Below are 72089 nucleotides of genomic sequence, written 5' to 3' on the forward strand. Positions count from 1 at the left end.
AACCTCAGGAGCCACCTACAGGAGCAAACAACATCACCCTGGATAACTAACCACAGGAACAGAGCAAACTGGTCCAGGAGCATCGCTGTCCAGGAAAAGGTCCACCTTACTAAGCGCCTGTAGAGATATCCTATAAGAGAATTCCACTTTACCAACAGGGCGCAGGCAATTAAGTATGAGAACTGGGGCTTCTAAACTAGTGGCAACTTCACAGGAAGATGTAAGAAATTTGACTTTTTTAAATGTATTGACACTTTATTTTAAAACAGAACCTGCAATGAATAAAACCTCTGCTATATAAAGGATACAATATAGAAGTTAAAATAGGCCCTGGCCCAAATATACAAGACTCTGGCTGACACTGGCCACGGTGGTAGCAAAACGTAACATCGCAAAGAGCTGGGGAGCTGGCAGGTTTATTGAGGATTGTAGGGAGGAATAAGTAGACTCTGTTACCACACTGTGTGGATGACTCGATCAATGATTGTCGAAATGATTGCTGTATCTTTGCTGTATAGATTAAGATCCACAGTAAATTGTGTCCTTGATTGTTTTCTGAGCACACTACAATAAAAGGAATTTTTAAAAAAAATGTTAAAATAGGCATCTCTATAACATACAGAGAATACAATTTAAAAAGTTAAAAGAGCTTTCAAGGAGCTAAGAAATGCAAAATGCATGAATACATTAAAGTGCAGACTTCGATACAGGAAATGAAGAGGAGAAAAGATCCACTGACTCAATTTGATTTCTAGGCAGCAGTCATCTTTTCTGTCTAAAATGTTCTACTCCATCTCAGGATAGCTAGATTTGTTTTGGAAAGTCCACCAACATCCTCCTCCTTGTCCATGTTTCTCTGTGAAACTGGTCTGTTTGCTTTATGACAAGTGGGTCAGAAAATATAATATTGCATTCCAGTGTCCCGAATACTAGCTAACTTTAGGGCACTTATCATTGGTTTCCCTGCAGGCTTTGTTAGCTGGGCATCTGTAGGAAGGGGACTGTCTCCTGCATGGTAACCAGACATGTTCCACTGCCATGAGTGCCTGACTTTTATTTTCATTCGTGCTAATCTAGTGTGTGTACAAAGGCCTAGGCCTGTCCCTGGCAATGCACAGTCCAGAATCTGTCCTGTGACCATGAGGGATGCACCAACCATGCCCTCATACTAGGCACTGGACTACTATCCTGCCCAAGGTAATTGATGTACAGCAGTGGTCTTGGCGCACCTTGTTTTGTGAAGTTGTAGTGTGGCCGACCTTTTCAGTTTCAGTGACAGTGCTGTTTAATGACCCCTGTCATGTAAAGTCCTGCTGTTCTGTGAAATGCAGAACCTTGCGCTGACGTGTGTATGCATGTCACATGCACATGTGTGTGCAGTGCATGTGTAGCACCTGTGCGGTTGTGGAACTTGATGTTCTGTATGTCTGAACACTGAGGCCAATGGGATTCATTTGATGCCCCCGGTTTAGCATGGAACAAGATGGAGGAACAGGACAGCTTCCCCAGACAGTGGACGTGTGGTGTCTTCATTCCTTGGTCGAGACCCAGAAGTGAGGAGGACAGAGACAAAGCTAATTTTAGAAGTACCACAACATCCTTCTTAGCAAATGACCACTAATTAGTTCTTCCTGAGAACTACCACTTGGTAGATGGTAGGGATGAGGGGTGGGACTAAAAATTCTGTTGTTCAAAGCGAGAAAGTTGCCAAGCAGGTCCTGCCCTTTTGTCTGTCTCTGAATACTGCTTCTGGAAGGCTAAGGACAGCCATGTGCAGAGAACTCTCACTTCATTTTGCCCATTGTTTGGATAGTCCTACCTGGAGCCAGCCCCTTTGCTCTAGGCTGTCAGAAACATCACTTTGCCGTGAAATGACATTGAGAGACAACCAACACAAACATGTTTGGAAACTTTGGATAGTAGATCCATATCCCATGTCTGAAAAATGTGTATAAAAGTGGCATACAAACCACCACACAATTATCAAATCCCTGGTTCTTCTTGACCAAGGAAGGGAGTGTGTTACATTCTGTATTTCATGTAAATACATTATTTGTATATATATTGTTGTATTCCTTTAAGGCATGAGACTTGTTGTATTTCTATATTGGTTCTTTTTTCTAAACAGAACTGTGCTAATGTAGCATTCTGTACTTGGAAGGCAGTTGTATCCTGCTGCTTTCCTGACAGGATCTTTGCTGTGCTGTTCTTCAATAAATCTTTGGAAAACTCTTTGGATCTTATTCTTACAGAGTGGCTATCTGAAGAGCTGCTATGTAACCATGGCTATTGTCTGCCAGTCAGTCTCCCAGAAGTTACATTACTTGACGCCTGCTCTTTCTGCTGGAAGATATGATGCTGTGCCCGATGATCCTACAAGCCTGAGTGCTGACAGAGGGAAGGAGTGTCCCTGGCCCTGCTGAAGGAGAGAATACCCAGGAGGAGAGTCCCAGCATGTTCCTACTGTCAAGGGGGACCAGTGTTGCAAACGGGTACCCCGGGTCTCTCTGCACATTTCCTGACGGACCTGTATTATGAATGCGGCAGAGCGAAGATCTGTGTCTCATCCGGCAGTCCACCCCGGCCTTCAGATATTTATATTAACACTGCCATTGGAAAATACAAAAGTCGCAACGCCATCATAAATGGAAGCCAATATCAGCTTAGAGGCCTCAACTGTGACAGACATATTGCAAAGAAACATAGCTGGGAGGCTTCTCACCATTCTGCAGCCAGCCAGGAGGGCCACCGCTGTCGAAGGTTGGTGTGACTGCACAGACCAGTCCAGTGAATACGCTTCATGAACCCAGTCCAGATCAAGGTTGTCGCTGCATCCAGCTTGAAGAGAGGACCAGTGGCATAAGTGTAGAAGTGTGCCCTACCTCCACTGTACAGGACAAACTTTAAAGTAACCAAGGGTTGAAAAAGACATTGAACCAAGTTGCTCTGCTAACGAGGTGGAACTGCTTTGGATTATCTTTACTTGTGCCTAATCCTTGCCTACTCTGTACAGGGTTGGACACTGTAGTGACAGAAACTCTACTTTAGTGGGAGGAGAGGGGTGCAAGGGTGAAGGAAGGTGTAGTGCTTCACTGTTAGATGCAATTGATCACAACAATGTATTATACTTGTATTGTGTTTGTTAGACAAGTGGGGAGGTGATGCGTTGGTTCCTTACTGTGAGAGGAAGTGATGCGTTGGTTTCTTACTGTATGGGGAGGTGATGCTTGTGATTCTTCAGGCACGCGACCTCGGTTCCTTACTGAAGCCCAGCGTTGATGAAGACTTGGAGCACAGGTGCAATGCGTGGAAATCCAAACACACTGGAGATCGATGCGGCAATAGCAAATAGACACTCCATTGATTTCTTCAGCTGTGGCCATGATGCGTCGATCTTCTTAGGCGCACAGCAGGGCCTGCTTCAGAGTCAGTGCAATGGTCTTGGATTTCAGAAAGACAATGCGCTGAACTCAGGCTGTGGCGGTTTCTTCAGCCGCGGACAGGCGCTGCTTCGATTTCTTTGTCCGCATGGAGGAGGTGTGTAGAAATTTCGACCGCACTGCAGTGCTGCATAGGAGAAAAAGGCGCTGGAAGGGCGAAGCTTGGATTTTCAAGTCCAGAAGCAGAAGACCTACCTCCAAGACCCGAACTGGAATAGCACCACTTGGCAAGTCAGAACTCCCAGAAGTGGAGTTCATTGATGCTGCAGATTAAGTCTTTAATGTCCCTGAGACTTTTTAACAGGACACAGGAACCCACAAGTCTTTGGAGAATCTTCATAAGCAGGATACCAAAGAAAAGTCCAGTCTTTGCCCTCTCCAAGACAGAAGTAGCCACTGCAGACTAACCCAGCAAAGCAACACAGCAAAGGGGCATTACTCCTCCTGACAGCACTCCAGCTTTTCCTCTTGGCAGAGTCTCCTCTTGATACAGAATTGTTCTACAAGTCTGGGGTTTTAGGTCCAATACTTTTACCACTTTTGGCCTTTGAAGTAGGCATTCTTCAAAGGAGTGTCTCTGTAGTGCACAAGTTCTTGTCCTGCCTGGTCTTAGCTCCAGGCACATTCCAGGGGGGTGGAAACAGCATTGTGGGAGTCCAGGCACAGCGCTATTCAGTTGTAGATGACAACTCCTCCCACCACTCTAGCTCATTAAGGCCCGTCAGCCTGTGATGGGACATAAGGATATGCAGGGCATACCACAACTCCCTTTGTGTGACTGTCTAGAGTGAATGCATTAACAGGCCCTTGTCAGTCTAAACCATGCGTTGATTCCACAGGCAGGCAGAGGCACAGGATGGTTAGAAAAGAAATGCACACTTACTAAAAGTGGCATTTTCAAAAACACACAATTTAAAAGCCATCTTTACTAAAAGGTGTATATTTAAATCCTGAGCTCAGGTAGCCCAAACTTCAAATTTCTAGCTCTTCACAATTGAAAGTTACACTTGTAAGATGCTGCAAGGCAGCTCCATTGATAACCTATGCAAAGGCTAGTCCTTGCAATTGTGAAAAACTAAACAGGCAGTATTTAAATGTCAGGACATGTAAAAAACACCAGCACATGTCCTACCTTCCACTTACGCTGCACCCTGCCCAGGTGGCTACCTTGGGCCTACCCTGGGGGGCGCCTTACATATAATAAAAGGAAAGGTTTGGGCCTGGCAAGTGGGTGCACTTGCCAGATCGACATGGCAGTTTAAAACTGCACTCACAGACACTGCAATGGCAGGCCTGAGACAGGTTTGCAGGGCTACTCATGTGGGTGTCACAACCAGTACTGCAGGCCCCCTCGTAGCATTTGATTTACAGGCCCTGGGCACATATAGTGTACTTTACTAGGGGCTTGCCAGTAAACCAAATATGCCAATCATGGAAAACCAATCATAATCGCAATTTACCCAAGGAGCGCTTGCAATTTAGCACTGATCAGCATTGGTAAAGTGCCCAGAGTTCTAAAACCATCAAAAACGAAATGCAGCACACAGTCAAAAAACAGGCGTCCAGAAGCAAAAAGACGGGAAAAACACTCCAAAGATGTCAGGTCGAAGAGTGTTGTGTAGTATTTCGTTTTGCTGTGTGGTTAAAGTACTTTCCTTTTTCACATAAGATAAGCACCGTGCAGGACGTTATGTTATTGTGTCTGTTGGTTGGCTGTTAGCTTCGTTAGAAGAAGGGGTTGCTCGGCTTTGATACCTTGGGAGTCAAGTGTGGAAAGGATTGTACTTGGCCCAGTTTACAGAGCTAAAGGAAAATGGACCCAAAGACACCTGTAGCAAATGACCTCAACCGATAAGGCTGGGACTCAGTAGCTCTTTTGCCATGTGTACTCAGAATGAGGTCTGACAACGTAAAAGTAAAAAATAGCCTACATCTTAGGTGGCACTGCCAGAACGTGGATAATAATAACTAATAACTTATTTAGCACCCAGTGTTTGACTGTTCTTACTTTTTGAGCAGTGTAAACTGCCTCATGGACAATTAACTATGAGTCCAGGGGCGTCTCCCTCCAGGAAAAAAGCAATGCTCCACCATCACCGTGACACCACGCCAAGGCTGACCCCTAAAACAGGAAGCCTTACCCAAGTCATAGCAGGCAAGTCTACCATGCCCATTCGTGATAGCCGACTTCATTCATGTTTTCTTTTCTTTGAATTCTGAGACTTGGGGTCCTATTTTATAATGGAATAAACAACACTACCCATCTCAGAATAAAAAACAAAAAAACCTGGACTAAAGCAGCGCATCACGCATGGACCTGGAAAACTTGGGAGGACTGTCAAGTACATCTCACTTCACAATCACATGAGCCCAACCTGGGTAACTTTCTGAAGGAAGAGAATCGCCTCACAAAGAGACCCTCTCTGAAGCGAAATTGTAGCTCACCAAGGGTATCCCCTAAAGGTACAGGACCACCTTACCCAGGTCAATCGTCAAAGTACGAGCCAATGTGACCCATGGTACCTTTCAAAGGAGCTGGACCACCTCACCAGGGGCAGTGGAGAAGTGTGGCTCAATGGTTAGAGCGGCAGACCCTGATGCAGAGGTCTAGCCCAGGGTTCAATTCCCCGCCTCAGCGGGTCTTGGGCTCAAAATTCCACGGACCTGATAATTCTCGCCTCGGTGCTTATTCCAATCATGGAGTCCCACTCTGCAACTCTGGGCAATAGCTTGCTTAATCTCCACAACGGCCCCCACAACGCTAAGGATGCCTGGCCTCCACCTTGGGGGAGCCCAGGAATGGACACCTCACAGGGAAAGCCAGGATGGGTTCCTCAGCGGTATTCGTACAAGCGCCTTGAGACCCTTGCGGGTGAGTAGTGCGCTATACAAGTATCAATTTACATTTACATCTCTGAAAGGAGCAGGGCCACCAAGAGATCTCTCACACGAGTGGGGCCATCTCACAAAGGGAACTACCCAAGCAAATCTCCCTTCATAAACGCTGTGGTCCATCCTGGTGTCTCTCTCTGAAGAAAGAAATACGTAACTTAGGGAACTTCTCAAATGAGCAGGGCCACCTCAGCTTGGGCACCTCTCAAAGGAGGAGGGCCAACTTCCCTAATGATTGAAAACAAAAGTGGTTCTGTCGGGTGAGCGCTAACATTGCTTTAAATGAAGGCTGAAAAGCTCAAAACATAACAAACAAAAACCTCTCTCTGAGAAAAAATGTATTTTATATGGTAAAAGCAGGGAACACAAAGCACGGCAATTACTTCATTCCGTTTTCGGTTCAGCATTTAAAACATATTATTTGTGACTGTTGTGAACATAGTGACTAGTGCAAAGCATATAGTGACACTTATATACAAATATATACTGAGGGGAAGCGGGGAAGGGGGTAATGTCTTTTGTTGGGGGGCCAGTATTCAAGAGTTAGAATTCCAAGGAAACAGATGGTTATTGTCCAAGTTCCTGGTGGTATCTTGGCCAAATAAGAGCGTCGACGTTTCGACCCTATGGCGCCCCAATTGGTGGTCGCGGCGGGTCTTTATCAAGACAGGGGGTGAGGACGGGTGGGTTTAGATTCACAAGGGAAGCTTGTCAGTCGACCCTCGATTCTGCAAACTGGGATAGTGGTGCTGGCGGTTCAAGCAGTGTCAAAGCGCCACCAGAGCTGTCAGGATAAAGCTCTTCCCTAATGGGCCAACTGCCCTAATGCACCTGTCAGAGAGACAGCAAACGCGCGCCGGAAGGGCAAACCTGCTTGTCTTTTAAAAATTGCAGCTAATTGAGGACTTTTTAAACATTGTTTTTACCTGCACTCGCACCTCAGGGCTTAGTTTGGTCCCCGGTCCACCACGGTCTTCGCAGACCGATTGAGTGGAGGGACATAGCTCCTCCCATTGACTGCGTCACTTCCGGGGGTACTGGGATTAAAGGTTGATGGGTTGCCGGTCACGCTGAGTCAGCAAACGCGCACCGGAAGGGCAGACTTGCTTGTCTTTTAAAAAATTGCTGCTAATTGAGGACTTTTTAAACATTGTTTTTACCTGCACTCGCACCTCAGGGCTTAGTTTGGTCCCCGGTCCACCACGGTCTTCGCGGACCGATTGAGTGGAGAGACATAGCTCCTCCCATTGACTGCATCACTTCCGGGGGCACTGAGATTAAAGGTAGATAGGTTGCCGGCCGCGCAGCGGTTGCGCGCAGCGTCGCGCCAAAGGCAAGCCCGTCTGTGCCCGTCCGCGCTCAGACCGGGCTCAGGGCCAGTCCCCCTGGCTCTCTTGCTCCAGGGAGGATATGCTATTCCAGAGATTTTCTCTTGAACCGTAGCCCTCTGAGGGAAGAGGCGAATTGCCTTAGGCTGTCACCTGACAATTACCGAGAAGGTCTAGTAGCTCTCTGTACTAACTCCTTGTCGCATCCCCCACAGAGTATACCTCTTAGATTGTCGCCCACTCGGATTACAAATATTTACAACCATAAAGATGATGGACTAAGTAAGCGGGCGCTAGACAACGTGGTAGGGATGGTGTCTGGCCCAAAGGGACATTGTGAGAAGTTGGCCTGATGTGCAGTGTTCACTATTCTAGTGATCACTATATATCAGTCCAAACAACCCTTATTGATGATTGGTTGTAAGTCAACCTTATAGACCAGCTATCCTAGTAGCATGGATACGAGCTGTCTAAGGCTAAGACTCTAGAGGGCGTGTTAAGCCAGCTGTTTTACCATCACATTACCCCTTGAACACCCAGTGAAAGGACACCACACAAGTTGTTATGAAAATAAACAGTGTATTTATTTATAACAAGACTACCCTGGCTCTTTATGAGACAGGGAGCTAAGCACACAACAAAACTCTTATGAAAATACTTTAAGTTGCACAATTTACACAAATGCCCGAGGGGCACGAAAAACCATATACTCGAAAAGTGGAATGCGAAATTACTAGCAGGTAAGTACAATACTAATAGGCTTTGGAATCGCTAGGACTTGACTATAGAATCGTTACAAAGCGCCGGGACACCCGTTCTGGGTAGCCGTGCGCTCAAGAAATATAGTTTTAACATAACATAACATAACTTCTAGGAGGCCCAGGGGACTCGGGTGCAGAGTGTGCACTCTCACGCGGGATGCGGGACAAAGTCTATGATAGCTAGTAAAGGTAAAGTTAGTGTTCACGGGCGAACCCGACCTGGTAGGGAGAAAACGAAAGTGGATCCTGACCCTTGGATAGTGAGGCTATGCTGGGGCACCGAAATGCCGAAGTTACCTAGCCCAGGGGCTGCAGCTGCATATGTCTCAAAAGACGTCGGGAATCCTCGCTGACGAACCAGGAGCCTGGAAGGAAGATGCTGGCAGGCGACCAGTGAAGAGAGTTCGAGGTGATCCAAGCCTGGATCTTGAAGATGGAGGATACCTGAAAGCAGAGGGGACCAAGTTCGTGACTACTAGCCAGTAGTCAGGGGGCACCAGGAGGGCACCGGATGGTAGTCACCTCGACTAGGTGAGTGGGCGACGCTGTGCTCTGCGGATCTCACGGACCAGGAGGCGTTGTCGGCGACCAGGATGGAGGGGCGAGCTGTCCCACGAAGGATGAAGCTGTCGGCGTCGAAGAACCCAGGATTGGGCAACAAAGCCTTGGCTAATTCAAGCCCACGCGGTGGACTCAAAATGGCGTCTGGAGTGGACCAGGAGGGTCCGGGGTGCTTCACTGAAGAAGGGAAGCAAGGGCCAGTCTGGAGCAACCAGACCAGCAGTAGTGATGTCGTCGGGCGTCGTCAAGGAGGCCACAAGCCAGCGGGCTAGTAGCCAAACAACGCGGTGAGCAGCAAAAAGCAGAAGGGCCCCACGCCGATCGTGGAGATGCTGGGGGGCTGCTCTTCGGTGCTGGAGCTGCTCAGGGTCGGGGCTTCTCGGACCCCAAAGCACTCGCCAGTAGATTACCCGGCGGGCTTGCTGTGAAGAAGTCGTGCAGTCTTGGCAATAGCCGGTCCCTTGAGGTCTCGTCGCACTCACGGTTCTCAGCTTGGCTGTAGAGGTGAGTAGAGGTCGGAGGTGCCAGGGAAGCCGGGTCTTGTCGAGCTGGGCAGTCGGATTCCGGAGGAAGGACTTGCAGCATGCCGCAGTGTTCTTGAGATGGTGCCTGCGGATGCAGGGTGACTACTCCTTAGTCACAAGGGAGAATCTTGAAGAAGAAATCTTGAAGTCCTTTCGCAGAAAGTCGTGTCTTGATTCCAAAGATGATCTAATTTGGAAGGGGGCCTGCTCCTACCTTTATCTGGGAAAAGGGGGCTGGCACGCGACTAAGTCCTGCCCTATGGGTGGGACCAGGAGGGGGGTGGTTACACCCCTCTCCTTTGGCGGGCTTTCCCCAGCTCAGGGTCTGGTGTGCCCCTGGAACTGGTTCAAGCCGGCCTATGCACAGTGAGCACCGGGGTGCCACTTGCAGTCACCTTCCTCTGAAGCCCTGCCTACCTAGAATACACAAAACCCTGTCTGGGACGGTGCTGGCACCGCCCCTGGCAGGAAACCCTTTGTCCTTATCTCCTGCTCTGGGAGGACTCCCAGCAGCAGGAGGGCAGACTTGTGTCTCGGTGGCAGCATCCATTTTGTGGAGCTGAGGCTCTGTTTGACTTTAACCGGGGTTATAGGTTACATGCATGTCGTGTCCCTCTAGAAGGGTGGAATGCTAACCCCGTCGCCAGAATTGGCGAGGGGTTAGTATTCCAATTCGTATGACACCTTACTCGACATGTTTTGATAAAGCGATACCAGAGTTGGCATATAACCGCGAGGATTATAATGCACTTAAGAGTATATGGTATGCGATATCATGGAAACGGCTAAGGGATGGATCCCGAAAGCCGTAGACAGGCTCAGCTCATGCCAGAGCACTATCTCACACGATTCCAAGCACTCTGCCTTCAGGATTGTTAAGGCCTGCCATAGGAGTGACTGATAGGAGATCTGTGTGTCCATTTTAGGGTTAGATATAGGTATACTATATCTAAAGCAAAGGGTGATTACACCACCTTGCCCCAGCTGTCGTGCAGCCAGTTGTGTCAGGTTAGTTAGTCAGCCCAGGGGTGGCACAATACGTGCTTCAGCCCCTGGGAGACTTCTGGGTACACCCCAGCCCTGGGTACAGGGACTTAGAGAGGGCCCAGTGCCAATTCAGTACCTGAGTACAATTTGGATAGAGAGAACAGCTAGGCTGTGGGTCTGATTAGCAGGCCCACAGCCAGGGAAAGTCGTAAACCAGTGCAGCAAAAAGCAAAAATCTGGGTGATCATAGGATTGCAGACCCTACTCTCCTACATGACCCCCCCCAAACTTTGGGACAATAAACTAACCTTGACCAGGTGAGTCTTCTTGTTCTAAGTGGAAATACCTGGAGAGCCCATCAGCATTGCTGTGATCAGTACCAGGTCTATGCTCCACTGTAAAATCCATCCCCTGTAGGGAAATGGACCACCTAAGCAGTTTGGGGTTTTCACCCTTCATCTGATTTAGCCACAAGAGGGGCTTATGGTCGGTCTGAATGGTGAAGTGAGTGCCAAACAAGTAGGCCCTCAGCTTCTTCAGGGCCCAAACCACAGCAAAGGCCTCCCTCTCAATAGCTGACCAATTTTTCTCTCTGGGGGTCAGCCTCCTACTAATGAAAGCAATAGGCTGATCATTACCATCAAAATTCAGTTGAGACAGAACAGCTCCCACACCCAACTCAGAAGCATCTGTTTGGACAATGAATGGCTTGGAGTAATCTGGACTCTTAAGGATAGGTGCTGTGCACATGGCCTGCTTTAGGTCATTGAATGCTTTCTGACAGCTTGCTGTCCACTGAACTTTCTTTGGCATCTTTTTGCTTGTCAGGTCATTAAGAGGGGTCACTATGGACCCATAATTTCTGACAAACTTTCTGTAATAACCAGTCAGGCCCAAGAAAGCTCGAACCTGAGTCTGGGTGATTGGAGGAGCCCAGTCCTTGATGGCCTGTATTTTACTCTCCAATGGCTGAACCTGGCCTCCACCTACAAGGTGGCCCAGGTATACAACCTGTGTCTGCCCTATCTGGCACTTAGTGGCCTTGATAGTGAGGCCTGCCTTTTGCAGGGCCTCTAACACTTTCCTCAGGTGGACCAGGTGATCCTCCCAGGTGGAGCTAAAGACAGCAATATCGTCAAGATATGCTGCACAGAAGTCATCCAGCCCAGTGAGGACTTGATTCACCAACCTTTGGAAGGTGGCAGGTGCATTTTTCAAACCAAAGGGCATTACCACAAATTGATAATGCCCACCAGGGTTAGAAAATGCTGTCTTGGGTTTGGCCTCCTCAGCTAACCTGATTTGCCAATACCCAGCTGTCAAATCAAATGTACTTAAGAAGTTGGCAGAAGCCAATTTATCTATAAGTTCATCTGCTCTTGGTATTGGGTGGGCATCAGTCTTAGTGACTGCATTGAGGCCTCTGTAGTCTACGCAAAACCTCATCTCTTTCTTACCACCCTGGGTGTGAGGCTTTGGCACTAGAACTGCTGGGCTAGCCCAAGGGCTATCTGAGGGCTCAATGACTCCCAGCTCCAACATTTTCTGCACTTCTGTCTTGCTGCAGTCTCTAACATGATCAGGCTGTCTGTAGATTTTACTCTTGACAGGCAGACTGTCTCCAGTGTCAACATCATGGGTACACCAATCAGTTTGGCTGGGTGTCAGAGAGAACATATGTCTGAAGGATTGCAGAACTTGCCTGCAATCCTGTTGCTGATGTTCAGTGAGGCTGCCACAAAAGACAACACCATCTACTGATCCATCATCAGGATTCTGAGTGAGCAGGTCTGGGAGAGGGTCACTCTCTTCCTCCTGTCCCTCATCTGTGGCCATGAGCAAGCTCATGTCCTTCCTGTCGACATATGCCTTGAGCCTGTTCACATGGAGCACTCTGAGAGGGCTCCTGGGAGTTCCAAGGTCCACCAAGTAGGTAACCTCTCCCTTTTGCTCAATGATGGTGTGGGGCCCAGACCATTTGTCTTTCAGAGCTGCTGGGGCCACTGGCTCCAGCACCCACACCTTCTGTCCAGGCTGGTACACAGTCAGGACAGCCTTTTGGTCATGCCAAGCTTTTTGGAGTTCTTGGCTGGCCTCCAGGTTTTTAGATGCCTTCTCCATGTACTCTGCCATCCTGGAGCGGAGACCAAGTACATAGTCCACTATGTTGGTTGCAGGCTTTCTGAGAGGCCTCTCCCATCCTTCCTTCACCAAACACAGGGGTCCTCTTACAGGATGCCCATACAGAAGCTCAAAAGGGCTGTAGCCAACCCCCTTCTGAGGGACCTCTCTGTAAGCAAACAAGAGGCAGGGGATCAGGACATCCCATTTTCTCCTAAGAGTTTCAGGTAGTCCATGAATCATCCCTTTGAGGGTCCTGTTGAATCTCTCAACAAGCCCATTGCATTGTGGGTGGTAGGGTGTGGTGAACTTGTAGTTCACACCACACTCCTTCCACATTGCAGTCAGATATCCTGACATGAAGTTTGTACCTCTGTCAGAAATGACCTCCTTAGGGAAACCCACTCTGGAGAATACTCCAACTAGGGCCTTTGCCACTACAGGTGCTGTAGTGGCCCTAAGTGGAATAGCTTCAGGATACCTGGTGGCATGGTCCACCACCACCAGTATAAACTTGTGCCCTGATGCTGTCTGGGGTTCCATTGGACCAACAATGTCAATCCCCACTCTTTCAAAGGGAACCCCCACCACAGGTAGTGGTATGAGGGGGGCCTTTGTGGTGCCACCTGACTTACCACTGGCTTGGCAAGTGACACAGGAGCGACAAAACTCCTTGGTATTCTCATTCATGTGGGGCCAGTGAAAGTGTGAGACAAGCCTGTCCCATGTCTTTGTCTGACCTAAATGACCTGCAAGGGGAATCTCATGGGCCAAGGTGAGAAGGAAACCTCTCAGAGACAAGGGGATGACCAGCCTCCTGGTTGCACCAGGCTTGGGGTCTCTTGCCTCAGAGTACAGGAGTCCATCTTCCCAGTATACCCTGTGGGCACCTGTGGCATTCCCTGCAGCCTCAGCAGCAGCCTGCTGTCTGAGGGGTTCAAGGGAAGGGCAGTCTAACTGTGCCTTCCCCAGGTCTTCTCTGGAGGGTCCCCCTGAGCCCAGAAACTCAACTTGATCAAGTTCAAGCTCTTTAGGCTCAGTTTCCCTCAGCTCTCTCAGATCAGCCTCCTCAGAGACTTGATCTTCAACCTGGGGCAAGGGGGAAGGCAAAGCCTTAACCCTACTGCTCTTCTTCTTGGGAGGTGTCTGGTCCACTCTTTTAGGATCCAGCACCTGTTCAGTGGGGCATCTTCTGGCCTGTGACCTAGTCACAGCAAGCACATGTGCTGGCAAGCCTAACATTTCCATGTGAGTCCTCTTCTCCACTTCTGACCATAGTGATGACTCCAAATCATTGCCCAACAAACAATCAACTGGGAGGTCTGAACTGACTACAACTTTCTTTTGCCCCTTCACTCCACCCCAGGAGAAAGCCACAATCGCCATACTATGACTAGTAGTGACGTTGCTGGCATCGGTCACCAGGAAATCAGTACCTGGCATGATCTGTCCAGGGTCCACAAAGTTAGGTGTCACCATGGTGACACTGGCACAAGTGTACCTATAGGCCTGAGCCATCTTGCCATTAATCAAAGGTGTCTGCCTGTATTTGCCCAAAGTATTGGGACTGATGTCAGGGGATGTATCCACATCCCCTGTACAGACAAGGACAGCCTGAGTGAGTGTGCCAACTAAGTTGTCAGACCCCTCAGTTCCCAAGGTTAACCCAACTAATGCCTTGGGAGGTGCACTACCACTACTGACTGTACTAGGGGGTGCAGTTGCCTTAGGGGCTGTAGTGGTAGGAGTTTGCCCTCCTCTTTTGGTGCACTCACTAAACCAGTGAGACTTACTCTTACAGTACTGGCACCACCTTTTCGACTGGCCTTCTTGAGTCTTCTTCTTCTGGGAAGCCTGACCCCCACCCTCTTTGGTTTGTTGGGGACCTGGTGAAGACTTCTGGTCGTTTTGTTCACTCTTAACATTACCCTTCTGGTCTGCTTTCTTCTGACCACCCTGGTTCTGGTTCTGGTTCTGCTTGATCCTTGTCCTGACCCATTTGTCTGCCTTCTTTCCCAATTCTTGGGGAGAGGTCAGATCTGAATCAACAAGGTGCTGGTGCAACAACTGGTTCTGACAATTGTTTAAAATTTGTTCTCTCATTATAAGATTATACAATCCTGTGTAATCTGTAACCTTGCTACCCAGCAACCAGCCCTCCAAAGCCTTAGTGGCACAATCCACAAAGTCAGACCAGTCCTGAGACTGAGTTTTCTGGGTGTCTCTGAACAGCAACCTGTACTGCTCAGTGGTTAAACCAAACCCATCAACCAGTGTATTCTTCAGGACCTGGTAATCGTTAGCATCCTCCACTCTTGTAGTGAGGAGCTTATCTCTACCTATACCATCAAAGGAGAGCCACAGTATAGCTGCCCACTGACTCTGGGGAATGCACTGCACAGTGCAGGCCCTCTCCAGAGCAGCCATCCATTTCTGGATGTCATCCCCTTGCTTGAAGGGGGGCACTATTTTTGTCAGGTGTTTAGTATCTAAACCCTTCTCTCTATCTCTTGGGAGATTGCTGCCACCAGTGGGAGCTAGCCCACTCATCTGCTGCTCTCTAGCAAAGGCAAGCTTTTCTTTGGCCAGGGCAAGTTCTTCCCTTTCAATCCTCAGAGCAGCCTGTTTCATCCTAGCTTCATGCTCTCTTCTCTGAGGGGAAGTACATCTCCACTGGGGAGAGTTCCTTCTCCTACGAGAAGAGGCATTAGAGTGCAGAGACCTATTGGAGTCCCTAGAAAGAGATCTATCTCTCCTAACTCCAAGGTTAGGCCCACTTCGGGTTAGTACTGGGGGGTCCCCAGATCCTAGCCCAAGTAAGTCTAAGTTGGCCCTAGTTAGCCTTCTGACTACCTCAAGACCTTTGTCTACCTCGTCCCCAGAGAGTTCCTCTTGATCCTCCTCCTCAACTGCATTGGCAGTGTTGGGGAGGTCTGGATCCCCAGAGGTACCCTCTAAGGCTGGCATATTCCCATCTAGCTGAGAAATCTTTCTCGCATCATAAGTCTCTAAGAGACCTATCAGAAATGGAATGGTGGGGTTAGACCCCTGTTTCAGTTTCCTGGAGGTACACACTTGTCTCATTTCCTGGAAACTGAGAGCTGCATATCTTGAAGTGACCTGTGGAGGGTCAAAAACCACAAGAGGGGTCTCAGTAGACTCTCCCTGGTTAGACATGCTTTTCTAGTGAGGTGTAAGTGGTGCACTTACCTACACTATATGTTTACCTACTGATCCCTTGCTAGAGTTGTAGTTTAGGGTGTGCTAGGCCCTAGGAGCTACAACAGCTGGTTCAGTAGAACTCAGAGTATTCTAAGCTAAGTTATATGTACCTTTAGTACTTATGTGATCTTTCACAAGATATTCTTAGGATATGTGTGGTAAAACAACAGCAAGCTCAAATCCCAACCGCTGCTCACCAATGTGAGAAGTTGGCCTGATGTGCAGTGTTCACTATTCTAGTGATCACTATATATCAGTCCAAACAACCCTTATTGATGATTGGTTGTAAGTCAACCTTATAGACCAGCTATCCTAGTAGCATGGATACGAGCAGTCTAAGGCTAAGACTCTAGAGGGCGTGTTAAGCCAGCTGTTTTACCATCACATTACCCCTTGAACACCCAGTGAAAGGACACCACACAAGTTGTTATGAAAATAAACAGTGTATTTATTTATAACAAGACTACCCTGGCTCTTTATGAGACAGGGAGCTAAGCACACAACAAAACTCTTATGAAAATACTTTAAGTTGCACAATTTACACAAATGCCCGAGGGGCACGAAAAACCATATACTCTAAAAGTGGAATGCGAAATTACTAGCAGGTAAGTACAATACTAATAGGCTTTGGAATCGCTAGGACTTGACTATAGAATCGTTAGATTACTTCTAGGAGGCCCAGGGGACTCGGGTGCAGAGTGTGCACTCTCACGCGGGATGCGGGACAAAGTCTATGATAGCTAGTAAAGGTAAAGTTAGTGTTCACGGGCGAACCCGACCTGGTAGGGAGAAAACGAAAGTGGATCCTGACCCTTGGATAGTGAGGCTATGCTGGGGCACCGAAATGCCGAAGTTACCTAGCCCAGGGGCTGCAGCTGCATATGTCTCAAAAGACGTCGGGAATCCTCGCTGACGAACCAGGAGCCTGGAAGGAAGATGCTGGCAGGCGACCAGTGAAGAGAGTTCGAGGTGATCCAAGCCTGGATCTTGAAGATGGAGGATACCTGAAAGCAGAGGGGACCAAGTTCGTGACTACTAGCCAGTAGTCAGGGGGCACCAGGAGGGCACCGGATGGTAGTCACCTCGACTAGGTGAGTGGGCGACGCTGTGCTCTGCGGATCTCACGGACCAGGAGGCGTTGTCGGTGACCAGGATGGAGGGGCGAGCTGTCCCACGATGGATGAAGCTGTCGGCGTCGAAGAACCCAGGATTGGGCAACAAAGCCTTGGCTAATTCAAGCCCACGCGGTGGACTCAAAATGGCGTCTGGAGTGGACCAGGAGGGTCTGGGGTGCTTCACTGAAGAAGGGAAGCAAGGACCAGTCTGGAGCAACCAGACCAGCAGTAGTGATGTCGTCGGGCGTCGTCAAGGAGGCCACAAGCCAGCGGGCTAGTAGCCAAACAACGCGGTGAGCAGCAAAAAGCAGAAGGGCCCCACGCCGATCGTGGAGATGCTGGGGGGCTGCTCTTCGGTGCTGGAGCTGCTCAGGGTCGGGGCTTCTCGGACCCCAAAGCACTCGCCAGTAGATTACCCGGCGGGCTTGCTGTGAAGAAGTCGTGCAGTCTTGGCAATAGCCGGTCCCTTGAGGTCTCGTCGCACTCACGGTTCTCAGCTTGGCTGTAGAGGTCGGAGGTGCCAGGGAAGCCGGGTCTTGTCGAGCTGGGCAGTCGGATTCCGGAGGAAGGACTTGCAGCAGGCCGCAGTGTTCTTGAGATGGTGCCTGCGGATGCAGGGTGACTACTCCTTAGTCACAAGGGAGAATCTTGAAGAAGAAATCTTGAAGTCCTTTCGCAGAAAGTCGTGTCTTGATTCCAAAGATGATCTAATTTGGAAGGGGGCCTGCTCCTACCTTTATCTGGGAAAAGGGGGCTGGCACGCGACTAAGTCCTGCCCTATGGGTGGGACCAGGAGGGGGGTGGTTACACCCCTCTCCTTTGGCGGGCTTTCCCCAGCTCAGGGTCTGGTGTGCCCCTGGAACTGGTTCAAGCCGGCCTATGCACAGTGAGCACCGGGGTGCCACTTGCAGTCACCTTCCTCTGAAGCCCTGCCTACCTAGAATACACAAAACCCTGTCTGGGACGGTGCTGGCACCGCCCCTGGCAGGAAACCCTTTGTCCTTATCTCCTGCTCTGGGAGGACTCCCAGCAGCAGGAGGGCAGACTTGTGTCTCGGTGGCAGCATCCATTTTGTGGGGATGAGGCTCTGTTTGACTTTAACCGGGGTTATAGGTTACATGCATGTCGTGTCCCTCTAGAAGGGTGGAATGCTAACCCCGTCGCCAGAATTGGTGAGGGGTTAGTATTCCAATTCGTATGACACCTTACTCGACATGTTTTGATAAAGCGATACCAGAGTTGGCATATAACCGCGAGGATTATAATGCACTTAAGAGTATATGGTATGCGATATCATGGAAATGGCTAAGGGATGGATCCCGAAAGCCGTAGACAGGCTCAGCTCATGCCAGAGCACTATCTCACACGATTCCAAGCACTCTGCCTTCAGGATTGTTAAGGCCTGCCATAGGAGTGACTGATAGGAGATCTGTGTGTCCATTTTAGGGTTAGATATAGGTATACTATATCTAAAGCAAAGGGTGATTACACCACCTTGCCCCAGCTGTCGTGCAGCCAGTTGTGTCAGGTTAGTTAGTCAGCCCAGGGGTGGCACAATACGTGCTTCAGCCCCTGGGAGGCTTCTGGGTACACCCCAGCCCTGGGTACAGGGACTTAGAGAGGGCCCAGTGCCAATTCAGTACCTGAGTACAATTTGGATAGAGAGAACAGCTAGGCTGTGGGTCTGATTAGCAGGCCCACAGCCAGGGAAAGTCGTAAACCAGTGCAGCAAAAAGCAAAAATCTGGGTGATCATAGGATTGCAGACCCTACTCTCCTACAGACATGGTCTCTAAACTGTGGTCTGCTCAACGTAAGATCTCTCCCCAAACACTCCACAGAAATACAATTGATGGTAGAGACACATAGCCTAGACATGTTGTTTATGACGGAGACCTGGACCACGGAAGGGCTGGAGATGGAGCTAGATCTGGCATGCCCAGTGGGCTACAGGGCCTTTCATAAACCCAGATCTAGGGGTCGGGGAGGTGGGATTGGAATTATCTTCAAAGAAACCCTGAATATCTCCCCATTAGACATTGATGTAGTGTCTGGCGCGGAGCTCCTAGGATTTTCCGTTAAAGAGCAGACAGGACAGTCCCTTACGGGTATGGTCTGTTATAGACCTCTGGGGGTAATGAACGAGCAACAACAGCATGAGCTGATTAATGTAATTAATAATATGGCCCTCACCCATACTAGATTGATGGTTTTGGGAGATTTCAACCTGTGGGCCAGTGGAAGGCTGGATACAGCATTTAACAATCTCACTTAGTCCTGCGAAAACCTGAACTTGAGACAATGGGTGACTGAACCGACACACATGGAAGGGCACATTTTAGACATGATATTTGCTGAGGATGGCCTTATTACCATGGGGAAAACCCTGTTAGTGGGATGGACGGACCATCATCTGGTTAATTTTAGTGTACAAACCTTAAATCAGACGAGGCCTGTTAAGGGGCATGAAAGGACTTTCGGTGGTAGAGACGGGAAAGGAATACTGAGAAAGGCAAAAATTGTCTCTCTGTTAGATCTAGGATCCCTGGTTAACCCTGAGAAACAAGTCACAGAAAACTACACAGCTCTCTGTGAGCAGCTTACCAGAAAGATCGACCAACTTGCTCCGTTAATTGACATTAGAAAAAGAGGGAGTCCCTCAGCCCCCTGGTATACGGAAAATCTTAGGAATCTGAAACTGACCTGCAAAATGGCTGAAAGACAGTGGAGGAAGAATTTTGGCGAAATAGATAAAGCCAGCTGGAGGCTCACTCTAATAAAATATAAAAGTGAAATAGTCACTGCATAAGCAGAATATTTCGCTTCTACCATCCTCAGAAGTGCCAATAAATCTAGAGATATCTTTAGGATTGTGAGAGATTTGACCCACCCTGACTCTATCAACAGTAAAATCAAACCTACGCAGGAGCTGTGCGATGGTTTAAATCTCTTCTTCAAAGAAAAAATCAACAGGATTATGGAGGGTCTGAAAGATGTGTCCCCACCTAGGCTGCCAGACCAGATAAAAGGTGACACCTGTGATAACTGGGACTAGACTGCAATAAGAAACGGAGGACCTGTGATTTTCGTAAAGGACTCTATTAAAGTCAAGAGTCCTAGTTGGAAAATACCAATATCCACACAAAACCTAATCACATGTAGGTCCTAAAGATAATAGCCACTCTTGAACATGTAGGAAAACTATATGACAAGCACCATCCCAAGTGAAAACAATAGTATATTTTAATTAAAAATAGACATCTGTCTAAGAACAGGTAAACAGGTAAACACACCAGAAAAATGAAAGTGTTAACAAAATTTATTAAAATACCTCCCACTAGGGGTTACACTCTAAATAAAAACAATAAAAATGAACACATAAAAAGGTCAAAGTACTTGTACTTGTACTTTGACCTTTTTATGTGTTCATTTTTATTGTTTTTATTTAGAGTGTAACCCCTAGTGGGAGGTATTTTAATAAATTTTGTTAACACTTTCATTTTTCTGGTGTGTTTACCTGTTTACCTGTTCTTAGACAGATGTCTATTTTTAATTAAAATATACTATTGTTTTCACTTGGGATGGTGCTTGTCATATAGCTTCCCTACATGTTCAAGAGTGGCTATTATCTTTAGGACCTACATGTGATTAGGTTTTGTGTGGATATTGGTATTTTCCAACTAGGACTCTTGACTTTAATAGAGTCCTTTACGAAAATCACAGGTCCTCCGTTTCTTATTGCAGTCTAGTCCCAGTTATCACAGGTGTCACCTTTTATCTGGTCTGGCAGCCTAGGTGGGGACACATCTTTCAGACCCTCCATAATCCTGTTGATTTTTTCTTGGAAGAAGAGATTTAAACCATCGCACAGCTCCTGCGTAGGTTTGATTTTACTGTTGATAGAGTCAGGGTGGGTCAAATCTCTCACAATCCTAAAGATATCTCTAGATTTATTGGCACTTCTGAGGATGGTAGAAGCGAAATATTCTGCTTATGCAGTGACTATTTCACTTTTATATTTTATTAGAGTGAGCCTCCAGCTGGCTTTATTTTTAATTAAAATATACTATTGTTTTCACTTGGGATGGTGCTTGTCATATAGCTTTCCTACATGTTCAAGAGTGGCTATTATCTTTAGGACCTACATGTGATTAGGTTTTGTGTGGATATTGGTATTTTCCAACTAGGACTCTTGACTTTAATAGAGTCCTTTACGAAAATCACAGGTCCTCCGTTTCTTATTGCAGTAAAGTCCCCCAACCTGTGTTTAAGTAGACCAGGGGAACCTTCCGCCCAATTTTTGATAACTGGGACAAGGACACCTGCTCGGTTGTCGCTAAGGTCTTCATGGATATCTTCCCGATACCCTCAAAAGAGGAGTTCACCCGAACTGCCCTGAGAATGTCTTCCGGGTCGCCCTTGGACCCCATCCCCCACAAGATAATGAAAGAACTTATGCCAGAGCTGTTCCCCATTCTGCATCAACTGTGCTGCCAATCGCTCAACAATGGAATGGTACCGTCCAGTTGGAAGCAGGCCATTATCACGCCACTTCGGAAAAAACCCACACTAGATCCTGGATGCTATAAGAACTACAGGCCCATCTCCCTCTTACCCTATCTGACCAAGATCGTGGAATGCCTGGTCAGTAGGGCACTGTCTCTTTTCCTGGCTGAGGAGCAATTTGGGTTTAGACCGGGTCACTGAACAGAGACAGCCTTGGACAATCTGCGAATGCGGGCGGACAGGGGTCATTCGGCAACTTTAGTTTTGCTAGACCGGTCCACCGCATTCGACACAGTCAACCATGACATTCTTTTGGCAAGGCTGGAATCCCTAGGAGTGACAGGTGTGGCTCTAAGATGAATGCGCTCCTATCTATTTGATACGTGGCAAGCAGTAGCGCTCCCTCCATATCAACCACAATTTGTAAAAAATGAATTTGCAATTCCACAGGGGTCTTCGATCAGCCCGATTTTGTTCAATGTGTACTTGCGGCCATTGCTGGGGATCATTAAAACGCACAACATCAGCGTGATCAACTACGCTGATGACACCCAGCTCATGGTGTCCCTGGATGGTGACCAAGCAGATTCATTGGAAAACTTTCATGCCTGCATGTCTGAAATGGCAATACGGCTGAACGGCAACTTGCTTCAATTCAATAGCGAGAAGACAGAGATTCTCCACTGTAAAGTGGGTAAGATCTCTCGAGGATTGCCAAATGATTTATGGCCAACAAACACAAACGGCTCTCTGACACCAGTAAGCTCAGTACGCAATCTGGGGGTCAGCTTCAATGAGAAAATGAACTTGGAGTCCCACGATAATAAAGTAGTGGGAGCCTGTTTTACTCTCATTCGAGGACTGCGTAAAATATTACCTTTGCTACCAGTCCAGGCAAGAACCACAGTAGTCAGGAGCATTATTCTAAGTCGCTTGAATTACTGCAACACCCTGCTTTTGGAATCCCTGGGATATCTGATTGCCAAACTCCAGAGTATCCAGACAACAGCAGCCAAGCTTGCGCTGAACCGTCCACGTCAATTCTCGACAACACAGGCATTTGCAGACCTACATTGGCTCCCGGTGGCGCAAAGGATCCTGTTTAAATCCTTGTGCGTTACATTTAAAGCACTCCATGGGCAAGGACCAAAGCCAATCCAAGCTAGATTTCAATGGTACGTACCCACTCGTAACCTTTGCTCTGCATCTGCCTACTCTGTTAGGATACCAAGGATTAAGAGAACAACCATGGGGGGAAGAGCCTTTAGTGTGGCGGCTGCCCGCCTCTGGAACAGCCTCCCCTTGGAAATCAGGAGCACTCAGAACCTAATGCCGTTCCGTAAGAAAGTAAAGACCTGGCTCTTTCCCAAAGTGTGATCCCTGGTTCTAACTCTACATCAGCTGCTTCCATTTAGCTCAGCAGTCTAGTATTCCGGCCCTTTTGCTGTCTTAGCGCCAGGATGCCCGTAGGGTTACAGTGTGCTCTACAAATGGCAATAATAAAAATAAGATTAGCAGGGTCACCTCACCTAGGGCACGTCTCAAACGAGCAGGCACATCTCCACTATGGCACATGTCAACCAAAAAGAGCCACCTCAATGGAAGCGCTTCTCTGACGAACATGGCCACCTCAGATAGGGCACCTCAAATGGGGTAGGGCCACCTCTCCCAATGGTACCTCTCTGAGAATCAGAACCAACTCACCCAGGGCACCTCTGAAAAGAGAGCGGGCATCTCACTAAGGGCACCTCTCAGGGAAACAAGGCCCCCTCAACTAGGGCCCCTCAAAGAAGCAAAGTCACCTCAACAGGGAAAGTTTGCCAAGGGGCAACACTGTAAAGGGACTGGTACATTTCAGCAGATGGCAGCTCACCTGCTACGGGAACCTGACACAATTGGATATGAAGGTATCTTGCTACAGAATCATGTAAACATGACATGAGTGCATCACTGTACAGGAACATGCAAAAGTGATCTGAGGGCATATCTCTAAAGGAATTTTAGATGTGATGGCCTTTCTCTACAGGATAAGGTAGGTGTCACCTGGTGGTATCGTCCTACACGTGCATCAAATATGATCTGAAAGTATCCCTCTATAGCAGAGGTCTTCAAACTTTTTGATTCCGAGACCCCCTTGTAAAACCTTTTTAGGCTTAAGGACCCCCTTCCAACAAAAGTTTCTAGAAACTGGTACTCCTCATCATCAACAACTATCGACAACCATAAATGCGCCTGTTAGACCTCATCACATCCATCCATCCATCATTCATCCACCCACACTTTCACACATCTATCCATCCTTCCATCCTTCATCCATTCACCCTTTCATCCTTCCATCCATACATACATACATCCTTCATCCATCCACCCTTTCATCCTTACATCCATCCTTTACCCATCCACCCTTCCATCCATCCATCCACCCACCTTTTCACACATCCATCCATCATTCATCCATGCAACCTTTTATCCATCCATACATCCATCCTCCAAAAAAAACCATCCACCCTTTCATCCTTCCATCCATACATCCATCATTCATCCATCCACCCTTTCATTCATTCATACATCCTTCATCCATCCACCCTTTCATCCTTCCATCCATACATCCATCCTATACCCATCCACCCTTCCATCCATCCATCCATCATTCACCCACCCACCTTTTCACACATCCATCCATCATTCATCCATGCAACCTTTTATCCATCCAAACATCCATCCTTCATCCCTCCACCCTTTCATCTTTCCATCCATACATCCATCATTCATCCATCCACCCTTTCATTCATTCATACATCCTTCATCCATCCACCCTTTCATCCTTCCATCCATACATCCATCCTTCATCCATCCACCCTTTCATCCATCCTTTACCCATCCACCCTTCCATCCATCCATCCATCATTCATCCACCCACCTTTTCACACATCCATCCATCATTCATCCATGCAACATTTTATCCATCCATAAATCCAGCCTTCATCCATCCACCCTTTCATCCTTCCATCCATACATCCATCCTTCATCCATCCACCCTTTCATCCATACATCCATCCTTCATCCATCCACCCTTTCATCCTTCCATCCATACATCCATCCTTTACCCATCCACCCTTCCATCTATCACCCACCTTTTCACACATCCATCCATCATTCATCCATGCAACCTTTTATCCATCCATACATCCATCCTTCATACATCCACCCTTTCATCCTTCCATCCATACATCCATCCTTCATCCATCCACCCTTTCATCCATACATCCATCCTTGACCCATCTACCGTTTCATCCTTCCTTCCATCCATCCACCCATCCATCCATCATCCATCCACCCTTTCATCCATCCATCCATCCACTCATCATTCATCCACCCACCTTTTCACATGTCCATCCATGCATCCTTCATCCATCCACCCTTTCATCCTTACATCCATACATTCATCCTTCATCCATCCACCCTTTCATCCATCCATTCACCCATCATTCATCCACCCACCTTTTCACACATCCATCCATCATGATCCATGCAACCTTTTATCCATCCATACATCCATCCTTTATCCATCCACCCTTTCATCCTTACATCCATACATTCATCCTTCATCCATCCACCCTTTCATCCATCCATTCACCCATCATTCATCCACCCACCTTTTCACACATCCATCCATCATGATCCATGCAACCTTTTATCCATCCATACATCCATCCTTCATCCATCCACCCTTTCATCCTTACATCCATACATTCATCCTTCATCCATCCACCCTTTCATCCATCCATTCACCGATCATTCATCCACCCACCTTTTCACACATCCATCCATCATGATCCATGCAACCTTTTATCCATCCATACATCCATCCTTCATACATCCACCCTTTCATCCTTCCATCCATACATCCATCCTTCATCCATCCACCCTTTCATCCATACATCCATCCTTCACCCATCTACCATTTCATCCTTCCTTCCATCCATCCACCCATCCTTCATCCATCCACCCTTTCATCCATCCATCCATCCACTCATCATTCATCCACCCACTTTTTCACATGTCCATCCATCCATCCTTCATCCATCCACCCTTTCATCCTTACATCCATACATTCATCCTTCATCCATCCACCCTTTCATCCTTCCATCCATACATCCATCCTTTACCCATCCACCCTTCCATCTATCACCCACCTTTTCACACATCCATCCATCATTCATCCATGCAACCTTTTATCCATCCATACATCCATCCTTCATACATCCACCCTTTCATCCTTCCATCCATACATCCATCCTTCATCCATCCACCCTTTCATCCATACATCCATCCTTGACCCATCTACCGTTTCATCCTTCCTTCCATCCATCCACCCATCCATCCATCATCCATCCACCCTTTCATCCATCCATCCATCCACTCATCATTCATCCACCCACCTTTTCACATGTCCATCCATGCATCCTTCATCCATCCACCCTTTCATCCTTACATCCATACATTCATCCTTCATCCATCCACCCTTTCATCCATCCATTCACCCATCATTCATCCACCCACCTTTTCACACATCCATCCATCATGATCCATGCAACCTTTTATCCATCCATACATCCATCCTTTATCCATCCACCCTTTCATCCTTACATCCATACATTCATCCTTCATCCATCCACCCTTTCATCCATCCATTCACCCATCATTCATCCACCCACCTTTTCACACATCCATCCATCATGATCCATGCAACCTTTTATCCATCCATACATCCATCCTTCATCCATCCACCCTTTCATCCTTCCATCCATACATTCATCCTTCATCCATCCACCCTTTCATCCATCCATTCACCGATCATTCATCCACCCACCTTTTCACACATCCATCCATCATGATCCATGCAACCTTTTATCCATCCATACATCCATCCTTCATACATCCACCCTTTCATCCTTCCATCCATACATCCATCCTTCATCCATCCACCCTTTCATCCATACATCCATCCTTCACCCATCTACCATTTCATCCTTCCTTCCATCCATCCACCCATCCTTCATCCATCCACCCTTTCATCCATCCATCCATCCACTCATCATTCATCCACCCACTTTTTCACATGTCCATCCATCCATCCTTCATCCATCCACCCTTTCATCCTTACATCCATACATTCATCCTTCATCCATCCACCCTTTCATCCATCCATTCACCCATCATTCATCCACCCACCTTTTCACACATCCATCCATCATGATCCATGCAACCTTGTATCCATCCATACATCCATCCTTCATCCATCCACCCTTTCATCCTTACATCCATACATTCATCCTTCATCCATCCACCCTTTCATCCATCCATTCACCCATCATTCATCCACCCACCTTTTCACACATCCATCCATCATGATCCATGCAACCTTTTATCCATCCATACATCCATCCTTCATCCATCCACCCTCCCATCCATTCATCCACCCACCTTTTCTGGGCCTCTGGGGGAGCGGAGGGGGGTCAGTATCTCTCTGCGTCTTCTTCCTCTCTCATGGGAGGGCATCTCCGTGCCTCCCTGCTGGGGGCTGGGGGCGGACAGGCTGTAACAACATCTCACCTGAAAAACAGACTCTCAGGCACATTTGTCCTGCACAGGCGCCAGGTATGAGGGTTCGTGCTTTGTGCTTTACAGGCGGGACCCACAGCTCCAGGCGCGCAACGGCCATTGAACTCAAAGGGCTACAGGCTCCTCCCCCAGCCACCCTCCCCTGCCCCCCATCCCTTCCCCTCCTCGTGTATGTGAGCCGGGCTTAAACACCTTCAGGGACACACACAAAGTTGCACCCAAGTACTTCACAGGTCTTTAAAAGACCTTTTACTTGTTAATGAGGCTTTGTTGTTTTTCACCCCTCGGTGTGAATTAGGCCACCGCCGTGAGCACCCTCAATCAGCCCGACGCCACCAAGGCAAACTGACAATCTGCGACCCCCTTCCCAGGACTCCACAACCCCCCTAGGGGTCGCGCCCCACATATAAAAGACCCCTGCTCTATAGCATCATGCAGCTGTGATCTGAGGGCATCTTTCTACAAGATTATGTTGGTGTGACCTGGTGGCACCACCCTACACGTGCATCAAATGTGATGTGAAAGTATCCATCTAAAGCAACTTGAAACCTTAATCTGAGGGCATTGACTCTACAGGATCACACAAATGTGGAATCATGAAAACATGATCTGGGGCATGTCTCTACACGATCATTCAATTGTGGAATCTTGCAACCATGATCTGAGGGCATCGTTCTACAGGATCACACAAATGTGGAATCATGTCACCATGATCTGAGGGCATCGTTCTACAGGATCACACAAATGTGGAATCACGCAACCATGATCTGAGGTCATCGTTCTACAGGATCACACAAATGTGTAAGCAGGTAACCATGATCTGAGTGCATTTCTCTACAGGATCATGTAGGTGTGATGTAAAACAGGTAAACTTTTGCTGAATGGCAGAAACCTAGCAATACAGTGGAGAGCAATTCACTAAAGGACCCTGACTGGTAATTTGAGAGCAAATCAGCACATGAAGGCGGCAACGTAAGCCGAAAGCATCTGTCTACAAGAAAACTGCAACGTGATCCGTAGACATATGTCTAAAGGAAAATTGCAGCTGGTGGCAATTCATGCGCGCACCTGGTAACATGAGCCGAGACTAACACAATATAGGTGCAATCTGACGGCAACACACTAAAGAAAGAGGCTAGTCGCATTTAGTGCAACACAGTGCTGGAAAAGAGAAACCTCACCTGAGGTACCTCTAAAAACGAGGCTGCCTTTACGGAGGGCCAGTAACTCCTTGAACACAGTAACTCATGCTGAAGGCCACTCCATACAGAAAGAAGGTAGTGTCACCCAGGGCAACTACTCAAATAACCTGAGCCACCTCGCCTGGTGCAACTCTCTACAGGATCATAGAAACCTGACCACGGGGCAATAGACACAGGATCCTGGAACACTGACAAATGGCCTCTCTCTACTGGGACGGGCATCCTGCCTAAGGGATACCTCACGACAGAGAAAGGACAGTGTCACTCAGAGAAGTTTGCTAGAGGGTCGCAACAAGCTGTGGGGTATCTCTACAGGCGCATGGCAAGCTCCCCGGAGGGTGTCTAATTATAGGAGGGTAACCTCAGGTGGAGGCCACACACTACAGGAATAGAGTAGTATCAAAGCAATAACTAACTTAAGCAACAGGACAACTTGGCCTTATATAACTTTATGCAGAAACAGAAAACAAACTGCTCAGGAGGCAACCAATCATAGGAGCCGGGCGCTGGGAAAACCCACCCCAGGAACTAGCCAACATTGGTTGTGGCAAGTCACCATAGGAACAATGTCAACCAGAGCAAGTAACTGAACAGGACTACTCCAGGCAGGGGTCAGTGTAAAGACACAAGTTAATCATACAGGAACAGAATAATGGCACCTTAAAACAACTCAAAGTTGGCCTCCAGGATTGTGGACAGCTCAACAGAGAAATATGAAAACCTCCATCTGGCGGAAACTGACAATCTGGGCTGTGGGTAATGTATTATGGTGCTACTATAAACAGACCCAAGGGCAGCTCACTACAAAAACAGAGCAAACTCCTGCAGAAAACGTCATACTTGGGGCAAATCTAAAGAGGCAGAACAGCTCACCCAGGAACAGAGAAAAGTCACCACAGAGAAATACAATACAGGAAATGGGTAACTGGGTACCAGGAGCTAAGGGCAATGCATGACAGTGATCCAGCAGACTTACTTAAGGGGACCTCTCTACAGAAAAGGGGCAATTTCAGCCGAGGAAAGCTCACTTTAGGAGCAACTCTACCCAATATCAACCATTACAAACCAGAGCAATGTCAGCCCAGGGAAGTCCACTTTGGGAAATGGGCAAAGGAAGCTGGGGGTGATGCACTACATCAACACAGCAAACTCACCCAAGGGCAGATCAGTACATAAACAGGATTCCCTAAGCTGAAGAAAACTCTAAATGAGAAGGACCACACCTGGAGTTACTCTGCAGAGACCCAAAGGCCTCTCATTCCCCTGAAGTCCAATCACTATAGAAACTGACCAAAGTCAAAGGAAAGCTACTTGCTTTAGGACCTGGGAACCAGGACGGCCATCTAAGCACCACAACAATATGGCATCTTGGCCAGAGAGTTTCTATTTCTAGGGATCTGGCAACCTGAGGTGAGGGTAATGTACTGTGGTGGTACAACAACCACAACCAAGGACAGTTCACCACAGAAAGAGAGCAGGTTCAGCTGGAAGGAGCTCCCTAAAGGAAGAGGCTCACCTGTCGTCACTCTCCGCAGGTATATGGAAAAGACTCCAGAGGGTGACTCAGTACCGGAACAGGGCGCTGCTACCCCGGGGAATACACTGCAGAAAATGGGCAACCTGAGCAGAGGGCAGCGCACTTCAGTGACACACCAAATGCCAGCTTAGCGCATAACCAGGGCAACCTCAGCTGACGAGATCCCACCATTGGGAGGAACTCCCAGGCAAACAGGACCACTCGTCCGTGGCTACTCACTTTACGAACAGAAGAACTGCGGCTGCTACTCACTCCATACAAATAACAAGCCACTCGCTGCATGAACAGGGCGGCTGCATGTGAATGTCACTCACTGCATAAACATGACAACTACATCAGAGTGCCACACACTGCATGAAAAGGGCAATGCAGGTGAGTGCTACTCACTGTATGAACAGGGCAACCACATAAGAGTGCCACACACTGCATGAACAGGGCAACCGCATGAGTTTGCCACACACTGCAGGAAAAGGGCAACCGCATGAGTTTGCCACACGCTGCAGGAAAAGGGCAACCGCATGAGTTTGCCACACGCTGCATGAACAGGGCAACCACATGAGTTTGCCTCACGCTGCAGGAAAAGGGCAACGCAGGTGAGTTTCACTCAGTGCATGAACACAACAACCACTTGTCAGTGCCACACATTGCTTGAACAAGGCAACGACCCGTGAGTGCCACTCACATGAACAGGGCAACAGCAGGTGAGTGCCACTCACTGCATGAATATGGCAACCACCTGAGGGTGCCCAACACTGCATGAACAGGACAGCCACCTAAGCTTGCCACACACTGTGTGAACATAGTAACGACCTGTCAGTGCCAATCACTGCATGAACAGAGCAATAGCAGGTGAGTGACACTCACTGCATAAACACGACAACCACATGACAGTGCCACACGTTGCATGAACAGGACAACAGCAGGTGAGTGCCACTCACGTAAAACACAGGGCAATAGCAGGTGAGTGCCACTCACTGAATGAACAGGACAACAGTAGGTGAGTGCCACTCACTGCATGAACATGGCAACGACCTGAGGATTCCCAGCATTGCATGAACAGGGCAACCACCTAAGGGTGCCACTCACTGTGTAACCATAGCAACGACCTGTGAGTGCCAATCACAGCATGAACAGGGCAATAGCAGGTGAGTGCCACACTGCCACTCACTATATGAACAGGACAACAGCAGGTGTCAATCACTGCATGAACAGGACAACAGCAGGTGAGAGTCACTCACTGCATAAACACGACAAACACATAGCAGAACAACACATTGCATAAACAAGGCAACAACCTGGGAGGGCCAATCACCGAATGAACAGGGAAACAGCAGGTGATTGCCAGTCACTGTCTGCATACACATGACAACCACATCAGAGTGCTACACACTGCATGAATATAGCACCGACCTGTGAGTGCCTCTCACTGCATGAACAGGGCAACAGCAGGTGAGTGCCACTCACTGCATTAATATGGCAACCACCTGAGGGTGCCCAACACTGCATGAACAGGACAGCCACCTGTGGTATATAAATAAATAATACCGGATCTATTTTTGGATGAATAAATGTATAACAGATAGCTCAATAAAATAAGAGTCAAGATTCGAGGTAGTAGGAGTTTCTGCAGGTTTATTACAGCATAAGGACAGGATCAGGACAACCTGCATAGAACGGGGGTAACAGGGCCCAGCAGGACAACTGGGGCCCAGCAGCTGCCGGGGCTTGATCTGGGATGAGCGCGCTAACTTTTAATAACAATACATCGACTTATATACATAGCGCAAACACATAGCATTACATTGCAGTAGGCGTAGCAGTGGGTGGAGCAGAAGGCGTGACGCATAGCAGTCGCGAAAGATAACAGTAGAAAGAGGTGTAACTGGGAGTATATTTAGACATGTGATGCAAACGTAACAGAATATGTCATGAATGGGCGGAAACATTGGAGGGGGCTACCTAAGGAGCCGGGACCTCTAACCTAATGGTGCGCGAAAACTGGCAATGACGTGTTACTAGGAGAAGCTGGGGGCTACGGACTCTGTGCTAGGAGCAGAGACTAGAGTCTGGAGGGTCGGAGCGACATGTACCTAAACCCTATCTGGTATCTGATGTTTAGGGAACATGTTGATATAAACTAGAAGTCATGAGGGGAAAAGCTAACTTGATTCTAAGACTGGACCATGCATTATTCTACATGTAGTGCGTGATGAAGAATATTAAATGACCATTAATACAGTATTTCTCTAACGTGGAGCCGAGAAGGCTAGACAATGACGGAAACTATTGATGCAGTTCAGTAGCTTAGGAATGCAGAAAAGGAGGACTGAACTGATAACTGGAACTATAACATACTTTTGGCAGACTCAGAGGCAGAGCCAAGCTGCACCGGGCACTGCGAGGCAGGAAGTAAGTGAAGGGTCGAGGATACAGGTGGGGGCTGTATCGCTCCTCAGCGAGGCTTTCAGGAGACAGGAGCTGAATCTGATGTCCGGGCCCTTTTGAGGCCTAGAAACGGGGACTTTATAATGGAATAACGTGCACACTGAGAAACGTGGCAATATAACTTTACATAGGCCTGATATTCGTAGTATTCACGAGGACTGGAAACTGACATACCAGAGGTGGACACAACTGTAATTGCGTCATTAATCAGACACGGGGAATAACATATGCATATTGGTCATGCACACATAACATATGATGGATGAGGCGTAGGGACACAGAACATGGCAAAATTTACTTTTCCACATTCCCTCCTTGTCACTACGTTTCCATCAGGAAACATCAATATTCATGATACCATCTATCATTTCATACAGTACCATTTGCTCGTCTCGAATTGTCTTGGAACGGGATTTAGAACGGGGCTTGGGACTAGGAATACAAGAGGTAGCACACATGCTGCAAATCGCAGGGCCACATTGTATACAGAGGCAGCAGCTAAATATGATCGTTACTGCAATACCTAAGAAGGACAGGACTTTCCATCCCCATGCGGAAATTATATTCCAGAACCAACCGGACCATGTCCAGGTGCCTGGATCTTGGTGTAACAGATGGGCAATTTTATGGAGTCTGGTTATAGCTGAATAAACAGACGGCGCGTTATTTGGAATGAAAATGCAGCAACTAGATCCGATGACTCTACAGGCCCCGCCCCTATCGGCCAGTATGACGTCAAGGACGAGACGATTTTGCAAAACGACAAATCTCATAGCAGATTGTTCTTCGGTTAGGTTACCTAGAGCAGAGGCAGTCTCATTTACTACAGCTTCAAGGGTTCTTGTTAACCTACGGATCAGTTTACTATTCTGGACAGGTCCTACAAAGAAGAAGAAACCTTTATTGAAATCTGTATACTGTTCTAGAGTAGTTTCAGTATAATCGACAATTGGGGACTCCCTTCTATGTCTAATGTGTACTAAATGTGTGTTTCTGTGATAATCAGATGGGGCTAGGAAAACAGGTGGCAGTAGGAAGGCAATGTAACAGGTTCCCTCCCAATCGAGGGGCAGACGGACATATGCGGTTTGACCACAAATAAAATAAGAATGACGTGAAGCTTTGAAAACAGATTTCCCACTGTCACTATACTGGATAACAGTAGTACATTCACTATGACCTACATGTACAGAACCATAACTACGGACACATAATTCGCCTTTGACAGGTAGTACTGAAATAGCAGGTAAGTCTGGAGTAGTATCAGACTGAACATTCAGGACCATAAAATTCGACGAATAATTACCTAAATTATATACTTCATTTTCTAGATCTAAACCTGTTCTGTGGGGGAGACCTTGCTTGTCTGGAAAACATGTACTGTTAAGAAAAGACATATCTGTTGAGGATGACGTTAACGTGGACCATGCTCCACACGAACCATTATGTGAGAATGGATAAGGAAAAAGTGGCAGAACTCCCTTTGATGTCTGAAAAGGGGGGAGTCGACCACACACCCAACAATTAGTGGCATTGCTGGTCTGGTGTGAATAATGTAACATACGGATAAATGTGTTGTTGCGCATAGCGAGGCGGTATGAATATTCGTGAGGAGGCAGATCACTAAACGTGTGCTCTACTGTAGCATTAGCAGACATATTTACATGAGGAACTGGAAAATACAGATAGAATGCATAGCTGGTGCAGGAAATCATTATGCTGATGAATAATACGAAACTCAGAAAAACGATACATTGAATTGAGTTATTACTGACTCTCTCACTATGGGGGTCTATTTTATACATGTCAGAAACAGTCTAACCGTTTCACCTAGGGGAGGACTTATACAATCAAACTGACTGACTTATTTTACTAGACCTGAGCTTTAACTTATACTCCTGTTGCGGAGTTTTCTCTAACAAGGGAGGGGTTGTAATAATGTCTTGTGCGGGACAGTCCTTAAGAGCAATGTTCTGGCAATCTTTCGAATCCTGGGAAATGTTTTTAGAAACGGATTTCAATCCTTTAAAAAGTTTTACATGAGAAAGGTGGATCCATCCTTTTCTGCCTTCCAACTTGACGGCAGTACGGGTGGTCAAGAGGACCTGACGTGGCTCCTTCCAACGTGGTTCCAGCGGACTTGATCTGTCAAAATTTCTGATCATCACCAAGGAGCCTGGAACGATCTCGTGCGGTGCCACCTCGGTATTGTCTGGAAATGCGGCGGCAACCTGTGAACGACATGAGTTGAGGGCAGACATCAAGGAAGCTAGGTAATCTGTCAGCATATTACATGAAACATCGGTAATACTTCGGGGTCTAGGAGTACCCCACATGTTAGGGGGGCGGCCGAATACGACCTCATACGGGGACAGACCTGATCTGGAATGTGCAACCATGCGCATATAAAACAGAGCAACTGGCAGAGCTACTAGCCAGTCCACACCTTTTTCTTTACAGACTTTGGCAATACGGATTTTCAGGGTCTGATTATGTCTCTCGACCAGACCGGCTGCTTCAGGATGGCGTACACAATGAAACTTCCACTGGTACCCTAACAACAGGGAAACATGCTTCATGAGTTCGGATGAGAATGGCTGACCGTTATCAGAATATACGACTCTAGGGAGTCCGTATCTAGGAAAGAATTCACGAACCAACTGCTTGGCAGTGGTCGCGGCTGTGTAATCTGGGACTGGATATGCTTCTGTCCACCTGGACAAAGCGCATACTACTACAAGGACATACTTGAAACCTCGACATCGCTCCATCTGAATATAATCCATCTGGAGGACCTCAAAAGGGTGGTCAGGGGGCTGGAAACCACCTTGTTCCACCGGGACACTTTTACCTGTATTAAACTGACAACATATCATACAGGTACGGACTTTCTGTTTGGCTGCAGCTCGTAAATGCTTGTTGAACCAAATGTTCTGAATACTGTCTAACATAGCTTTTTCTCCTAAATGTGCTGGACTATGTGCGGTATTAATAATGACTTGAACCATAGAGTCGGGGAGAAACCATGTGGCTCTACCCTTCGTTAACCATCCTTGATCTGTCTGGACCCCTCCTTGTTCAGACCATTTCTTGATTTCATCGGGAGTAGCATGTAACTGTATATCTATGACGTCTTGTGTAGGGTCCTTAACTGTCATGCATGTAATCGGATCTGGAGTATGTGTCATGTTAACTGGAATGTCTGGAGTCTGTGCTGTAAGCTTGGCTGTGCGGTCTGCTAGATCATTACCTTGGGAAATAATGTCAGTGACTTTCGTATGTGCTTTGCATTTCATGATAGCAATGGATGTCGGTAAATGTATGGCTTCTAACAGGGCTTGAATAAGGAGACCATGCTGAATCTTGGTTCCATGAGAAGTCATGAAACCTCTCTCCTGCCAGAGCACTCCGAAGTCGTGTACAACTCCGAATGCGTAACGTGAATCTGTGTAAACATTAACTTTCAGGTTCTTGGCATGTATACAAGCTTGTGTCAGAGCGACTAGCTCTGCTGCTTGAGCGGACAGGGTATCAATACGGTGTGTTTCAATAACTTCGGTGTCAGTAGTTACTGCATACGCGGCGACTAGTTCTCCTGTACTAGTTCTCATACATGAACCATCCACATAAAGTGTCAGGTCAGGATCTGGTAACGGAATGTCTGTCAGGTCTTGTCTTGGCTTTGTCGTAATGTTAACTACTTCCACACAGTCATGTGTGTCTGGATTTGAATTAACTGATGGTAACAGTGTAGCAGGATTCAGAACGTTGCAGCGTCTAATTTCTATGTGTGGCTGGAACAGTGTCAATTCATAACCTGTTAAACGTGCAATTGTCAAGTGCTGAGTTTGTGTTCGGTTTAAAAGAACTTCTACTGAATGTGGGACTTGTACTGTCAGGGAATGCCCTAAAACTATGGAATCACTTTGTCTGATAGCTAGTGCTGTGGCTGCAACTGACTTGAGGCACGCAGGCACGCCTGGGCGACTGGATCTAATGTGCTCGAAAAATAAGCACAGGGCTTGTATTGTCCTGCTTGATCTTGTGTGAGAACAGATAATGCTGTACCTTCGCGTTCAGTAACGAAAAGTGTAAAAGGCTTACTGTAGTTCGGTGTAGCTAGAACTGGAGCTTGACATAGGGCTTTCTTTAACTCATTGAAACTAAGTGTATGGTCAGATGTCCAAGGGAGGACAGTCGATACGGCTGCCTCCTGTGTCGTTAACTGTATCAGTGGCTTGGCTAGAAATGCATACTGGGGAATCCATTGTCTACAATAAGAAGTAAGGCCGATAAAGGCACGTACCTCCTTCTGGGTTCTGGGCTGGGGAAGACTCGCTATTAACTGGATACGGTCTGGTGTCAACTGCCTACCCCTCTTGGACAGCAAGTGTCCTAAGTATACCACTTGCTGGACACAGAATTGAAGCTTCGAAGGTGACACCTTGTGCCCCATCTCGGCTAGAAAATACAAAACTGTCAGTGACGCTCGCTCGCAGTCACGTTCAGAACGGGCTGTGATCAGTAGATCATCGACATACTGGAGCAGGGCAGTGTCAGTTGGCATGTGAATATTGTCTAGTTGTCTCTTGAGTGCTTGACTGTAAATACTAGGACTTTCTGTGAAACCTTGAGGAGCGCGTGTAAACATATAGCTCCTTCCATTTAAACAAAATCCGAAAAGAAACTGGCTGTCTGGATGAATGGGAACACTGAAAAATGCATTCTTGAGGTCAATGACAGTGAAAAACATGGCTTCGGAATCAATAGCAGTTAACAGGGAAGAAATGTCTGGGACAACTGGGTACTGAGGAATAATACATTTATTAAGCTCTCGTAAATCAATCACTAATCGATATACTGGGGGTGCATTCGGATCAGTACGTTTCATGACTGGAATGATCGGAGAATTGCATACATTGGAGTCAGTTTCTACAACTACTCCTTGAGCCATGAGCTCGTCAATAATTTTGGATAAGGCTGCTACAGCCTCAGGTGGCAATCTGTACTGTCTGATTCGGGGTAACACTACACCTGGTTTGAGAGTCACACGATGGGGTGTGATTTGCATGTAACCTACATCAGTTGGACCTTGCGCCCATAAATGCTGTGGAACATTAGACAATCTTGAATCAAAATCTCGTAATACATAGTGACCCTTAAAGTCACGTAGGAACAGACGTATTCCCTCTGGGGAACAGCATATGACTGCACCTAACTCTTTCAGTGTTTTAATGCCTAATAGGTTTTCTGGACATGACTTAGTAAGTAACAGATCAGTAGTACGGGACAATGGACCTACTTCTAGAGTAACTGGCTTAGATATCTCATTAACTATTGGCTTTCCTGAAAATCCAAGGGAAACATTTCTTGAGCCTGAGAGCGGAGCCCCTGGAACTTCGGCATGACTAATTGTGGTCCTACTTGCCCCTGTATCGATCAAAAACTTTCTGTCTTTCCCTAATACTTGACTGTGAACATAGGGACCTTCTTGATCTACAGGTATCTCGATGAGAGGCAAGCCTACCTCCCTCTCTAGGCTGTTTCATGAATATGGCTGGTACTCTGGATACTCAGACTGTGCATACTGGTACATCTGTGATGTGACATGCTGTGTTGCAGCGATAGGCTGCGGTGCGGTAACTGTCTGTTGTGCATTCTGTGGCTGAGAAGTCTGTGAAACTTGTTCTTGTCTAGGCGGACGTGGTCTTTCTTTAGTCTTACCAGTAGCTATATTATGTTTCAGAACTGCACACTCGTTTATAAAATGACCTGGCTGTTTACAATAATTGCAGTTCCCTCTAACGGGAGCTGCAGGATGACTGGCTTGATTCGGACCCCTCTTCTGACTGTCTTGAGGAACGGATTGTGCAACTAGTACTTTCATTTTCGTGTCTTTCATACGTTTTCTTTCGTGTTCTTGCTCTTCCCTGATTCTATTCTGGTGATACTGGAGCATCTGGAGCATCTGGGACGGAGTATTTGCTTGCCAGGTGCTTTCGACTTTCAAAACTCGGTTTTTAATTTGTGGGCTTGAATTTTCGACTAATTTGGTAACGAAAAGGTGAGGGTATGACTCACTACCTGTCTTGAGACCACTGTTGATACTGAAACATTTTTCAAATCTAGAATAAAAATCACTAATATCTTCATCTTGTTTCTGTTTACAGGCTGAGATTGCATCCCAGTCTTCTTTTCTCGTTGTCAATAATCTGGGTAAAACTTGAATCAATAATTCTGGTAATTCTTTACATTTATCTCCAAGACCGGTACCTGGTACTCGTGCCTTGTCTTCAGCTTCTAGAGCTGTCCAATCGATCTTTTTCTCTCCCACCTCCCATTCTTTTTCCTTTAGCTTTTCATATACCCCTGCGGGCAGCAGGACCTTTAACATTTTAATGATATCTGGGTAAGTGTATTCTCCCATACGGAGCATGTCTTTTAATTCTCTATGGAACCCTGCTGGATCTTTGTCATGACAGGGAATTAATTTCTTCATTTCAAGAAGTTCCATCTTTGAAATCGGAGTGTATACAAACACTCGTTGCATTACGCCACCCGCCCCTTGGACTGGGTGGACCTCTCGTAACGGATTCTGTCTGTCTATGTAGAATGGTTTACTTTCTGGGGGTGAGACATGAACAAAATGCGGGTTCAGGAACGTTCTATATTTGTGGCGCTGTTCTAGAATGACACTAATTAAATCGGTACCTAGACCTCTCCATCTATACTGGAGTAACTCGTTCAGGATATCGTGTAACGGGCCTGGATCAGAATGTTGACCCTCATACAGAGTAATGAGGTACTGGATCATATACATACCCACCAGTCGCTGCTCGGCTGGGGGCAGTTTCAGAAACATTTGTGCCACTATTTCGTCTGGAAAAGTGGTAGAATCAGTAATCCATCGGACTGCTGATCGGGCTAGTTCTTGTTCATGCATAGTACTTAATTCACTGTAACCGACTCGTGATTTCAGAATGTGATCGGTAGCTTGAAATACTTGTTCTAGAGAACCTTGTTCTGGTGCTTGATGATGGAAAATAGACTTGCGTTCTAGGCGTAAATGGCGATCTGGAAATCTAGATTTTCCTACATACGCTATTCTGGCGGGATTCTCGTCTTCCTCTTCAGGATCAGAGATACTTTCTTTCTCGCTTACTTGTGCTGCTTTACGCTGTTCGTGTATCTTTATTATTTCTTTACGAATTTTCTTGTACATACTCTCCATAGCACCGACGGTCTTGTGCTTACCCTCGGCTATATTATCACTCCACCTTGTCAGGATTCTCATTTCGGCAGAATCTTTAGACGGGTAATCTTGTTCTCTTATTAGACAATTGATCAGGAACTTTAATATCATGAGCTGGATCTCGGCTTTCCTTTGAGACATAATCTCGCCAATACTTTCTGGATCATCCCCTGTACGGATGAAACGATATATTCTGTCTAGATCTTCTTTCATATTCGGCAAGGTGACTAGATACTCGGTCACTCTCCTTACACGTAAGGAATATAAAACCATATTATATTCGCCTGGAACTGGATCATAGACACATTCGGTAAGGGTTTGCCTGATTTCTGTAACAGACTGATGTTTAGGCGTGCGCTGTAACGCTTGAGCATGTAATTCGAGTAATGTTAAACGCTTGTGTGGCGGCGGGGTTTGAGGAGGACCTCCTCCTACGGCCCCTAGACTAGAATCGTCGATTGACATTCTTCGTCCTGGCAGGGTCGGTAATTGTAACGTGGGCTGGACTTGTATGGCAGGCTGACCCGGGGGAGCTGTTAAGGGCACCCCGGTGTCTGGAGGAGCGGGAAGTGCCTGATTTACAGGGACTGGCGGAGCGCGAACAGGATTTGCATATTCTGGGACTGTGTCGTCCAAGTAGGACGAAATAAAAATATCAGCTGCGGTCTGTTTGTGACGTAGCTTGGTCGGAACTAATGGTGGCGGGAAATTACTGGATGCCTCTGGGGTCGCTTTTGGCAAACCTTCGGCAAGAAGAGGATACATACCCTTAATGAGGGCATGCCTCTGTCTGTCTGACTGTTCGGCTTTGACTTGTTCACCTATCTCGATTAATTCTCTTTCTTGGGCTCGTTCCTGGGATTCTCTACTTAACTCTGACTTTCTGACCTCCTTTTCCGTTCTTCTATGAGCTTCTTTACGCCATAACTCGATGGCATCTTTCTGTGACTGTCTGGCTTTCTTTTTCCATAATGCTTCTTCTACTCGCATGATACATTCGGCATCCCATGTACCCGATACGGGCCATCTATACTTTTCTTCTAACTGTTTGGTATACTCTACCCATAAATCTAGATACATTATGGCGCTTATGCCATGTTTCTGATACATAAAATGACCTGGACTGTCCCTGGGCGGGACAGGAACTGCTTCCTCTAATAAACCCTTTCTAGTTTTTAACTGACGTAACTTGGAAAAGAGCGGCATTGTAAACTTGAATCGGAACACAATACAATACACGAAAAACAATAACAATTAGGAAAACAATTCAGGCATACCACGACATTGGAAAGACATTAAACAACATTATAAATGACAGTTCGAACAGAATATTACCTGGAATACTGAGAACAGAAACAGAACAGAATTTCTCGAGAACGGAACAGACTAGAATTACTGGATGCACTGCTGTAACAGTACGGAACATACCGGTCCCATAAAGGGACGCATCAAGACCCGTATCCACCTAGGTGAACACTTCGTTTGTGAGTCTGGGCACCACCAACCCACGGACCAGGAGTCAATTTAGATTGGTCCTGTCTAGATACTACCCCAGCAATGGTACTCACCGGGCAGCACGGAACGGAAGGCCTCGGACGGGACTGGACTGCTACGACGACGAACTTCGGACTTCGGACTTCAGTTACGGGTGGGCCTCCGGATACCTCGGACCTTGGACTCTCGGCTTGGGCTCTGGTCGGGACTCGCCGCGTTCCTCCACCGTCTCGTTCGGATGCTGGACCGCCTCCTCCGTCTCCTCCGTGGGCCTGAGGGATACTTGAAGCAGAAATATCTGCACGTGGCCGGTATGGTTCCGTCACGGCTGCAGAGGGTCAGGGGGTCGGCGTGGCTTCACCGACGCGTGGGGAAAGGGCAAGTCCCTATTCGGGCGCCATTATGTGGTATATAAATAAATAATACCGGATCTATTTTTGGATGAATAAATGTATAACAGATAGCTCAATAAAATAAGAGTCAAGATTCGAGGTAGTAGGAGTTTCTGCAGGTTTATTACAGCATAAGGACAGGATCAGGACAACCTGCATAGAACGGGGGTAACAGGGCCCAGCAGGACAACTGGGGCCCAGCAGCTGCCGGGGCTTGATCTGGGATGAGCGCGCTAACTTTTAATAACAATACATCGACTTATATACATAGCGCAAACACATAGCATTACATTGCAGTAGGCGTAGCAGTGGGTGGAGCAGAAGGCGTGACGCATAGCAGTCGCGAAAGATAACAGTAGAAAGAGGTGTAACTGGGAGTATATTTAGACGTGTGATGCAAACGTAACAGAATATGTCATGAATGGGCGGAAACATTGGAGGGGGCTACCTAAGGAGCCGGGACCTCTAACCTAATGGTGCGCGAAAACTGGCAATGACGTGTTACTAGGAGAAGCTGGGGGCTACGGACTCTGTGCTAGGAGCAGAGACTAGAGTCTGGAGGGTCGGAGCGACATGTACCTAAACCCTATCTGGTATCTGATGTTTAGGGAACATGTTGATATAAACTAGAAGTCATGAGGGGAAAAGCTAACTTGATTCTAAGACTGGACCATGCATTATTCTACATGTAGTGCGTGATGAAGAATATTAAATGACCATTAATACAGTATTTCTCTAACGTGGAGCCGAGAAGGCTAGACAATGACGGAAACTATTGATGCAGTTCAGTAGCTTAGGAATGCAGAAAAGGAGGACTGAACTGATAACTGGAACTATAACATACTTTTGGCAGACTCAGAGGCAGAGCCAAGCTGCACCGGGCACTGCGAGGCAGGAAGTAAGTGAAGGGTCGAGGATACAGGTGGGGGCTGTATCGCTCCTCAGCGAGGCTTTCAGGAGACAGGAGCTGAATCTGATGTCCGGGCCCTTTTGAGGCCTAGAAACGGGGACTTTATAATGGAATAACGTGCACACTGAGAAACGTGGCAATATAACTTTACATAGGCCTGATATTCGTAGTATTCACGAGGACTGGAAACTGACATACCAGAGGTGGACACAACTGTAATTGCGTCATTAATCAGACACGGGGAATAACATATGCATATTGGTCATGCACACATAACATATGATGGATGAGGCGTAGGGACACAGAACATGGCAAAATTTACTTTTCCACACACCTAAGCTTGCCACACACTGTGTGAACATAGTAACGACCTGTCAGTGCCAATCACTGCATGAACAGGGCAATAGCAGGTGAGTGACACTCACTGCATAAACACGACAACCACATGACAGTGCCACACGTTGCATGAACAGGACAACAGCAGGTGAGTGCCACTCACTGCATGAACATGGCAACGACCTGAGGATTCCCAGCATTGCATGAACAGGGCAACCACCTAAGGGTGCCACTCACTGTGTAACCATAGCAACGACCTGTGAGTGCCAATCACAGCATGAACAGGACAATAGCAGGTGAGTGCCACACTGCCACTCACTGAATGAACAGGACAACAGCAGGTGTCAATCACTGCATGAACAGGACAACAGCAGGTGAGAGTCACTCACTGCATAAACACGACAAACACATAGCAGAACAACACATTGCATAAACAAGGCAACAACCTGGGAGGGCCAATCACCGAATGAACAGGGAAACAGTAGGTGATTGCCAGTCACTGTCTGCATACACATGACAACCACATCAGAGTGCTACACACTGCATGAATATAGCACCGACCTGTGAGTGCCACTCACTGCATGAACAGGGCAACGGGCTGAGAGTACCACTCACTGCATGACAAAGGAAACCACCTCAGGGTACACAACACTACATGAAAATGGCAACTACGTAAGGGTGCCACACACTGTGTGAACATAGCACCGACCTGTGAGTGCCACTCACTGGATGAACAGGGCAACAGCAGGTGAGTGCCACTCACTGCATGAACAGGGCAACAGCAGGTGAGTGCCACCTACAACTTGAATATGGCAACAGCCTGTGAGTGCCACTCTTTGCATTAACAGGGCAACCACCGTAGGGGGCCCAACACTGCTTGAACAGGGCAACCACCTGAGGGTGCCGAACACTGCATTAACAGGGCAACGACCTCTGAGTACCACTCTCTGCATGAACAGGACAACTGCAGGTGGGTGAGGGCACCCTCATCTCATGGACATTTTCAACAAGAACTGATCAACCCGTCCTACACAGCAGGCAATCACATCCAACAGCAAGTCATTACAGCGCCCTGACAACCTCAATGCAACTTGGCCCCAAGAGCTGTGTGCATCTCACCAGCGGCGCAGAATTGGAGCACCTTCAGAGGTGAAACTCACTTCTGGAACAGAAAGAAATGTCTCACCTTGGGAGGTCGCTACTGAAACAAGTCAACGTCACCCAAGGCCACACATGACAAGAATCGAGACATTTTACCCAAAGGCAATTCCCTCAGGGACAAGTGAGCCTTGCTTTAAATCAACTCAACCAAGGAAGGTTAGAGGCTCACATTACAGCACAACTGCAGCTGGAAGTGGCTTCTCAGAGGGCAAGGGCCACTTAACCCGCAGGCATCCCAGCAGAGGGGCCATAACTTCACCCACAGGGCAGCCCAAATGGGAACCGGGCAACCTCAGCTGAGGCAGCAAACCTGAAACAAGAGGCACGTCACAACAAGAGGCACGTCACAACAAGTGGCACGTCACCCGTGGCTCCTACAGGATCACACAGGCTGCTCGCTCACACTCATCCTTTCATCCACGTGGGAGCGCTCATCCTTTCATCCACGTGGGAGCGCCTCTGTGATATTTCTCCGCCGCCGGGCCTGCGGTTTGTTTTAAATTAAATCTGACATTTTAAAGCAGCCTCCTCGGCTTCCCTGCTGGATTCAGGTGTGCAGCCGAGCCCTCCGGAGTGGCATCCCGGGCAGGGCTCAGCCAGGCGATCACCCTCCCCTGACCTGTAATTAGAAACTGCAGCCCTGAAAGGCACTTTATGCAGACAAAGGAGAGAGCGAACCAACAGGCTCTTGCCCGACCAACTATTTTGTTCTTAATGAATTATTCAGTTTGGAAAGCCGAGCTGGATTTCCAGCTGTCAACATGAGACCCGTGAGAGGCCCAAAGATATCTGTGCGCGAGGCCAAACGCGACCCGGTGGGAGATGTGCCGAAGAAAAACCTGTGCGAGACAGGCCAAGTCATCTGTGCGTCGGTGCCAGCGGAGGCCCAGAAAACACAGAGCGAAGCCAAAAGCCCAGCGAGGCTACGGGGTACCCATGGAGCATTGTGCAGGAAGCTACACTGTCCCCATTCATAAGCCCGCGAGGCCACCAAGGGCTGTGTCTGGCAGGGCCCCTTGACAGTGGACTTAAGAGTAGGGGTGGCCAAAATGTTTTATTATGCAAGAGGAGGCTCGCACACACTCACACGTTCACTTTAAAACCGGTCCCTTCGCGGATTCCAAACTGGCTGGAAGTTGGCAAACTTTTCTTTCACTAAAGAAACTTGAAAGGGTGTGAAAGTTCTTATTGCAACGCGAAAACCAACGTGCAAATCACATCAGCATCTACTACTAGTAATTGAAGCACTGTTCTAGGGGCTTACACACGTACCTAACAGAGCACTACCTCACATGACTATAATGTTTCTTTCTACAGCCTTGCATCCTCAGCCTGCATGCTGTCTCAAAAGAGCGCCTAAAAAATACCTGGGCGTGAACTGATTTTGACTTAAAGCTTTCGATTGTCGACTCTGCTTTGGCTTTCGAATGACTCTCTGCTTCCTTTCCACCTTCCGCATGCTTCATGTCTCTAAGGGGCATATTACCAAGGGTGGCGAAAGGCAATTATCGCCGGTTTAGCGGCCGAACGGCAATAATTCTATCGCTCTATTAGCAAGCTGTTGCTAACTGATGTTAGCGACAGCTTTTAGGCGATGGCGAGCGGTTTGGGGCCCGCTTAGCATGTCAGCGATATTTATAGTTAATGACATGCAAAGTGGGCGTACCCAACCTGTTAGCGACTGAAAGCAGTCACTAACGTCACTATCGCCTATTAGCAAGGCCGGCGTAGCGATGGAAATATTCGCGCTATCGCCAAAAACGAACGCCTGCTCAGACCAGTTCTTAGCCATGTTATCCAATCGGAGGTGGATAACATGGCTAAGAGCATTTCGGGTCATATTACAAAGGGTAGCGATAGGCAATTATCGCCGGTTTAGCGGCCGTTTTCGGCCGCTAAGCGGCGATAATTCTATCGCTCTATTAGCAAGCTGTCGCTAACTGATGTTAGCGACAGCTTTTAGGCGATAGCGAGCGGTTTGGGGCCCGCTTTCCATGTCAGTGATATTAATCGCTAATGACATGCAAAGTGGGCGTACCCAACCTGTTAGCGACTGAAAGCAGTCGCTAACGCCGCTATCGCCTATTAGCAAGGCAGGCGTAGCGATGGAAATATTCCCGCTATCGCCAAAAACCAACGCCTGCTCAGACCAGTTCTTAGCCATGTTATCCAATGGGAGGTGGATAACATGGCTAAGAGCATTTCGTCGCTAATGCGTGAATATCGCTGTATTCTCAGCGATATTCACGCATTTCGCCTGATTTTCATCGCTTTTGAGATAAACCTTGCTAATAGCAAGTTATCTCAGCGATAAAACCCGGTGATGCACAGCGATACAAATATTGCCGCTAACCCTACTTAGCGATAAATATCGCTATTTGTTGGTAATATGCGCCTTCGTCGCTAATGCGTGAATATCGCTGTATTCTCAGTTATATTCACGCATTTCGCCACTATCGTTGTATATTTTAGCACAATGGAGAAAAACGTTGCTAATAGCATGTTTTCTCCGCTAACATATCCAGCGATAGGCAGCAATAAAAAAATCGTCGCTTAGCCTATTTAGCGATAATTATCGCTACTTGTTGGTAATATGCCCCCAAGCACTACCGACTCTAAGGGCCCGATTACAATGTCAGGCGGACCGCCACCAACAGGCCATTGGTGGCGGTCAACCTGACATCCAGGGTAGCCGTCCAACCACTGGATTACAATACCGGCAATCGGAGTGATTTGTGGGGCGGGAGACCGCCACCTCCGACAAGCTCAAGTATCCCGCCAGGGCAGCGATCGAAGCCTAATCCCTACAATGGAGGTGGTGCCTGGAGAGGCACTACCGTAGGGATTAAGATGTCATATTACGACTGCCCTTTCATGGCGTTTCCACCAACATGAAAAGGCTATCGGTAAGGGACTTTTGGGACCCCCAGCAGGGCCACAGTCCTCCGTGGGCCATTGCTAAGTGGTCAGGGGGGCACATGTGGTGCGCCCCAAACATCCATGCACAGTGTGCCAGGCACAACATGGTACTTGGCACACGGTGCATGGATGTTTTCAAAATGCTTTTTACTATTGAGGCTTAAATGCCGCTGCATAAGCTGTAATTGTAAACAGTATTTTATGACCGCTTGCATGGTGGCCTTATCGTTATTGTGCTGTCGGGACCGCCGACTCCTTGTTGGACAGTCTCGTGACCGAAACAATGGCAGTCGGACGCTCGTCCAACCACCATCCTAAAGTGGCCCTAAATTACATGCTTGTTTGCCTTAATCTTTATTATTGTATTTGATTTCTGCAAGTTATCCACAGCTCATTTCACGACGACAATCTTTCCTTCACTGAAAGTCTTACACGTGCGACTTATCAAAACCTCTCCTGTAGCTCATCTATTAATTCCACCAACCATCTGCATGAAGTCACACTCCCCCACCAATGATCACACCTAACCAGGTGTAGTAAGTGCTATATATATGCAATTCCAATACATGTGAGAATTGTGGGAGTGAACAACTTCGTAAGATTGCATGCCCCCATTTATGACTTTATTTTTTTACTTTTTGGCATTCTTGAAAGGACCAGGTATTGAGGCCTTGGAGCCGTTACACCCCAAAATTGGCATTTTGCATGTTTCTTTCCAGGCTCATGTTGGTAATGCAGGGTGACCGCACGCCCTTAATTATCTTCATTACTTCATCATCACTTTATTTGTAAAGGGCAGCACACACTTCAAATGGTTTTTTGGTGCTCAAGTAGCAAACATCTTCCAGAAGCACCTGCCAGATGTGAAACTTAGTGATAATGTTTAAAGAGCCAAGTTTACAATTTTTATCAAAACAGTATGCTGTTATGTATTTGTATGTATTTGTATTTGTATGGGATATTTATAAAGCGCGAACTATCGCTCCGAAAGGAGCATCCTAGCGCTTATTTGTGTCAAGTAATTCACATAGAATGCTGCAATCTCTTCCAATGTGGTGGAGCAAGAATGGAAAAGGCTGGACTTCTATTCCTCGCACTCCGAAGACAAGGGAAGGGAGGAAAGGGTCTTCTTCAGTCTTCATTCCGAGTACCGTGGTAATAATGCAAAAGAGCAGCCAGAAAAATAAAATACCCCCGCCCTGAACCACATTGATCTACATCAGTGAGTGAAATATGTGAGGCCGTCTCTTTCAAGGATGGGCCACTGGAATTGTTTTTACATTTCTTCCTTCACCTTTCTTCTTTCCATCTTTCTTTCCTTCTTTGGATTTTCCTTTCTTTCCTTCTTTCAGATACTAATTTAATTTGCCTCTTGCTTATTTATTTCTTTGAACTTTTTTATTTTCTCTTTTTCAGACCATGTTTATTCATTGTCACCCTTTGCCCCCCACCCAATACTTGCACTGTATAATTTATGGCTTATGTTTCTGTCATGTGGCAAGCAAATCACAGATCAAAGTTAAGAAGGCTCAATAAGAACTATTTAATCTGTCCATAGGCAAGCTGATTGAGGAGTGCCACGCTACCCCCTTACAGTAATGGCTTCAAAAACTCCTGGTTCAAGTCTGGTTGGCCCAGGGTGTCAGGTCATTTCTGTGCCTGGTTAATAACACTGCAGTAGCCAACGGGGAACAATGTGTGAAAATGATCTTTACCACCGTTGTTGAGTACCATATTGATCTGCGCAATTTGCTGCTAGAAGGAAGCTCCAGCCACAAAAATTGGCAATAAGCAATATTTATGCTAATTTTGTAATGGGGCAAAGTGAAAACGGGGCACTGAAATTTTTTGCACCCCGTTTAATACAGTATTCATAAGCCGGAATGAGACCTTTAAAATCACTAAACAACTCACCTTTATTTCTAATAACACTCAGCAAATGTTGTCCCTTTATAAGTGTGGAATGCAGCGATAATAATAATGTTAAACATAAAAGATTGAACACCCAGATAAAACATTTGAAAATAATGCCAGTTTAATTAAAGTGAGGTACCTGGGGCGGGTCTCGGAGGGGGTGAAAGAGGACCCCTTCACTTGGAGCTCCTGGACACGACGGTGGCAGGTCATTTGGGTGCAGTGATCTTGCTGCGGCGCCATTTTTGAACCAGAAGGCTCATTCCCAAGAACAATTTAGGCACAAGACACTGGGAACTACTGAATCAGCCAATATGGGTGGCAGCTAGAGAGTCAGGCGGACAGTGAGAAAGTGCCATCTTTCTTGCCTTGGCATGCCCCCACTTCTTTCTGAACTGCTGATGTGCTTGACTGAGTGTGCCCTGGGTCCCTGCCAATCAGGTACCATGGGCCTGTGTTCCTTCCCTAAAGAGAAAGGCTATGCTGAAACAAAATACCCAATTGGCACCTCTGGCCACCTGTCAGTCCCTAGTAAATGGTTCCCTAGGTACCCAGGGCATGGTGACCAGAGGAGACCCCTGAGGGCTGCAGCACTTATTGTGCCACCCTCAGGGCCCTGTATACTGGCACCCACAAACTGCCTTTGCAGGCTGAGTGCCTAAATACAGAACTAAAATAAGAGTCGACATGGCACACATCCCTGTGTGCCATGTCCACAGAACCCATTGCCCTGGCATACTTCAGTCACCCCTCTAGCTGGGTGCCCTATGCCAGAGGTGAGGGCACAGGGGCATGAGCCCTGTGCCCCTACAGTACCCAGGGCCATTCCTGGGCACTGTAAGTGCAGTGATGCCATTTAAGAGTATATGGTGCTGGGAGGTTGTCATTACGAACTCCACAGCACCATAATGGCTACACTGAAGACTGACAAGTTTGGTACCAAACTTCTCAGCACACTAACCCCGCACTGATGCCAGTGTGGGATTTAATGTAAAATGCACGAGAGGGCATCTTAGAGATGCCCTCCAAAACCCAAACCTACAATCCACATCTGGGCTGAGTGGCTGCAGAGGCTGCCACACAGCAAACATGTTGCTGGACCCCTGGGTGGAGAGCCACCCGCTCTCCTAGGCCTGCAACAATGCACATCCTGGGCGAGGTGCTAGGTCTCCTCCCCCAGGATGGACAGGGGGAAGCTTCAAAGGCATACCGCCTCTGAGAGCTTCTCCAGACCATTTGCTGTACCCAGCAACTGGCCCCCCGCCCGTTCTACCCCCACTCTGGCTGGAAGACTGGCGGGAAAAACTACATCAGGAAGGAGGGTGTGCAAACCTTGTCAACCCCACCCCTCAGGTGGAGGAGGCGAGGTGAAGCACGACCCCGGGCTCCGGCCATCTTGTAGATAGGGAGCCCTGCCCAATCCCAGCTAGGCTCCTGCCCCCCTCCCACAGGAGAGGAGCGGGCCAGGGGGTGTCCTCACCCCAGGACAGGGACCCATTGGTCCCTGCCCTTGCCCTACCTGTAACGCCCCTAAATTTAGTATTTAGGGGCTCCCTGAACCTTCCTTCCTCAGATCCCGCTATCAAAAGAAGAAAGAAGATCAAGAAGAAGAAGAACTGCTAACAACAGGACAACAACAACTGACTTGGCCCCAGCCCTACCGGCCTGTTGATCCTGGAACCTGCTCCTGCCTAATCCCGGCGACCTCCGCGGACAGCAACCTTGGGACACCCAGAGTATCTGCCTGCCTTGACCCTCTCGAAGATTGGGACTCCCATCAGCAGAGGCTCTGCTGCAACAACCCACCTGGTGCCCACCAGGAAGCTCCGGCCCAGCCCACTCTGCACCAGCCTAGCCCGGGCCAACCCGATCCAAGACCACGAGCGTGTCCCCCCGGCGACTGGGACCCGAAGTCCAGTGCCCAAAGACCCTCCTCGACGAACCAGCCGACGCCTGCAGACTCAGAACCAGGGGCCACCCCAACCGCGACCAGCCGAGGGTAAGCTATTCCGACCCCCAAAGACACCCCTGCACCCGGCGCCACGCGGCCCCCTGGGATACCTACCTGTGCTCCAAGATCCCAACTTACCTCTCGAAGTGCTGGTCGTCCCTGGAGAGTCACCGTCCCCGAGCCTGCAGCCTTTGTTCCTTTTTAAAGATCCTCATTGGATAACATTGTGCGCCCAACGGCTCAAAAGCACCCCTGCACCCCTGCACCCAGCCGCCCGAGTGCCCCTGGCTGCGACCTCTCTGTCCTATCTTACTTCCCCCCTTGCCCTGAGCAAGTGACCAGAAGCCCAGCTCCCAGAGCTGCGTGGCCTGCTAGCCAGCCGCCACCAACCGAAGGCCCCCCTTACCTCATTGGATAACATTGGGCCTACCTACCTCTCCATCCGGCCGCCCCTGTGACTTTGGGACTGAACTAACTGTACTCACCTGACCCTGGGGGACCCCTGAGTCTATGCCCAGAACCCTAACTTCACCAACCAAGTACTCACCTGAAAACCGGTAATTCACTTACCTGCCATTGGATAACATTGACCCATTTTGACTCGAAAATTTTCTGTGTGAAGTTTTGAAAACTGAAAATATTCCTATAAAATCAGGCAAAGTCCGAATTTGAAAATACTCACCTGTGATCAGGAGAGAAGTCTGTACTGTACCTTTTAGCCCAGCACTGAACCGCAAAAGTAATCCCTAGTGGGTTTACTAGTAACCTGTATTTTCTCCATAGGGACCCATTGTCTGCTTTTCTATGAAATTTCTTCTAAGTGTCTAATGTTGAAAACTGCAAATATTCTGTAAAAATCGTACGAAATACTGAAACGCAATTACCAACCTGTTTTGAGTTAAGCCCCCAGTGCTGGCCCTAGGAGACTAGTGCTGGGTTACAAAAGTAACGTGATCGTACTTTACCTGTAACCTGAATTTCCTCCCATTGGATAACATTGTCAGAATCACCTTGAAAAGTTTCTAAGTGTGAACTTTTAAAACAGCTTTATATTCAGGAAAATTCCTCACAGTAACTAAAACGTTTTTGCTAATCTGTTTTCAGCTTAGACCCCAGGACTGAATCTAAGATCTAGTCCTGGAACTACCAAAGTAATCCATAAAGTAATCAACTGTACTTTCCTATGAAAAACCCATTGAGCTCAATGCTAGAGTGTGTTTCAGAACTGTGTTGCTTATTATCTATCCTGTAATTATTGTGTGTACAAACTTATTGCTCCTCCTCTGCAAAGTATTTACATGAGAGTACTCGTACCTTGAAAAGTATATTTTTTATAACTGTTGGTTCTAAAAATAAAACAACAATATCTGAGGATATAATAACAATTGGCCTGGAGTTCAGTTCTTGAGTGTGTGAAACCTTTTGCTGACTGTGTACAACAAATGCTTTACACTGTCCTCTGGTACTGCCTTACTGCTCGACCAAGCTACCACTTTGGAGAGTAAGGTCAGTTCTGACTTTAACCTCTGTTATACCTCTGGGGTTTGTGGACTCTATACACGCTGTACTTCCTTCTAGTCCAGTATATATAGAGCCACTTTCTCACATGGACAGACTGAGCTTACTGATATAGAAACTCTAAAGGGAAGGTTCTGGGCTACTCTATCGAAATATTGAGAGCAGATTTTACAAATAATTTGTATTGTTGCAATGAAGCTGGCAGCAGGAAATGTAGCTTAGCTCTTATATTGCGAGGGTCTATTCGCTGTCTTAATGTCACTTACACCCAAAAAACACACACTGGAGCTTACAGGGTACTCTTAGGGAGGAAGACTAAACCAGCGATAAACCACCCAGTTCCTCGTAACCCTCTAATCATGTGACACTTTATAACAACATATTTTATTGTTTTTTCACATAAAGGATATGAACATCAAAGTACATTTAGTACATCTTGTGCATCCCCCGTAAGGCCTTCAAATGGATCCCCTCGACTGCAGAAGGACAGTCCTCCCACGCACTCCTAAGCAGCAGACTGGACTACGGTAATGCCCTCTACGCTGGAATCAACAGAACTCTCCTACACAAACTCCAAACCATCCAGAACGCTGCAGCCAGACTCGTCCTTGGGACACCACGTCACGAACACATGACCCAAGACCGTCAAGCCCTCCACTGGCTCCCCATCGAGAAGAGGGCCACCTTCAAACTCCTCACCCACGCCTACAAATCCCTCGACAACATCGCACCCAAATACCTCAGCGATAGAGTATCCTTCCATGTACCCAAGAGTAACCTCCGCTCCGCTGACATCGTCCTGGCAGAGGTCCCTCACATCCGCAGAAACAGAACTGGCGGGAGAGCATTCTCCCACATCGCAGCCAAGACCTGGAACGAGCTCCCCGTGACCATCAGGCACTCCCCGACCCTGCACACGTTCAGGAAGGGTCTCAAGACCTGGCTCTTCGACTGATCAGGAGCCGCTCCCCCCCAAACCCCCCCCCCACCCAGCGCCTTGAGACCCTGACGGATGAGTAGCGCGCTATATAAACCCCATGATTGATTGATTGATGGATTGATTGATTGATTGAGACATGGTCACCGAAAGACATGTTACACCTGATATGGTACAAAGAATTAAAAAAACTATGTTGAGGACAGTTGCTAAGTTGGATAGGCTAAATAACACATCTTGAGTATGTTGGAAGGCGAGGACAGACATCTTAAATCACTGCCACTGACTTCTGAGATGGGGGACATTAAATGCCTAAGCTGCAGGCTTAATGTTAAACATAAAAGGGTGCTGGCGAGCCGTACTGAAATGCTGGAGAACTCTGAGGCCTCCTAGCTACCGATTCTTGAGATTTATTCGGCTAAAGAGGAGCAAGACCTAAAGCATTGTCTGAAAAACTGGCCTGGAACACAGCATCCATTGGAGCAGGAAGGTCCCCAGCAGGACCTTTTAGCATACCTTCTCCTTGGATCCAAAAAGGTACATAATACCTTAGAATGGACAAGCCCATCAACGTGGACTGTAACATACAAGAACACCATAAAGGGAACTACAGAGCTGATCAGCGGAACCAGCATACTGCTAACCATACACTACATGCCTCTGTCTCACACCTCCTCATCCATCACATCGCTAAGTGCTGCACCCTATAACTCGAAAGCTGCACCTCGATGTTCATCTGTACAAGATGGAAACACTTTCCACACAGGACATAATTACACATTAATTATCATCATGCACAATATGCAAACACTTCCCACAAGGCATAAAAAGAACAATACCCTATCAACCACACATCCTACATGGTGTAGTGTGCTACCTGTGCTGGCAAGCTCTTCAGCATCCCACACTAAGGTAGCACAGATAGCCGCCTGAAAACCTTAGAGATAATTTGGCCAAGGAATTAATCTTGAACAGGGTGAGGAAGAAGGCAAGAGAAAGGACCAGTATAAGTGCTCTCTGGTGCTAGTATTCTTGGACTAGGACACTTCTATAAAGGAGAGAATTAAGCCTTATCCAGTGAAGAAGAGGTTTTGGGGTTTCAGAGAGAAGGTAGGGATTTTGAGCCTCATATCCAAAGCCTTTTGCAATCGCAAACCCTGCGATTCGTAAAATCACAGCTTGATACCGCAAAAGTGCGTAAACGAGCCTGGAAATTCTTTTAGACTCGTAATAGGGATTTTTCGTTCCTTTTTGAATTTCAAATAGAAGGGGGTGTGAAAGAGGTTTCCTCCACCTATTTTCAATTTGGAAAGAAATGTATCAGCGATTTATAAATGTATGACTGCATTGCAGTCGCAAACCACGGATGAGTTACCGACCCCCGAGTTGAGGTGGTCATGCATTTGTAATGCGGATACAGAGCAGACTCCCTCCCTGTTGAAAATATGGAGAGACTGACTGGGGAGCCCAAGCAGCATCTGAAGGAAAGCCTTGAGCTCAATGGCTTGTCCTCTCAGTGGGCTCTTAGCTTCCAGTTTAACCCTCGCTTGGCAGAGTCTTATGTTTGGGTGGTGGGTGAGTTAATATTGGTAAGCAGTGGGATGAGGGTCTGGTACCAGTTGAGAGAACTGACTTTCTGCTCCTGTTGGTCAGAAGGCATTGATAAATCTTTTGTGAATGATGTTGAGAACTCATATATGATAGTCTTGTTCCACAGAAACTATTTCCAAAGTCTTCCATTGTTAATATCGTTTGCTCGTCACAAGTGTTTTTACCTAGCGGGGTAGGCCTCAATGTTTATGTACTTTTCTTTCTTAAATGTGAATAAAGATATACAGGTAGATTCATCAAGCATTTTTGCGAGCGCAAACGGTGCGAATTGCAAAATTCGGCCGTTTGCGCCCGCAAAAATGGCATTTGAGATTCATCAATGGGTCATGAACTCGCAATTTGAAAAATCGCAAATAATTGCGATTGATCAAATTGCGATCGCATTTAAGGAATCTCAATTAGAGATTACTTAAATGCTATTCATGAACCAATTCAGAATTGCGAATTCGTAATTTTTGGCCGCTATTTACCGCGAAGTCTGACCGTGGTAAATAGCGAAAACTTAGAAAAATGCACTTTAGTGGATTTTTCTAAGTTGTATGTTACACACACACATGTCCTTTGGACATGTGTGTGCGCAATATCAGTCTACATTTTCATTTCAGGGGTGCTACAGGGTGTTCTTTGGACACCCCTGGCACCCTTGAAATCGCATCCTTATTTGCGATTAGCAAATTGCTAATCGCAAATATGGAATACCTCCCCATTCATTCCTATGGGCCTTCAGGCCCATAGGAATGAAAGGGGAGTTATTCCTTATTTGCGATTAGCAATTTGCTAATCGCAAATAAGGAAGCTGTAGAAATCGCAATTTATTTTGCGATTTCTACATGAATCCCGTTTTGCGAGTCTTTAATAGCGATTCCTTAATAATCACTATTAAGGACTCGCAAAACGGTACATTGATGAATCTGGCCGATAATGCATAAGAAAAATCTGGTCTCTGACGTTGCAGTGGGGTAACATGGGAAAATATGGGCTCAGAGGAGAGACTGCACCAGAGAATGATAAACAGTTATGCAACTTTATATCAAATCCAAATGTTCAGCAAACACAATAAGAGTTCTAGCTCCTTTTGTTGATTAAGTACCTGTGTTCTTAGCAGGTGTTCTTCTGTAGTGCTTCATATGAGCCGGTGCTTGTCGGTGGGGCCCACTGGCACTCATTTTTGGGGAGCGGGACTTATTGTTCATCATTAGACTATGATCCAGAATGGTCGTACGAACAGTACCAAAGGGAGAAAGGAGGAGAATGAGAAAGAAAGGAAAACAGTGACGAAGGGAGAAGGCAGGGATGAAAGCAAACTTTCAGAAGTGGGATACAGATGCAACAGAGTACAGTGGTGGATGAAATAGGCATTACATGGAATTGGAACAGTGCAATTTAGGCTCCACCATTATACATCTCTGAAGTGCAATATTTACGTGTAATTTATACTCTGTGCGGCTTAACTTTATTAAGGTGAACTGAGGCATTCAAGTGTACTTCTGAAGTGTATTCACTGTAGAAAACTAAAGACTCATGCATATTAATATTCAGTTTAATCGTGCAAACATGTAGTTATCACATATATTTACACTCCTGTTTCAAGTTTTATTGCATTTGTTGAAAGTGCATTCCATATGTAACAGTGAACTCATTCATTTATGTTTGTGTTTATTCTTGCTGCATTGATTTTGAAGTTATATGTGTACATATAGTTATGCATTTCATTGCACATTACAAATGTTTAACTAAATCTAGCCTAACTAGGACTTATTTCTTAACATGAAATATGCTTTTGCTTGTTCTGCCTGCTCTTTTCATTTGATGGTGTGCTGTCATGATTTCATAGCTAGTGAATGGAGTATTATGCATTAAAGATAGAGAGGCCTGAGAAGAGAAATATTGGCAAGGACGGGATGATTTAACGAGGAGAAGAAGCCTCCTATTCATCATGTATCAGGTTGGGAGGGAACCTCAAGGTTGCTGAGGCTATCCGAGTTCTGTGGGATTGGAAATTCTGAAGATGTTGCAATTGTACCTGTGGAGTTAAACACGATTGGTCCTTGGAGGAGTGGTGGGAGATATGGCTGTTTATGAGGTATCTGTTTGTTTTAATTAGTGTTCACACTGTTAGCAGTTAGGGCAGCTCCTTGGGGACTCAGATAAATTCAGACCTCCCTGCTTCCTTTTTATTCTTACCCGGATGTGGCTTTATGCTAACACTTTTTCCCTGTTTTAGAGGACCTCTACTGAAGTTTTCACTATTCTGATACATTCCTGCATTCTAAATTCCCCTGAGGGCTTTGTTTCCAAGCCATCTTAATTTAACCCCTTCCATGCTGCCGCGATTCTGCGCCTGTGCGGCAAAATCGCAAGTGGGCGGGTTTATGACGGCCCCCAGCCGTCATCAGCACACGAGCGCTGTAGTGCATGACGGCTGGGGGCCGTCATCAGCATGCAAGGGGTTAAGATCGAGAGCCTGACTAGATGACTTTAGAACCTACTCATGTTTAAGAAGAAGGACTTGAGTATCTTAAAGGAACTCCAGTTCTTGGCATTTGTATTTTTCTGATTGTCATTTTATGCTTTACGCTATTGAGTCGGAATTTGCTTTGACGCCTTAAGTTGCTTGCAGTAATTCTTATCGTTGATAACAAGTTCCTGATATTTGCATTTACTGGAATGATTATTAATTTGTAATAAACCCACTTAACTTTAGTTACTCATTCCTGGTCCTTATTGTGTGGCCAAATGGGTCACACAGACTTTAAATTGTTTATTTGATTGTCGACTCCTTTTTGCCTCTTAGTCAACCAGAGAGATCTATCAGGTGTGAAGTGGTAACTGCTTTCTGCTTGCTTCCAAGAATCAAGATGGGAGAGCCTCACTAGTTGGCAGCCCTGACATTTGGTTGCAATGGTGGTGGGCTTCTAGGAAAAACTTTGGGCCTGGCAATTATTCTTTTTCAAATTAAACACTGTTTCTGTTCCAAATAAAACCAGGAACTTGGGTTTAAAAGGCCAGAAATCCTTTTGTTGTGACGTCTTCTCAAAACTGGCAAGTAATTCACAAAATTGTTCAGCATAATCAATGGTTTTAATTTTTCTCAGGTGACAAAAGCAATTTGAAAATTGCCGCACCCTTTCTAGTAACTGGCTGTGACTCATGCTGGATCAAAAGAAACAATTGTTTGTGGCAGTGAGGTAATTTGCCTCCAGGTTTGTGTTGATGCCAAGGTAGCAAGGGACATTCTCCAGGATGTATGAAGCACATAATGATGTCTTTTCGATGGTCAATGCTGTGGCACCTAGATGCAATTAGACTCACAGGAGCCATGGCTGCTTCCTCCTCCATAAAGAAACAAGAAATGCTATGGGTGGTTCGTTCAAGAATTTTTTTTTCGACTTAGAGAAGAGTTGTGCCAGAGAATTAATTAAAAAACATCCACCTCATTATGTGGGCGTGAGCGTTTTGCCCCCTTTTCGCTCTGCTTTGGTGTTCCTTGGCCTCTGGCATGGCTCCCCTCCTCTGTTCCATCTGCACCACGCCCCAGGCTTCTCTTACTTCCTCCTTTCAATGTTTACTGCCACTTCTCAGCCCAAGACTTCCAGATCTGTGTTTCTGTCTCCTCCTCTGACCTGTTTCAAGTTGCTTGTCCTCTGTCCAAACCTGGATGTCCTTCACTCTCCCCCCACCACAACTCATCCAAAACTGAAAGATTCACTCCTCATGCTACTCAAGGAAGGAGGTCTTCTGCCATGACAAAGTCTTTCCATCACTCACCGCCGGCCTCTGGAACTTGCATAAAGCTGACACAGAACTGGAATGTATCGCTGTCATGTTTTCCTGCCAGGAAGCCAACCGTGGCGCTGACCTCATATTTATATTGCATTGTGTTACATTATGTTATGCGGTGTTGTGTTATATGGCAGATATAGTATGCGCCATTGCCAGTTACTTGGCACAAAGGATCTTAGCTGAGAGGTTTGCCAACAATGTATTTCACGTGCCACAACCGCAGTCCTTAATCTCTTTGGAAAGTCTTTAGTGATCTTTTTGGGCAGCAGCTCCAGGGCAGAGAGAATCACAGGCCAGAGGTCTGAACACCTCTACTGCAGAGTCCCTTTGAACAATCCAGCAGGACCTCTGGATTGTTCTGCTAACTCAGCTCACTTGTTCTGAGGGACAGGTCCAGAATAAGCTGCAATCCTCCCTAGACGTCCACCAATCTTAGACCACCTCACTTGCTTTACTCCTTTAATGATAATTAATTACACACTTGTATAGCGCACGACTACCCGGAGGCATCCCGGCGCTTGTTGGAATACCGCTGAGGAACCCTTCCTGGCCTTTCCCTGTGAGGTGCCCACTCCTGGGCACCCCCAAGGTGAAGCCAGGCATCCTAGCGTTGTTGGGGCCGTTGTGGAGATTAAGCAAGCTATTGCCCAGAGCTGCAGAGTGGGACTCATGATTAGAATAGGCACTGAGGCGAGAATTATCAGCTCTGAGGAAATTGAGCCCGATACCCACCGAGGCGGGAATTGAAACCTGGTCCCGGGCCAGACTTCTGCATCAGGGTCTGCCGCTCTAACCATTGAGCCACACTTCTCCACTTTAGCAACCAGAGTTTGGAACAAACTGTTACCCTCTCCCAGGTCTGACTTATTTAAGAGTTTTGGGATTTGAATCATCTTCCTACCCGCGCACGGAAAGCCACAAGAATGTATGGATGCTGCAGAAGACCGCAGGATCCCCACGTCACCTTCAGACGGCAGATGTTCCTATTGTTCAGTTTCCATGTCTACAAGGGCATTAGGGTTGGATTTCAGTGATGTAGAAAAAGACAAAAAATGGGTTCGCCAAAGGAGGGGTCATCCGAGAATGACCAACAGAGTCATATCATTGAGAAATAGGCGCACACAAAACACCCCGCTGACCGTGACAGTCATGTGCAATAGACAGAAAAGCATAGGAGTGGATCTGAAAATCAGTGGCACCGTCTTGCTTTTCCTTTCTCAATTAAAATGTGACAATGGCTGTTGCCATCCCAGACATTGCTTGTTGACATAACTTACATAGCATTATAGTGCACGCTTTTGTACACAACTGTTACACAGTGAGGAGAGTGGTACCTCTTGGGTGTAGGAGAGCTACTTCCAGCAAGGTTAAGAATGTGCAGCAAGGGCCCGAAAAGTCTAGATCAGAGGCAATTTAGTGTAATTTTTTTTGTACAATGCACGCTCACCAATTACTTGATATCTTAGGGCTTTGCTGCAAAGCTTCTCTGCAATTGTGGGTTTGTCCGCCGGATACGACTCCTTGTGAAGACACTTGTGAACATGCCCTGGTCAGTAAGTAAATGTGGTGTGGGATACGTGTAGGGTTTTTCCTGCGGATGCAGTCCACATGAGGGTGGACCTCTCAATTTCTGTCCAGGCCTGTGTGGATTCTGGTGATGGTTCATGTTTTCTCTTCAATGCTTCTCAGTGGGAAGTGCAGCTTTGACCCTCCATCTGACCTGAGTCAGCTATGGAAGTGGAAACCATGTTTTAGGTTTTAGCAGACCCAATACTGCACAGGCTGGTTACTGGGTTTCCTGTGTGTTGGAGAGCACCATGCTTGTGATGGAGGGACTCTGTAAGTTGCGTATTGCTCTTTTTGATTCTTCAACTCAGCCTAGAACTGAAAAGCTATTAGGTTGGCCTGACCTTCTTTCCAGATGTGGCATTAAGAGGCCTGTCTAGCCCAGATAGGCTGCTTGGGTGCTTTCTAGTTTGTGAACTATGTCCCTCAGCTCCCATGTAGCCCCATTCCCTCTGTGTTTTGCAAAGGTAGGTACACATAACTCCATCCCTATTACACAATGTTTGGTCCCATTTGATTAGTCTTGAAAGTTCTCCATCTCATATTATTCACAGTTTTCTTCTTGACCCCCATCCCCATATACAGTGTGGATCACTGAAAGAATATCGACTACCAAAATATCGACTACCCAAAATATCGAGGAAAAAATATCTACAGCAAAAATATCGAGTTTGTATGTACAAACAGGTAAGTACAAAAATATCGAGTACAAAATATCGTTAAAAAAAATATAGTTGTAAAAAATATCGTATTTACTAAAAACAGTGTTAAATTAAATTAATATTAATAATTAATTACTAAAATATACTTAAAATTACTTAAATTAACTTATAATAATTAAATAATTAATGAAAGTTAAATAAATATTTTTTTATTTCATATTTATTAAACATATATATATAGTAATAAAATATAATAAAATAATACCCAAAAACTGACCCTGAACCCTAAAAATACCCCTTTACCCAAAAACTGAAAACTGACCCTGAACCCTAAAAATACCCCTTTACCCAAAAACTGAAAACTGACCCTGAACCCTAAAAATACCCCTTTACCCAAAAACTGAAAACTGACCCTGAACCCTAAAAATACCCCTTTGCCCAAAAACTGAAAACTGACCCTGAACCCTAAAAATACCCCTTTGCCCAAAAACTGAAAACTGACCCTGAACCCTAAAAATACCCCTTTACCCAAAAACCCAAAACTGACCCTGAACCCTAAAAATACCCCTTTACCCAAAAACCCAAAACTGACCCTGAACCCTAAAAATAAAAACGATATTACTTCACTTACCTTAAAAACGATATTACTTTACTTACCTTAAAAACGATATTTTGGCTGTCGATATTCTGTCCTGTCAATATTTTCTCCAAACGATATTTTGGAGTCGATATTATGTCCAAACGATATTTTGGAGTCGATATTATGTCTGTGTACCATACAGTGTTCATGGAGGTGTATACAAATGGGCCATACTGTGAGGTCTGCTGTGGCAGAGGTCTACTCTTGGTAAATGTGCTTTTCAGTGGTAGTGGAGGGTTACTGGTTTGTGTTAGGTTATTGTGGTGATGTCATGAGCCAGACGCCAGACCTCTGACTGCGGGGAGATCGGGAAGCCCAGGTCTTTACAGTCTTCGTCTGCCAGAGGTAAGGGCAACCCATTCCAGTAGCCACTATGCCGCTGACACATGAAAGCACCTAAGCAGATGGTGCCATCAGAAGGAGCCCCGAATGGAGGTAAAATTCTGAAGACAAAAACCTCCTAGTTGACAGCAAGGTTCCAAGTAACAGCAGAAAGCCAAGGAAAGGAGGGTAGACTCCAAGGAGCAAGAGACTTTAGGATATAAAGGAAACGCCAGGAGCTTGGAATATATGGCTGACGAACCACAAAATCCCAAAACTGATCAGGATTGAAGAAACACACCAATAGGGTGCAGTGTTGCAATGCAAGGAGAAACAGACGAGCTGGCTTTTATACCTCACAATAAGAGATCTTAGTCATATTGAATTGGGAACTACTTCATAACAACTAATGGTAAGGTGGCCATCTTGGAAAGAGCAGGATATATTCCAGAAATCCTCACTAGAAGATTCTAAAAAAGAAAAGGGAAACTAGTATGGAGACGCTGAAAGCATCGTCCATCCCCCACCGCCCCCCGTCAGGAGAAGAGCAAGAGTGTGGGAAATCATACCGGTGGGATGGCCACCGTGTGGTAAGTGTAACAGCCATGTGCCGCAGCCCGCCAACAGCAACCTGGTCTGAATGCAGTCGTGAAGCTGCACGTCCCACTCGCCCATGATCAACTCTGGAGCAGCCATCAGGCAGGACGCTGGTGCAACAGATGGAAGTTGTGTAGGCAGACCTGTAGGAAAGGGGCTCGGTGAAGACAGAGCATTAACATAGCACTATAGAATTGACACTACCTGACTGGACGAGATGAAGCAATCGGTATGAATTGTCCATGATTTGCAAATAGCCTGACATGGAGTACCAATGGTGTGAGATGACATGGGGCACTGATGGTGTGAGATGGCATGGAGTATGGATGGTGAAGATGGCATGGAGGACTGATGGTGTGAGATGGCATGGAGGACTGATGGTGTGAGATGGCATGGAGTACTGATGGTGAGAGATGGCATGGAGTAATGATGGTGTGAGATGGCATGGAGTATGGATGGTGTAAGATGGCATGGAGAACTGATGGTGTGAGATGCATGGGGTACTAATGGTGTGAGGCAGATGCTCAGTATAGCAAGCTCTGTTGGAAGCTAACATGTCTCCTGTGAAAAGCATAAGGAGACCCAGCGCAGACCCTTCCCTCACCAGTTGTACATGTACAGATCATCTGACTAGTCTAACTGTGTTAACAGACATTAAATCAGAAAACACTCTTACAGCGGCTGCTCCTCTCTTGACAATGGTGCACCTAAGGTAAGGCAACCTGATGTATGTGGTTCACTCTCTGAGCAGGAACACCCGAGAATATTGCCCTCCATAAACCAATCAATCAGTACATTTGTAGAGCACACAACTCACCCGTGAGGGTCTCAAGGCGCTAGGGGATGGGGCAGGGGTGCTGCTACTGCTCAAACAGCCAGGTCTTGAGAAGTCTCCTGAAGTTCAGCAGGTCCTGGGTCTGTCGCATGCGGATGGGGAGGGTGTTCCAGGTCTTACCTGCGAGCTGGGAGAATGATCTGCTGCCAGCGGTCGCTCGTCGGATGTGGGGGTTGGTGGCGAGGGCAAGGTCGGCGGAGCAAAGCTGGCGGTTCAGGGTGTGGAAGGTGAGTCGTTCGTTGAGTTACGCTGGTCCGGTTTTGTAGAGTGCTTTGTGCACGTGGGTGAGGAGTTTGAAGGTGATCCTCTTGTTGACGGGAAGCCAGTGCAGGTCTTTCAGGTGGCCTATAATGTGGCTGTGGCCGGTGATGTCGAGGATGAGGCGTTCTGTATGCGTGGTAGTCGTTTCTGGAGTTTGGCTGAGGTTCCCGCGTAGAGAGCATTGCCGTTGTCCAGCCTGCTGCTGACGAGGGCCTGGGTGACAGTCCTTCTGGTTCCGGTGGGGATCCATCTGTAGATATTGCGGAGCATGCGGAGGGTGTTGAAGCAGGAGGAGGAGACGGCGTTTACTTGCTGGGTCACTGACAACGCTGGGTCCAGGATGACCCCCAGGTTGCGATCGTGGTCGGTGGGCGTCGGTGCTGCTCCCAGTGCGGTCGGCCACCATGAGTCCTCCCAGGCGGAGGGGGTGGCACTGATGATGAGGACCTCCATTTTGTCTAAGTTCAGTTTCAGGTGGCTGCTCATCATCCAGACAGTGATGGCCTTCATTCCTTCGTGGAGGTTGGATTTGGTGGTGGTAGGGGCCTTGGTGAGGGAGAGGATCAGCTGGGTGTCGTCGCCGTATGAGATGATGTTGAGGTTGTGTGGTCCTCAACATCTGATGCACCGATACTCCTCGTCTCACTCATCTCAGATAGAGTGGCCACCAAAGGGCCAGCATAAGATCTGGCACTGATACTGAGTGAGCACCCAGATTGGGTCCAGCCAGACCCCTTCTGGGCCACCACATGGCCAGCCAGGAACACACTCATGGTCCTCACCTCACCACTGCTCTCCCTCTAGTCCTATCACTCCTATAAAATCTCAAGCAGACTCGACTCACTCATCCTCCTCTTTTACTCCTGTCATTCACTCATTTCTACACTTCTGTCTCATACTCACTCATCTTGCTAACATTACTCGCACACACCTATCACTCATACTCTTACATTCCACACATTCACCATATTCTCTCTAACAAACCTACTATTAGACTCTCTCACACTAATTTCCTAATATTTACCAGCATTTCACTTATGATGCTAACAGTATTGACCAGCCCTGTTCCTCACTGCTCAGCCTGGCTACATTTTAGCCCCTAGTATCCATGTCTGGGCCTCCATCTCCTACTACCGCCTGCTACCAGCCTGAAAGCCCCCAGGCAGCAGTAGTTAATTCCTCCAGCCTCCCATTTCTGCACTATGGCTACATGTCCACCTCTATCCAATACCCCAGGACATGGCCGGCATCTCCGACAGGGAGAGCAGTAGTGACCCTCTAAGAGAGAGGTGGTGGTGGGTATGTGGAGAGGGGCAACGGCAGGGGTCCTACCTTCTGGGGAGTAGGCAGGAACAGAAACGTAAAGCTAATTTCCAAATTCCACCCCTACTTTACAAGGCATAACAACTGTATGATATCTGTGTCTAGGGAGGAGGGAAGAAAATTGAAAGAATGTGAAATTGTGGAAGCCATCCATTACAGCCTTCAGCTGGTGGTAGGGGATTCAATAAATTATCCCCCTTGAATTCAATTCCCAAGAATTTCCCCACACTCTGCCTGCATGGGTTACACCACCACTTGTGCACCATTTCCCCTGCCTCAACATGCAGGTGATCAAAATAGCGGATCCGTTCTGGAATCAGCATCCGTAGATCCTCTATCCGTCCAGGGATAGGCTCTCTAGGTCTGCCAATGCCAACATTGTTCAGCTCTAACCTTATGTTATGTTAAATACCACTGCTGTCCTCTTTGCGGGCACTAAAACTAGTCTTCCAATGACTTTGTTCTTGAATGCAGAAGTTCCCCCGCATGACTAACATGAACTTGGTGCTCCAGAGGCTAGTCTGCAGGATGTGGACTGAATGCCTACCAGTAAACTTAATCACAAAACAACGAGGAAGTATGTGAAGCTTCTGTCAGTTCACAGAACCAAACTTCAGTCTCTTGCCTGAGCCACTAGATGACTAATGTGGAAATTGACAATTGTTGCTCTGCACTCCCAGCACATGTTTCGTATTCAGACTTGAGCCAGAGATGACTCTCCAGTTCCTCTCTTCTGGTCAGTCATCCTGCCTAAGCTTTTGCCCCTCTACAGTCTGATTTCAACCCTTTCAGTGAATTCTTCCCGGGTGGTCCAGCACCCTGTGATGTGTGTGTTGTGGTCCTTGTGTAAGTGGAAAAGGGATGGAGCCTTCTTGATAGGAACGAGAACAGTGCACCAGATCCTAAGAGCATTGCATAACAGTTAGGGCCCAGATAGGAAAGCTGATAGGCAACGCAGCGCAGCACCCAAAGGTGCTGCGCTGCATTTCGTGACAGGGAGAGAGCATGAGCACGCCATATTCACATAGATATGGCATTCTCCTCCCCTCTCCTTAGTTCCGGTGCTGATTTCAGCTGCTGAGCACCCCGCACATATCTTAGGGTGTGTGTGTGAGTCTAGCATAGGTTTTGTACAGTAAGGGTATCCTTCCTGTACAAAATACCATGCCTAGGCAAGTTTAAAAGCTGTTCCTACTTTGTATGTGTGCTGCACAGTGCAGAACGCAAGTAAAGTCAGAAAAGCACAGAGAAATAGAAACATTTCTCTGTTTAACCCGTATGTTGCATGCGTCGGCCAATGGCCCTTGCGGGCACTACCTCTGTAGTGCTGCGCACGTCTGTTGGCCGATGCGGCCCTCCGGCGCACGGAAACACCCGCAGCGCGGCGGATTTTACGCCACGGTGAACGAGTTAATACCCGCTTTTCTGCAGCGTTAATTGTTGGTGCTAAACCTTTTCTACTGATGTTTGAGAATAGGGTTTAGCATCAAAAGCATGGGTGGTAGGAAGGGAACGCCCATGTACCACCCATGTAACGCCCCCTTGACACAAAGTGATGCAAGCAGCATTTTGCGTGGCTTTGTGTTACTTTTCCATACAAACCAATGCAAATACCAATTTGCGTTGGTTTGTGAATCCCAAAAAAGGTTTAGGGTCGGTTTAACGATGCTAAACCTTTAGGAGTCTGGGCCTTAATGTCTCATTATTTCTTTCCTCCATTTCCTGCTTTCCAGTATGGCGATGCTAATTCTACAATGGGATCCAACAGAGGCAGCAATCATGGATCCCAGATATGGTGGGTGCTAACGTGAACTACATGTAGACAACAACTTAGATCCTAAATGTGATACACGCGGGCAGTGGGAGCCAGTGCAGTTCACAGAAGGTTAGTGTGGTTTGTCATACTTGCAAAGACTCACATCTCAAAAGCCACAACTTGCCTATGTAAAGTCTTACGGTCAAATGTAGTAATATTCACGCAGCACCGCACTGCATAAAATGCTTCAGTGCAACAAAATAAGAAAGCTGCTTTTGCACAATGCTAATTGGTGTGCTATGCAGGGGTGTAGTAGCCTTCAGGGGGTATTTGGGGTGTTGCACCCCCCTAATAAATGTATTTTGTGACAAATAGTTGGGTACAGGTGATTTCAGTCGGGTATGGTAAGGTAATTCGAGTTGTGGTTGGAGGTCTGTGCCCCTTAATCATAATATAATTTCCAGAATAATAATTTCCAAGATTTATGTATTGGAGTTCTCATTTAGGCAGAGGTTGCAATTTTTTATTGTTTCTTTACGACATAGATATCACACGAAAAAAGCAAAAGCAGCCGACACGTGTTTCGCCGGTGGCCAGTTGACCGAGGGCTTTTTCAATGCGCGGTTTCAGCGGTGTAGTCCTATAGATTCAGTCCATGGTATAAGCAACGTGGTCTCTGCGTTCTTGGAAATAGCCATTTGTGAGGCGCGTGCCATTCCTACATTGGGTCTCTACAACGGTAGCGTAAATCCCAGACTTACTCACCCATTTTAGGGTATGGTAAGGTGTCTGTCGGGTTTCATCAGGAATGTTTACACACACAGACAAAAAAAGACACACACTTTCTCCCTTTCTCTCTGTTTGGAAAGACTTAAAAAATGTTGGTTATTTCCCAACATAATGTGTTTCCTCTCACTTAGTACACCTACCAAACCGCATTCCTCTCTCTTTCCGCAGCCCCTTAAGCCCCTCTTGTACGCCCTGCTTGTCGATAATCTATTTTAACATTATATGCCAGCATGGTTGTTGGAAAATCTGAGTGAGCCAGTAGCGCCTTTCATGAGATATTGCCACATACTCTAATGCAAAATTTACACTTGAGGACAATCGTCCAATGGTAAGTCACATAAAATATGTTATTCTTTGTAATTATATGTTACACATAGGGATATCACCCAATATTCTGCCTGTCCCTTGCTTGCGCTAGCCTGGCTGAGTTATTTATTACGTCTAGCTAGGCATGAAAACCTATGGGTATTGGCACTGTTCCTACCTTGTTATGCCTCTTTTTCCTCGATAATGGGCAGCTGGCACTTAGTTGACTGGTGCTGCCAGTTGCAGCACCTTGCATTCCAATCAATCAAATGCTTGTAAAGTGTGGCTACTCACCCGTAAGGGTCTCAAGGCGCTGAAGTCAAATACAACTGGGGCAGTCAATAACGCAGTTGCTGCTGTGCATTTAGTCAATTATGTCCAGTGCCAGACAGAGCAGAGGCAGCCAATGGGGAGTGATGGTGCATGAACCAACCAGAGGCTTAGAAGCTGAAAACACAGAAGCATTGATCAGCCAGGCATCCCCTGCTGTCTGATCATCTTTCACAGACTAACTTTAATGTGAACATTCCAGGTGAGCATCTCTCCTCGACCCCCCTGCAGACATGAGACATCATAGCTTTGAAACCTGAGCCAGCACATGGCTCTGGAAGATGAGAGAGGAAGGAGGGAGCAGGTCGGGGTGTCGAAGATGGGAGCAGGTGTAGGAGTGCCTGAGAGATCAGACAGGCGCAAGGGCTGCCATGACAGGAGGGGAGATCAAATGGCAGGACACATATGAGAGGAGGGTTTGGGGGACAGAGAAAGAGGGGTGAGCAGGAAGTGACGGATATTTGTATATCTGCTTAAGTGATTTTAGTGCCAGGAGGCAGGTTTAGGGGACTCTGCTTCAAGGCGCCCTGATAGGAAACAAACTGAACAGGGCAACAAAACGCCTACACAACCATGCATGTGTGACAGCTGTATAGTAAGTAAAGGCAGATGTAGGGTGTGAAGCCTGGGTCTGGTTATGTGTATGGGGAAGAGGGCACACGTGGTTGGCAAAATAGCTGCTGTGGCAGTGGAGACCCCACATTTCGATACTTTTAATTGACTAACACTTTTTTCTGTATTTTGTGCTTCCACGTGTGTGGCCAGTAAATTCTTTCCTTGTTGCAAGCTAAGGCCTGTACATACCAGTTAGAGAGTATATTTATAGTGTGGGTTGTGTGGGAAGCGTTGGGTGCTCCAGTCTTTTCGCTGTAGACTTGTTGGAGCGCTTGGCCATGTCCTCGTCGCCAAAGTGTGTCAGTTTGTTAGGGTACAATGCATAGGCTTTTCGAGCTGCCCAGGTTGGTTCAGCCAGTAGTCGTACTATGCAGGGGGTGGTGCAGCAGCCCCGGGCACCACTTTATCTTGAGAAGATGGGTCCATGGGGCTCCACCAGCTAATGCATTGTACCTTCAGGGCATTTTATTCTCAGTTAGTTTTCTAAAATGTATAAAAACTGGGAGGGCATTGATTTGTAGGACAGACTTGCACAGAGTTTGAGGCGACTGGCATGGGATACTACTCCGGCCGATCGAAATCCACCCAGTGTTCCCAAACACAGGAGTACAGGTTTGGGGGATTATCAGGCCTGATTTCACCGCTAGTTCAACTGGCTGGTGGAAAAAAAATTGTGCGGGGCTAGGCAGGTGGGCACAGGTGCAGTCCTCCTACAAAAAAAAAAGACGTGATTCTGTTGCTCTTCAATCCTGCCCCAAAAAACACCAAAACACGAAGGTAAATATCCAACAGGGTATTTATACCAGGATATTGAGGTCTTAATCTTTAGGCCTTAGTGCCCTAAATCACCTGTTGTATTCATAATATCATCCTAGGCATAATATCTTCCATTGAGAGCATTATTCTGAAAGTGGATAACAGTACCAGTAATCACAGAACCCATCATATGACAGTTTTCTACACAGAGAAGTCTAGGTAAGCGTTCATTGGGAATAATAGGGCTCTTTTTAACCATAAGGAGGTTCCAGTATTCACCTGTTTGGGAATAACGTTTAAGCGAATGGATGTTTGTTGTTGGTAATTGGGGTCTTTCTTTTCGTTTTTAGTTATATCTACTTTCACCATCTAGGGTGCGATTGGAGGACCATACTGTTGACCGTTGTTTAAAAGCCTGTTTATGTAGGGAGGTGGGGGTGTAAAACTTTCCTAGTTAATTAATTAGTGCAGCTCACATCTGTATCACAGATATATGTTTATGTCGATTTTTCTTTGTTTTAGTATGCCACTGGTAGATTCACCCTGAGGAAGGTCCATGACTGAAACGCGTTGGTGACATCTATGTCTTTCAACCGGTGTTTTCGCTATATGAATTTTGGATATCAACATCTATTTCAAATTTCACATCCCAGGATCTGCTGATACTATGTTGTCATTGTCATCATATTATTGTTCTTTTTTCTGTTTTGTGGTCATACCTCATTATACAAACTGTCACATCAAATCATAGGGAGATTTCAGCAATGTTTTGTCTCTGATTAACTTTTTTCAATGATTTATTGTGTATCATGTAGTTTAAAAATATTTTTTTGAAAGTAATGACAAACCAGTGAAACATAAAAGTAAACAAAAAATCTTTTATAAAAATAATAAACAAGATATATATTTTTTGTACACCATGTGTGTCTAGATTAATTTTTCCCTTGTTCGCATATCTGTGTTATAGCTGACTGTACACATGTATCAGTATCAGTAGCACTTCTGCCCAGTGCCATTCTTTTCCCATAGTAGCAGTCCTCCTACAGGACAGGGGAGGTGCAAGGCTTTACCTAACTGGCCTACAACCTGCCCTGGCCCCTGGCATCCTATATCCCTCGCCCCCAGCCTTCACCTGCCACCCACGCTCCTTTTTACTCCTGGCTTGGTGGTAAATGGGAGTGATTTACACTACAATTGGGAATAACCGTGCATATTTGAACCTAGTAATTCCAGGTACGCATTCCCCACAACACTGGAGAACTTTCTGGCCGTAGGATGTTCCATTTCTGGGACCTCAACAAGGCTCAATAAGGAACTTAGGCATCAAATTTGATAATGGCCTTTCCTTTCAACCACCGATCCAGGCTCTAATGGGTTCCTACTTTGGGATGCTTTGCATGCAGAAAAAATAGATGCATTTTTTGTCAGAGTCTTCCAAGAGAATGGTAATCCAAGCATTAATAACTTCTAAATTGGATTATGGGGCATTCCAGAGAATCTCCTAGGGAGACTTCAGGATGCTCCAGAATTCAGCAGCCCGGCTGCTTCTCAACCTCCCTCTGACAACACATATATCCTCCCATCTAAAGGCCCTCCATTGGTTTCCAATAAAAAAAATTATATTGTTTAAATCCTTGGTCCTGGTTCACGAAGCACTGCATGGCTCAAGTGCCGGCTAGCTGAGGGAGAGGATTCATGACTATGTACCTGCCAGAACTCTACGTTCGTCTTCTGAACACTTGGCTAGAGTCCCAAAAACCTGTCCGCCTAGAATGGGCAGCAGATCCTTTCTTTATCTGGGGCCGGTTATATGGAACAAACTCCCTGTGGAACTACACACAATGCGTGATCTCACCACCTTTAAGAAAAATCTTAACACATGGTTCTTTGACAAGCTGCATAGGTCGTCACTGTAGGTGCCGTTATGTCAAGGACACTCCTTGGAGTAGCTGCGCATTGTATAAATGACAATATCAAAACATAACTGTGCATTGGTGCAGAATCAAGCCGGAATAAATGATTCCGGATAAGTAATTTCAGCCCACCTACCCCGTGCAGCACTTAATAGGGTCCCTAATATTCTAGTGTAGTAGGGTATTTATGTGGAAGGGGAAACAGCCTTTACTATGCACCCAGGACTATGCAGTACCATTACAAACCGGGCAATAAAACAAACATGTTGTTACCACGCGTTCCATTGCCACATAAGTCATTAAACGACTTACATTAGGGAACGTGTTGTTGGATTTTAAATTCAACACCTTCCCTACTATTGCACAGACTGGAGTTGGAGTAGTAATGTAAACTATTCCAGAGTCCAACACTTCCCTATGGCAAGTTGTTGTAATTGCCCGCGTTATAATGGCATGCTTTTTAAAAGCATGCATGATTGTGTCACACATCCATGTGGGAGTAGCCTGTATTTACTTGTCTCTTTTACATAGCTCTCTTACACCTGAGTGTAGAGAGATACTGCCATCATTGCACAGGGGAGTCATTTAAACATATTTCTGGGAAACCCATTGTTTTAAGACTTTTCCTGAAATTAGTGTTCTTGGTAGTTCTTAACTATTTATGTAGGGCATTACATTTATAAGAGGCTAGCATAGAGAAGGCTCATTCACTCCCTCATACTACTTTTTTGTAAACTTTGAGGAATATTGAGTTGGCCCATTTTAGAGATCTTTTGGGACATTTCTATGTATGTGGGAGAACTGATGAAGGGGTTAAGAAATTCCAGATCCTCAAGCTGAAGCATGAGGCACCAAGGAATGACAAACTTGTGCAATTCCTTGAGCAACGGAAAACTATGAACCATCTATGCCCAATTCTTCAATTAGTACTAACATAAGTCTACCCATTCACCTGTGGCCCTATCCAATCATTCAT

This window comes from Lissotriton helveticus, chromosome 11 (genome assembly GCF_964261635.1).
Source record: "Lissotriton helveticus chromosome 11, aLisHel1.1, whole genome shotgun sequence".
Classification (NCBI taxonomy): domain Eukaryota; kingdom Metazoa; phylum Chordata; class Amphibia; order Caudata; family Salamandridae; genus Lissotriton; species Lissotriton helveticus.